Consider the following 72,089-nt stretch of genomic DNA (forward strand, 5'->3'; position numbering starts at 1 on the left):
ATCAGCTGATACAATATTCAGAAGCTTCAAATTTTCTAGAGCCAACACCATCATAGAGGTGAGAACTCGTGAATCCGCCTACATATTAGCTTTCCGTTCTTTCAAAATTCCCACCCTTAACCACCATCTTTAATTTCCCTCCCAGCATACCCTCCACATCTCCCCTCCCCGCCCATACCCCTTTCCCCTCTCCAGCATATTTTCAGTCTCACTTGAGGAAGGCCTCTGAGAGGGCCGAAAGCTTGAACAATTTACCGTGTGAGTGTTCCTTTAAATGTTGCTATTCTTTTCTATTTGTGTTATATTGTGTCGTCATCTCATTATATATATATATATATATATATATATATATATATATATATATATATATATATATATATTTATTTATTTATTTATATATATATTTATTTATATATATTTATATAGAATATATATATTTATTTATTTATTTGTGTGTGTGTATATATATTTTTCTGGAGTGAATTAAGAAATTGTTCGCATTCCTCTCCCATTCATCACTCTTTATTCACAGCATAACAACATTGAAATCAAAAACTACTTAAAAAATGGGTTCGATCATTTTTTTTCAAATCATATATAAAATGTAATACAAGGAATTGTAGATTTATATCCATTTCTGTCCATCATCGAAGGGTGTGGGCCATTTGGATCAATTGAAAATCACTCAAGTTGTAATATTTTCCAAACAGAGGAGTAAAGTTTTTTTTGAGGGTGCCAAACTATAAATTAAGGTAATAAGTACATATCTGATTGAAAGTCATATACATTTTCAGGGCTTTCACAGCTCTTCGCCTGATTGGTGCATGTTTGGCCATGAGTTATTCAAATTTATCCTTCTAAAAAAATGTAAATGTATTTTTTTTATTATTCTTCTCCCTTGACTTCCATTGCTTTTGAACTAAGAAACACTTTATTGGTATCCAAAACAAATGCACTTAAAAATTTATCAAAAAAGTTCAAACACCAACTATTTGTCTTGTACTTTTGGAGGAGTCACTGTTTTTAAAGGAATCATCTTCTGGATCAGCTGAAATGGAAACATAATTTACATTATTTGATGCCAGCCAGTCGCTTTTGATCTTACATGCTACCTACATACTCTTTTACTCAGTGTGAGTTAATAAGAAGGGAAAATTGATATATGATAATATCTCTCATTTAAAATGAAATGTCTTGAAAGAAGTTACACATAATTGGGCAAACTTTGCAATTAAATTCATACATTCACAGCAGAAATTTATATTGTATGAATATTACATAATTTATCTTATTCGACATGATATGCAACATATTTCAAAATGTGTTTTCTATGCTCTGTGGTCTACAAAACTTGCACACAAAACCTGTTGCAAAATATTTGAAAATAATGTCAGTCGAACTGAAATACTAAAATAAATGGCAGATGTGCCCTCATGTCTGGTATTGTCTTTCTGTTCCCTGTACAACCCTGTCCTGTATGAGCTTTGCCCATTGGGCAATTATAAATAAATACTATTCAAATGAGTGTCAGAAGGCCACCCTGGACTGCATCCTAACAGAGATGACTGCCACAAGCTCACCTCAATACATATTTGCTTATAATCTGCATCGGACATTCCCTGAGGTCTATCTGGAGGGGCCACATGCCTCCGCCTCAGTTCTGCAATTGCTTCGTGCTGGTCAAACGCAGGTGCTGGGTCCAGGCCAGCCCTCCTCATCACACCAACAAGATACTCCATGTAGTGCAGCCTAAAATACAAAGACAACCTCATGAACTATTACAATTTTCAAAATTGAATTTTTCCCTCTTTATAGCTTCATTGGAGTCCTGTATATCATGCACAATCGATTAGGTTTCGATCAAGCTTAATTTAGCCAGTCAGCCGAGACATTTTCACGTTAGAATATCAGAGTGATAGGTATGGGACATGAATCAAAATAAGAAAAATGATGATTATGACATGTTCAAGAAGGTGGAAGGTTAAGCATTAAACTATGTGGTCAAAAACTGGACCAGATGGTTTATCTTAGAGAAGTGTCTTGGACCAAAATGGTCAAAGGTTGTAGGGATATTAGAAGAAGAATTGCATGAGGCAAAGAAGCTGTCACAAGAAGGAGGGAAATTGATGACAGAGACATTGGAAAGGATAAATTCCTTTCCACTGACCTTTTATACTGACTCTATTGAATAATATATCCTTAGGCTGTAAAACGTTTTTTACACCACTGTAAAAGTAAAAAAATGAGAGGAATATTGAGATTGGTATGGTTATTTATGAGGAAAGTTAATCCCTCACCAGTGATTGGACACGTTCAAAATTTTAAGGCGTTCACATTTACACAAGGGGTGTTTCCCGAATGGGTTTAAAAGGAAATTAATTCTATTGCCAGGGACCCTCTTTGGGAACATACAAATAAACACACAGTCACTATGGTTAGCCCAAAGTGATTTACAGGGAAGGTTTTCCCTGACCAAAGACCAGCCTTAACCACTTGCATATTCAATGCAACAATTTCAGAGTGTAAAAATCATTCGCCTTGACCAGGATTCAAACCCTGATCCCTCAATGTCCAGTCGAGTGCTTTCGCCAGTTATGTTATCACTTGGGTATTAACTATGAAGAGACCGAATAGGTTTGCAAAGAAATTAATCCAGATGCCAGGGACCTACTCCAGGGGGATAATACACACAGACACATACACTCTCTCAGGTATTACAGAAAAGTAATACCAACACTCAGGAATATGAAGTGGACAAAACACTGGATGGGATTGTCAAAACTGAAAATGGTGGGAAATAAAGCCCTTCAGTTCAAAGAAAGAAACAAATGGAAAATAAAGGAGGAAGGCAAAAATATCACGTAAAAACTGAGGAAATACAATGGTGTGAAAAGTGGGTACATGTATTTCGACCACAAGGAGGTCCTCTTCAGCATTCTGAAGGAGAAAAACCACTGCTTTTCTATTTTAAAGTAAAAAATTGAAAAGTACTCTTTTAGTGAATCCTTCTCCCTTAAGGTATACAAGACCTACTTTTCAGTGCCATATAGTTTTTGTATTAGGACTCAACTCACTGTCAGCAAATGAATCGTTAATTAAAATAATTAAAATTTACATTAATATAATTATAATTTACGTTAAAATAAATCAGTAATGTCTGTAAAAGTATTTAATAGTTTGAAAAACCAATAAAGTGCATGGCAGAACACTTCCAAGGCTTTTCAACCTATCTGAGAATATTGTGTGGTTAAGGATATGAAGATTAGGTTCCATTTTGGTATGCCAAAGGGTAAAAGGAATTATCAGTCATCAATCCTCAATTCAAGCAAACCTGCAAAGTCCGGCGTGGTCCTTTGGCACATCCTCTTCACAGATGCCGTCTAAGAGCCCGGTTGGCCCCTCCCGCTGCACTTGCACCTGGCACTTCATGTTCTGAGCTCCGTTGTCCTTCCCTTTCCCCTCATCCTCATTCGCTGGCTCTGGATTTTTCTTATTAAAATCAATTCCATTATCCTGAAATATTATAAAAGTGTTCACAATAAAATTTTAGTGAAAACGTTTAATTTTACATTTACTTAGTTCTCGAAAGTCATGATTTTGCTGTGCATGATGAATAAAATTAAAATAATATTTTCTTTAGGTGAGTTTCTTGTAATACAATGTTTTAATGTAATGCCATGTGATTCATGTCCTTAATTTTGTTGCAATAGAAACTCATTAAATATTAAATTTTTGCTTGGATAAAAAAATGGTTCAATGCAATGTCAATTTTCATGAATAATTATTTTGAGGGTAAAAAAGAAACCTAGCATTTCCACCATAAAGATTTGATATTTCACGACCATGGTTTCGATACTGCACATCATCATCAGGTACCATACATCAACGTTTTTTCGACTTATATAGTCTGGCTCCAAGAGGGGAGTAAGGGAGGGGAGAGGGGGTAAGGTAGGGGGAATAAGGGAGAGGGGGTAAGTTGAGTTAAGGTGCAGCAACCTATTAATGGTCTTGGGGAGGCTATGTATTGGAAGGTTACTGGCTCAAATCTGTGAAAGTTTATGTTAATTAACTGAATAAGGCAATGTAACATTCCACCATTTTTAGAAATAGCGGCAGAAAAAAAACAAACACATTGTGTCCTACATTTAATTATTTTGTTAATTATCATGAAAAACATTTTTGATGTTTATTCTAACCTTTTCTTTGTGGAAATGTGCAAGAGTTGATTTTATTTTCCTGATGCTTCAGAGAGATAGATCTTCCAAAAAAAAATTTTTCTTACATTAAAGATCAACTATGTAGATCTTTGATGACCCAATGGTGTTATATCTTAATTAAATACTGTGTCATCAGATGAGTTACAAATGAATGGTGTCATCCTATTCACTTTGGTTTACAATCAAATGTCGCATTTTTTTGTGTAGTGATATCTCTTACTTACCCATGTGAATCATATTCCTTAAGGTAATGATTGGTATCCAAGACATTTAAATGGAGTTACTACCACAGTAACAAATAATGAAGTTTTCCTTTCCTTTGAAACATTTATATTTCAATACCTGACAAAATTTCACGATGCGTAGCGCTCAATATTAGAGAAAAGGAATTTTGAGGGTGTTGAAGTGTTATGGCATTCTTAGGGATGGCCTGGGATATATTTCATTCATCATTGTTATTTTTGTGAAATATATTGATAATTATATACATGAATTAGTGATAGTGAATACTAGGCAAATATTTTGTGTTCTTTGAAAATGCAGTTCAGTTTGTCGACTGACAATTTTATTTTGGAACTGTATTCATCATTCTTGTGAATTAAATTTAATAATGGAAAAAATTCTTTGTTTTTACCATATTGCTGCAAGGATTTGTTTTTATAACATCTTGAAATAATTTATAAAAAAACTTAATTGCGGTGTGTACTTTGGAAGTATATTTTAGTAAATTATAAACTTAACTTCTAGAACCTAAAAATAGATGGTTTAATTATTCACCACATCCATTGGCTATAACCAGAGAATTCATCATTGCCAATTGAACACTTTGTTTTTCATATTCATAGCTTTTGTTATCCCCAATTGATTTTGATGTCACAGTGTCAAAGATGCGGTGTAATTGAAATTGATTGGAGATAATGAAAACTCTGTTGAAATCATCAAGTGTTTAAAGACCAACAATGAATATGCTGCAAAATAAAGCCCAAGGGAATTATTTGCAGCAGACAATTCCTCAACCCTGCATGCTAAACTCTGGAGTGACTAACCGTGAGCAACTTCTCCAGCTGGATTGGTTCCATGTCTCTCAGGTAGAAGAGGCAGTCCCTGGGGTGATGGGCATGCAGTCCAAGGCGGGCACACGGGTGACCCGCCTGACCCCTGGCGAGGACCGCAGCCACTGAAGAGCTCTCCTCTTCATCCTCCTCCTTGTTCAGGGCACCGTCCATGCACTGAGTGCCCATGGCAAACGTCTGGTCGCAGCCGGAGCAGAACTCATGCCGACACTGGGGGCAGGTCAGGTGCATGCAGCCACCCCTGGCGAGGGAGAAGTTGCACTTGCAGCGTGGACACGAGAGCATGGCTTCGGTAGACTCGGCAAGGTGGCGGGCCAGTCCTGCGGCTTGGGTGGCCGGGTCGTTTTCCTCCAGCCACTGCGCAAATAGGTTGCACGAGACTCCTTCGTGCTGCTTGGCCCACTGTGGAGGGATTGGTTCATCAATCAGAGGTCAGTCACCTAATTTCAAGAGCATACTTATTTCACCTAATGCTATGGCACCAATTGAAAAGTTTTTGAAAAGCATTATCATTGAGTTATTTTAATCACTATCTAATGGTGATGAGTGCCTCAAAAATGAAGGGAAATTGAATTTGTTGACAGAGCAAATAGTTGGACAATGTTCACGGAGAAATTCCTATGTTATGACCAATATTCATCATACACTCTAAAATTCAAAGAACAGTGGGAATTTATATATTTTGATGCATAATAAAAGCTGAAAAATCTATAGATTATTGAAACAAATATATATTGAAAATGAAAATAATTAACATTTTAAAAATGTCAGCAGATGCTACTCTTCTGAATTCTGTTAGTTTTGGAGAATAATTATCTTGGGGAAATTTAGGATTTGAAAGTAAAAACCAGGCAGAAAGTGAATATAATGTTGACCCTGAATTGCTTAACCCCTCATGCGCATTGAACAGCTGAGTGGTGGACTAACAGGTGTAAGACTCAACTTTTGTCTAGAGGTTGAAATGCTTGGTGTCTTAACACCCTAAGATAAGCCTAAATTGAGATTTGTAAATACATATGTGCCTGCTTCACAAGAAGTTCATAATGTACTGAATTTACTGTCAAATATGCTCTTTGAAGAGGCTGAAAATGCCTAACTATAAGATTGAAGACTCATTTTGATTTAATGCATCATTTGACATTTCACATCCTGAAAGAATTCAGTACCCTTGTTTTATCTACTGGTCGTGCAAATATGTGGGTAGGTATGCATCACTATGATTCCTATGCTTTTAGCTGACATGTAATAAACAAAGTCATGACGGCATGCTTTGAATTTGGCCTTACAGTGTTCATAATACATGCTAGAAAAATGGCACACTATATGAACGCATGTTAGCTATTATTCCAGCCATAACTATTGACCTAACATTGGAGTTTTCAAACAGATAGACTCCATTTTCCAATAAGAGATGCCTTTCTCTGTCACACTAACAATCACTTATTATTGACAGTACTGTGATACTCTCAGAATATCTAAAAATAGTACAAACAGTGCATTTATTTGATGAATCCAATCATTAAAAGTAAGCATGTAATCCCCTCAATCCTTCCGCAAAAACTCCTGTAATTTATGAAAGAAAGACTTCTGCTTGGTAATCCCATTAAGATGCAACAATTTGAGAGTAAATATCATTTGCCTTGACCAGGATTTGAACCTAGATCCCTTGATGTCTGACCAAGTGCTTTAGCTTGTTAAGCTACTGAGTCATCATCTTACACTAAGGGCTTTTAAGGAGCAAGGAATGAGATGTCAAAAGTTTGACCTTAACCTCATGGGCTGTGGCACAATGCAACCAACAAAGAATAATTGTGACATTTGTATGCATGGTATTTCATCATAATATCTTGTTCCCTTAAAAAACCTGACAAAATTTCAGAGTGTAAAAGGATGCCTCATTGCCTTCAATGGCTAAAGCATTTGGCCAGACATCGAGGGATCTGGGTATGAATCTTCAGTTAAGACAAATGATTTTTACTCTATGAAATTGTTGCACAGTAATGTGCATTCAGGGATTACTCCATTGAAAGTTACTGCTGTGGCATCTCCTCCAGATCCTTTGAATTAATTCCCATAGTATTATTACTCCTCAATCATTACTGTTCACTACATCTCTTTCTATCTCTCCCTCTCTTTATCTATGATGTTCATTTCCATGTGCGAGCAGAGCTCCTGTCATGGGACTGCTATTTCGATGTCAAGATAACATATACTCTTGAGGAGGTTAGGTAATAAAAGGGCTCAGAAATAGAATTTTGGTCCTAGATGAAAGTACTACATCTATTTTTGCTATCATGCATTTACACTTAAAACTTAAACCAATACATAACATATCATATTGAAATAAGTTCAATCTTCAACAATTTACTTGCATTTCCTATCCATGCAATTGAGAAAGAATGTCGTAGGAAGAGAGCCAAAGGAGGCAAGAAAGATGGATGCAGAGCATATTGATAGGTGATGAATTAAGAAGACTGAATTTAGAGGGCAGGACATTAGCCAGGTAGGGTAGGGGGAGGAAAGGGTAGGTCAAATGGAAGGAATGAAGGGCAGAAGAAATAATGTGGAATTAAAGAAGGGTTTGTTGAAATGTGGAGTGTCTGGTTGTGTCTTGTTAGGTGGGGCTGAGAAATTTAGTTGTTTGTGTCGATCCAAAACCTATCTATCTTATGTAGTATGCCAACAAATTATGATGATGTATACATGTATACAAAATGTAAAAAACTTGATAAATAAAATAGCCAGGGCTTATATTTACTGGCCATTAGACCTTTTTGGCCCAAAATACTTCCAAGATGGTCAAAGTAGTGGGGAAATGAGAGGAAGAATTGTGCAAAGGAAAGGAGCTTTCACAGGGAGTAGAGAGTTGATGACAGGGAAATTAAGTTAAGATGTCAAGTAAAGATTAATGAAAACTTTGATAAGGATCATAGTTTGTATGGCATGGGAATTTGGTTGTCAAAGCAAGATTCCAGGTGATGATTGGAGGCTTTTGAGATGTGGGCGTGGAGAAGGATGGAAAAGGTGAATTAAACAGAAAGTAAATAAATGAAGAAGTGCTAGGTATGGTGAGGTAGGAGAGGGGATAGTTGGGAGAAATCCGAAGGAGCAGGAGAGATGGATGCAGATCGTTTTGATTTGCGTTGAAGCGTTAAACACTGTGTTATAGAGGGGAATATATTAGGCTGCTGAGGTTGGGGAAGGCAAAGGAAAGGGATGAGGTGAAGAGAGGTAGAGAAATATGTGGAACTGAAGAAGGTTTTAATTTAGAGTAGGCTGTCAGATAGTGTCTTATTAGGCAAGGCTAAGAAATATATAGACCTCTCCAGTTCACATTCATCCAAAACCTACCTTAAATGGTAGACCACCAAAATGATAATAATACTTACTGGCCTGTGACAGGAAGCGCATGTTATTGATTTGCAGTCTGGACAAACTAATCTCTTCTGACGTGGGTCCGAAATGAATCCAGATGAACACTAGTAATAAAGACCACAATCCATTAATTCCTCTATTATCATTATTAAACTGCCACATTTAATGTAAAATATTATATATCCCACCAAGAATAAGGTGGTTTCATTCAGTGCAAATATCAATAAAAAATTCTTGACTCGAGTATGAGTTAAATTTATGAAAACAAGTTAAAATTAGTTCAAATTGCAGCAAAAAGGAATAACTAAAGGTTCATGTATAAATAAATAGGTCATTGAATAATCTCTAAAAATGAATTGAATGAAATGAAAGCTTTGTGATAATAGTCCTTGGTACCCAGTTGTGAAGCAAAATCATTCAGATTTTACTTGCACTTAATTATATGACAATCCAAAGAAAAATCAAAATATTTCATGATGTCACTGAAAGTTAACTTTATTGTTTTGTTTGTCCAAAGAAGGAAGGAATTTCCTAACTCATACTCAAAAGATATGCAGTAAATTAATTGCAAAAGTATTCATTTAACTTCTCCAAAAATATCTCTAGTAAAAATCATTCCTTCAGACTTTTTGATACCATAAATAGTCTTACTGTTTCAAGGAAAATAAGTTCAATGGTTCAAATGGTTCTTGAAGTAATTGACAAGAACATTAGAGCATATTAAAACAACTTTGAACTGGATATGTTATTAAATACTATAGCTATAAAAATTTACAGGTAGTGCTAAAGGAGCCATGTCACAGATCATAATGCTTTGAATAATTTAGAAGATGATTTAAAAATGGAAGGTTTGATTTTTTGTTTGAAGGTGAGATTCATGTCAAGTATCTATTCAAGGCAATTGACTGCCTTACACCGTTCTTGCATTCTTAAATTCTCAATTTTTCATTACCTTAGTGCACCACTTGAAGTTTGCTTCATTGGCTAATGTTCTATCACGTAACTTTCGATGAAACAACTCATGATCTTTGGGGTCCAATATGGCTTTGAGCAAAATGTCTAAGTTACTGTAGTAGTGCACTGCCGCCTCTTCAATGTCGGAGTCATCCTTTGATCTCTTTGGAAATTTGGGCTCTTTACAAAATGGACACACTGCATCTTCAATGCTGCGATCACGAATCTGCACCGTGAAGTACAATCGAGCACAGTCTTGGCAGCACCGGTGGACACACGTCAGCATGGACACCATCTATAAATAAAAGAAAAGTATATGGTTTGTTAACTACAGCAAGTTTTTTTCTGGAAAATATAAATCATAAATTTCAGTTTTTGATTTTCTGGGTGCTAGATTTATCTGATCACCAATTGGTATCATATTCCAGACCATGTTGATATCATCAGTATTTAAATCCTAAGATTGGTTTACTGAAACCCTCCATTCTTCTCTGTTGAGTGTTAATTTCCCCATCCTGTGATAGCTTTTCCATTTTTTTTCCATCTTAATTTGTTTCCTCTGTACTTGTCCCTTGGTCTTCCTTAACAGAATCCTCCCTTCTATTATGTTTCTAACTCATACATTGTGTCTCAAGGTGTGTCCAATCCATCTATAGTTCATCTTCTTTCCCATAAAGTTCTCTCGCCATGTGGTCCTTTCCTCTCCTGCTCTTCTCTATGTACATAATTACTCATTCCTTATTTTCTTCTGTTCAGTTCGACATTCTCCACTCCTGGACAATGTTTCAAAGGCATTCATTCTTTGCTCGTCCTATTTTTCCAATGTTCCATGTGTTTCATCTGAAGAGTGCCATGCTCCATATGAATGTTTTGAAGAACTGCTTCCTTGTTGGCAAACTCAGGTTCTTCAGAGTATAGCAGTCACCTCATCTTCATGAATGCCCTCTCAGCTTGAGCTATTCTTCTCTTGATGTCACCGTCAAACTTCTTCCATTTCAAGTTATGCTGCTGCCTAGGTAGGTGAAGGGTTCCACCTGCTCTAGTTTCACTTCTCAAATTGTGATATCTGCCTCCGGCTTCACTTTCTAATCAAACCATCCAGTCCACAAGGATTATAGTTTTCTCCTCTTTGATTCTTGTATTATATTCCTTAAGAACTTATTCCATAGCATTCAGATTTACTTGTAGTCTTTACTTGCCCTCTTACACTTCTGCTACTACTGAGATGATATCTGCGAATTGGACCATATTAATTTCTTTGTCATTCACCTTGACTGCTTTAATGTCCAATTCTTGTCATTCTTAAATTGTTTCTTCCAGACATACATTGAATAGTTCTGGCAAGAGGGTGCATTCTAATGTAATTATTTTGTTTATTTTGACTTATATTTTCTTTTCACTTTTAATTGACAAGGGACCTAAATGATGGGTCCTTCCACAGCATGGATAATCACATAGAAAAGAGAAATTTCTAATTTACCCGTTATTCTTGTTATTATCCTATAGGTATAGTTTTTATTATTAACAATACGAAGGTCAGTTTGATAGGTTAGGACAGAACTCATCTATGACTAAGCCCGACGGGGTGTGAAATTCACACATCAGGGTAGGGGGAGCAGTTCCTTTCCCTGTACCACCTATGGTTTTCCAGGAAGATCTGACCCTACCCAAAAAATCACACAGTTTGAATGGAGCTGAGGGTGACCACAGGAATCCCCAGGAATCAAATCCAGGCCCTCCTGTCAGTAGTTCAATTCTCTACCCATTGGACTATCATGTCCCCTTGTATGCGTTACATCATATAATTTAAAATGACAATGTGTTGAGACCAAGGTTACGAGAATAAAAAAATATGCATTGTTCTTACAAATATGTATATTCTTTCTTCTGCCCTATCAAACAGATGGGAAAATGATTTTTTTTTAAATTTTACATTTACCTGATTCATTGGGTACTCTCCAGTGCAAAGCAGGCATTCCTGGCGGAGATAGCTCAGGGCGGCATCAACCGAGTTGCATTCTTGAACAGCTAGCAGTGCTTCAGCTTTGCCAATGTTCTCTTTCAGCACCAGAATTGCAGCAACTTCAGCCCTTTCGTAAGAATTCACATGCCCCTCAGCAAGCAACTGTCGAGCCATACGCTGGAAATTCATGTTACTGATTAGGTCTCTGGCAGAAAATTAGGCACACCTTAATGTCATACCGCATTAATGGTTAATTGAGTAGCCCAGATACAATGGATCTGGATTTTGGGGATTACTCAAACAAACAGGTTAATGGATGATAAACTACTAACATGTCTTACAGTTACAATTTCATTATTGTGGCATGCCAATGCAGCCAATTTCTGCTGACCAAAAAAATGTGCCAAAGAATCCTGTATACTTAAACATTATATTTAAAGAAAGTCACCGTTTAATCGATCAAAAATATGCTGAAATAAGTGGTCTAATGCACATACAACAGTTCTCATGTATGCCTAATCAATGTAAGGAAAAATTGGTTTCATTGAGGTGATCAAGTTGCTAATTAGCACTCCTAACCGTGCTTTATTCTGTCAAACCTGCTGAAGTTTATATGATTTTAAAATTTACTTCAATTACCTCTTCTAACCTAATAGCTTCATAATCTCCTCCTAATATGCAGAAGGGTGTCTAATAGAAGTTTATAAATGTTTATACGTATATTAAAAATTCTATTGATCATCTGCATTGAAACTTTCAGTGTACTTTCTGTATAAAGTGATTTTGAACATTGGTTACTCGAAAGCAGCCTGATGACTCTCCAACACCCCTTGGTCACCCATTAACTTATTGTCATTTCTTGGCACCCTGCTCTATTCTTCCGTTGACACTTTTATTTATGTCATTGCATCAACAATAGTGAATGATTTCTACCCTTCCATAATTTCCAGTTTAGAACCTCCTTTGCTGACATTCCCTCGCATATGAGGTGGGTGGAAGTGACCTTTGCACTCTGCTCTGATACTCCAAGGAATGAAGGAGAGATGTTGCATTCAGTGGAAAACATGTATAACCTTAAATTTTCATTCATTGGGCAAATACAGCGTGTTGCTGTTAGATCCGGACAAACAAGCGTTTCCTAGAATGAGTTTTCCTTGCCTGGCTAGTAAAATCTTCCCCAGACTTCACCAAAGCATTATACTAAGCCACAGTATCGTAAACAGTTGATCTGGGGTACTCGAAGAATCGAAATATATTATTATAATTTCGACAGCGCAAACAATTTCGATAATAGCGGCTCTTCGATTGTATTCCGCACTTGTTTGTAACATCTCGACCATTTTGCGGATATGACTGTTTACTAGATGCCTATAGCTTTCAAGAACGCCAATCGCAACCTCCAGTGGAACTACGATATGGCAGGAAATCCAAATTGAAATTTGCCCGGATTTAAGTGTTGCATTCTGTAAATGATAGATCACGAGATGTATTAACAAGACTGTGAATGGTAACTGTTCCTTTTCCGAATGATTTTTTACAACAGGGATTAAGCACCGTTGTAGCCATTTGGTGTAAAGAATGGCCAGTCCATCTGTATTTGATCATTAAACTAATTAACTTGTACATGAAAAGTAAGATTTCATTTGACTATTGACAGATATTTTCTTCATGAATTTCTTGGTTTCGTTTGAGGGATTATCTCTAATGACAACTTTTGTTCATGAATTACCTCAAAGCCTTCAGATTCATCCTTCTTGGCATCCTTTGGACCACTTTCAAGTTCTGCAGCTCCCTTCTCTTCTTGATCGCCTGGTTCAGGCTTTGGGCCCACTTCTGGAGGTGCAGCAACAATGCTCCCTGCAACAGCCATGGTCTCTACTTCATCCTTGTGCTCACCCTCACCGGCAACAGTGCTCTTCTCCTCTTGAGCCCCCTCCTTTGGGGTTTTGACTCCGCTAATGGTCACCGTCACCTCTTCCACTGTTGCCCTTTCATTCTCAACACTCCCCATCCCTCCTGGAGGTTTTGATTCACTCTCTTCTGACTTTTCTTCCTCTTTTACTGGTTTGCTTGATGCCGATGCTGACCCTGAAATTCAAAGCAGGTGATTTGACTTTGTCAGTTCACAAATTCTTGCCCTCCTATGAGGATAACATTCTAATTTTTTTTGTATGAAGTCTGTTCATTTTTTTAAATGTCAGTGTCTCAAACAAGGTCCTTCAAATTTTGAAATTACTTTTTAACAAAATGATGAGATTTATCCATTACTCTTTGCTCTCAGTTACTCAAATAATTACAGTGTTTTCCCATCAATAACGTGTACCGTATGTATAACGCCCACCCAGAACTTTGTAGTCATCATGAATTTGCATAGATGCCATGTGCCCAGGGCTTCATAGTTATCTTGAATGTGCATCATCGATGCCACACATCTGTATACATATACATATATATATATATATATATATATATATATATATATATATATATATATATATATATATATATATATATATAAACACACCATGGTTTTATGTATATATATATATATAAACACACCATGGTTTTATGTATATATATATATATATATATATATATATATATATAAACACACCATGGTTTTATGTATATATATATATATATATATATATATATATATATATATATATATATATATATATATATATATATATATATATATATGCACGTAAAAATGTCTATTTTTGGATTTTTTCAAATTTCATTGCATAATGCGTATAGTCATTTTTTTTATTATCAGAGCATTTTCCCATTGATAACGCATGCGTTATCAATGGAAAAATATGTTACCTGTCATTTATTTTCAATATATTGAAGACTGTGATGGAGGGTAGAACGATGGGCAAGCCAGTAGGGGGTAGGAAATGGATATGCACAAGTAGAACAGAATGAAGGGCGGAAGGAAGTACTAATGCAGAATTAAATAAGGGTTTATTGTAGTGTCGGATGTCAGATTACATTTTGTTAGGAGAGGCAAAGAAATTTATTATTTTTCTCTCTTTTTCCATCCAAAATGTACCTTATACGGTAAAATAATAGCAATAACCCATTCGCACTCCTGATTTCATGGAGTTTGATAATGAGGAATATGTAAAAGCAAGTTATAAAGTAATTTCAAATTTATCATTCATCCATAATGCTCAGTTTTTTTTACGAAGGATGTTTCCAGTGATAAGTGACACTTATTGTGACTAAAAGTTTTCCAAAACTTGGCATTAAACTTGGAGAAATGGTCTTCAGAATTTGACCATATTCAGTGTTCATATGCAGTATTTAAATATTAAATGTACTAGAATTTTTATAAATACAGGTTGCTGTTAAATATGTATTTAAAATGTTACAAGTAGATGAAGAAAAATAATACATTAAGTATTTCAGAAAATATACCTTGCAAACATCTGGAAAACTGGCCAAAGTCTGAGGGAAATATTTTATAAATGCATATTTAATAAAGTCTTAGTAAAAAAAACCCTTCATAAACGATCTTCTCAAGCATAATTGTTGATTTTAATTATTAGTTTTGCTCTTGTAAATCGTCGTCAAATATACAGCCTAACTTTGAATATAGCTCTGTTAAATTTATTAATTTGTTACTAACCTTCATCATTCTCATTGGTTGAACTATCGATGTCAACTTTTATGATTTTTCATTGTTCCAATGCGTTTACATTTTATATATCCAAGAAATATGACATTGAGGATGCTTTAAATGATATTGCTCAAAAAGATGCACAGTAAAACAACAGCCAATGGACTGGCCATGGCAATCTTTCCTGCATCAATTCTAGCATTATTGAAGTTATTTATTTTGAGTGAATAATTTGTTAATAATGCCATAATAATTTTGCAGCATTCATGATAGAACCATTAACAGTGGAAATATTCATTGTTTCATTAATTAATTTCCTCCCTCAGTCACTTCGACATCAAATGACAGAGAAAATTCAGTCTACAAAATTTTATTCTTTGTAGCTAAAAAGAGAGGTTTCCATGTGGAAATTCTTCCCTTTCATCTTTTCTTGAATATTTTATAGCCAAGAAAAAAGTCTATCCTTTCTTTTACTCAAGAAAGGGGATTAATGATTGTCTGCAATTGAATGGAAACACCTTGCGAGTCAAATGATAGTGCAAAAAAATTTGTTCCTACATACCATCTAAATACACAGAATTTCATCAATTAATGAATCAAAAAGACCATCTTGATGTCATGAAAAAAGAAATTGACCAAATCCCCAGAGTTTTGTTTTCAAAATTCGGGACATAGATGCTGGGAGGGGTGAGGGTTTGAAGGGGTTTGAATATCCTCCTGACCAAAGAATACATGTATATTGAAGGTAAACATGTAGAAAAGCCATGAGTAAAACTCTAGTTGTCTGATATTACTCTATCACACCATATTTTTGATTTCTCAACAAGATCTTTGATCTTTTTTGTCAAAAAGGTCCATTCGCCCTATGCCCAAACTTGTATGAAGACATCTGCGTCAATACTGAACAGTTATAAATGAAGGGCAAAGAGCTCAAGATTATTGCAGTAGCCAGTCGCAAATATGTTACAGTCACACTTATTCCATTTCTATCAAGGTGGAGGTTAATTCTCAGTTGCCACCACTCATTCGCATTTACATTTCAAAATAAGATTGGACCTCAAAAATCCACCATTTTCAGGACTAATTATTGGTTCTTCAGAATCCTTTTTTTTATAGAGTTTCATAAAGCATACATACAGCATAGAAATGTCTGTCCACACATATAGAGTCAAAGTATGTTGGGTATTTAAAAATTTAAACATTATTACTCTGCCAAGCTAAAGATAACATCTACAATGGCTATGGTTACTGTACATTTAACATTCCTTCTAGATACACACATGCAATATGATGATCTTAAGCTTAAGGATAGTTTGACCATGAAAAAGAAAATAACCCATGCCCCTTTTAAAACCAATGACCAGAAGGTGGGGTAGAGCATATCCATAAGAAAGCTTTACTGAACATAAAAGTCATAAGTCCAAGTGTATATAAGGGAATCAGTTGCTGTCCAAAGACATCATCTGGATTTGAACCCAAGACCACTCAAGTCAATAGCTAAATGCTCCTTCCTCTGCTCTACCATCCCCTTATATACCTACTTATTTAAAAGCTGAAAGCTGCCCTGATTTTGCATAATTTGTATTCCTTTCAACTAGTAAATATTGATAAATCATTCCGATATGAAACACAAAATGTGGGACAAATGATTTTTGAGTTATGTGTTGGAATTTACATTAAAGTGAAGGGATGAATGTACCTGAATAACAGATTAAATATTGGGGACATTGGATGAGAGGGTGCCAAATCAAACTATTTGTTCGTGAGAGCATTTACAAATTTTTGAGGATAAATACCATGGCTCATCAAAACTGACAGAATAAACGTATGCATCAAACAGTAATACTTAAGGCAATAGTCAAAAATGTTATTGTAGTATGAGATTTCATGTAATCGTTGTTACAGCTGACCTATTTGCAATTTTTTAACTGAAGAGTGATTACTATACTTACAATTGACTATATAACAAGAGTGAAATCTCTGAAGCATTGACCACTACACCTGTCAGTGCCAGTCATGAGTCATGAGCCAGTGATTTTAAATAATAACTGTACCCTCATTTATCTTTAGCATAAGACATGCAACTGTTTTGGTTTTGTGGAAGATCTATTCTTGCCACAGCAAATAACACTGAAATTATTGGAAAAGTGTAAAAATATTTTTATGCCCAAAAATTTGGTTATACATGAGTCCATAGTATGGAAACAAGCTGCTTATAAATCAGTGGAATTTTTAATTACTCTCTTCCCTGCTAGAGTGTTCTCATGCCAACCGAAATAAAAAAAACTAGGATAATGTTTGGGATTTTTAAAAAATTTAAATGCACAAAGATTATGAAATGGCACACACACTTCTGGTGAAATATGTGGAAGCATTTATCTATTTAGTGTTTCTGAACGTGATGACATTTTCATTTCAAAAATAGATTTAGTATTCTGTGAACACAATATTGTATTTTATGGTCTTAATAGTTTCCCATTAAACTATATTTTCAAGTGGAAATACATATCTCAGGAACATTCCGTGAAATTTTAGGAGGTACCAGTTCATGCATGGATATGATACTTCAAACATGGGTAATAACATCGTGCTACACGTATCTGCTCCATAATCCATTACCTCCTCCATCTATCCACTCAGCTATCATATGGGATTAAAAAAATATTATTTTCCAAGTTATGCCGCAAAAAGAGTACTTGGACTGAATTAAAAAAAAGGCATCTGAAGTGAGGGTCTAAGTAGAGATTTTTGCTTGGAAGTCAAACTAAGAAGTCATAAAACTTCATTAGACTTCACCGCAAAGTCATGCTGATTGATCTCAACCATGCCAAAATGTGGCTGACTATGAAATGTTTCATTCCAATTCATCTGCATATATGTTGTTTTTTATGTTTAAAAATTTGCTTAGAGAAAATAACCGAAAAGAATATTGCTTTATTTATTCTCCATTTTATCATTGGCATGAATTATTCAGTCTTAATTTTGAAAATATTAGCTTTTTAAGATTTATACCATATTTTATGCTTTAAGCACAAAACACTCCCCACCAAAATCAAAGAGAAGGTATAACTTCTAGAGATGCGATAAGAGGGTCTTTTTTTAATTTATTTTTTGTCATTTTAGCCTTTGAAAACTTTTCATGTCATAATGATAACTGTACCTGTGTTTTAACGATCTTGAGCTGAGTATTCTAATGTTTAAAATTCTCTCAGAAAACAACTTCCATTTTTACATTCATAAAACGTGTGCCCAGGAGAAGTATCAAGTGCTTTACACACACTCTGGACATGTGTCAGCCGATGGGTTTCACATTGCAAGAGTGAAAAAGATTTGCATTGGATTAAAAAAAAGGGGGGAAGTGTCATAAGCCCTGTCCCAGTATTCCCATATCTGTTGTAATCAGTTCTGTTTCTCCAATTTGTTCATGAAGATTTGTCACTCTTGACCGTTATTTCAAATAACAATCCAGTGAGAAAATTTCAACTTAAATTTTCCAATGAAATTCACTTAAACTTTGTAAGAAATGATAACATTAATATTTTTATTGATTTATTTGATTAATGAACTCCAATGCCACATCAGTATCAGATTAAGCTCTTTGGATATATATATTTTTTCTCATGTCCAAATCTCCAAGATCTTTTCCAACTTATGTAATGAGTGGTAAATATGGTAATTCTCACAAGAATTCCAAGACCACATGCTCCACAGTCTCACATTTTGTCGTTGATCTCTTGCCTTCTTCAAGAATTCAGCCAAAATTCTAGCATCATGACCGATTAAGTTCACACTCCGAGAAAATGCACTTGAGGACATTGTGGCAGCATATAGATCATATTGACAGAGAGAGAGAGAGAGAACAAATTACCTAAGGAAAATTAGATAAGAAAGAGTTTCTACCTTCTTCAAGGATGTGGCTAATTTCCTCAACACTGCTGCTTTTAGATTCGGCCCTCAAAGCACTATTCCCAGACTCATTATCACCTGTCCCCGAAACTGGAGGACCCCAAATTCTCATTAAAAATGGCTTTAGTTGGGACTTGCTGAGTTCATTAAATGCAATCTCCACATTTCCTTGGCTATTGGATAGGGCAGATACAATATCTTCTCGTGTGAAATTTCCTCTTGACACTAGTTCAGCATACTGAAAGAGACGAGTTACATGTAAAAATATCCTTAGACATACATATTAAAGTATTTTGCATATGCTAATATTATTATAAGTTACACATAATAATTTAATTTTTAGTGGAGTTGAAAATATGTTATGGTTCTATTAAGGTGAAAATGCATCAATAAAATTGTGATACTTCTGTTGTGAAACAAATTCGATTTGATTAATTCCATTTTTCTACTATGAAATACATTTAAAGATGAATAATATTCAGTATCAGTGAATTCATTTATGAGTTAAGCCATTTCAATCCTGGATAAAGGTTTGGCAACCAGGTGTTCATATAAATACCAATTAAATGTACCTCTAGAGTGAAATGACCTTGCTAACAAATTGCTCTGATCTTCAACTATACAAGGTACTGCTCCTAATTTTCCAACAGAAGTAATAAATTATATTAAAAGTTTAAAACTTTTGTACAAAACCGAGGACAGTAGATTTTAGTGGCATAGCCTAACATCACTCAAACCACTTACAAAAATCATGCCGGGTGATTAATCGAGACATGAATAAGAATTCAGGCTTCATTTAAAGAAAATCTCCCAATTTAATTTGCTCTGATTTATGACGTTTTCATCTGATCTGATTTGATATACATGCACACAAGGAACTGTTAATTATACAATTAACCTTTCTATCAAATAGTGCAATGGTCTGACTCATAACTCGTGCAGAAGTATAACTCTTGTTATCCTTCTGATACTTTTTTTTAGTTAGAAAATTCTTTGTAGTGGATTAATTTCTTACCCAACTTATATTCTGAGGTATATTAGTTGTAGCAATTAATTGATTGTAATTGTATAATTGCATACTTTTTTTAAGAAATTGTATTTGTTATACAACAGAGTTTAACTTTGTGCATAAATTAGCTACATCAGTTGACCAACTGACTATTTATTGAATGTGAACTTCTAAAAATGTGGCATATGTTGCAAATCCACGATGGATGTGCCTACACAAAGTGTGACAATTGACCACGTAGCCCACTCAGTCATCTGTGTAGATGGTTGCCCAACCTGTGTGGCCAATTCAGGGACCTTGTGTAGGAGCTACACAGCTTGTGTAGACTCTATCATAGGCTGATTTAGATGCATAGATAGCCTGGGTGTAGCTATCTGTGCTGCCAATTCCTCATGGGATTGTTTGCATTCAATGGTACTATTTTTTATCGCGGTAATTTTGAGTGTTTTCTGTGCTGGCTTGATTAAACATAAGAGCCTAGGTTTTTTGCAGATGAATGAATAGATTTACTTGAAATTATGATACTAATCTCCTAAATATTTTTGGAAAAATCCAAAACTTGCCATAAGGAGGTGAGCAACTTACTTTGCGTTGTCGAGCCTCTACGCAGTGGGTTACTGCAGCCCACACATCTCCTCCCTCCTTGCGTAGGGCTTCCCTCCCCTCTGCCGTGGACACATTCCCAACCGTGTTCTCCCTGCGTTCGAGGCCAAAGTTGGTGGCGAGTGTGGCCACGGTGTCGACCATCTGGAGCCAGTTGGCCTTGAGCCAAGCAAGGGGACCCTTGCCCCCATCCCCCATTTTGTTGCCACACTGCTTTAGGGCCACCTCCACCTCCTCTGCTGTGAATTGATGCTGCTCCGCTTCCTTGAAAAAGCGCGAGGGAAAAGAAGATGCAAGATGAGATGAACCATTCCACCTGCCCTTTTCACTGACGTATACATTTTCTGCACAGAAGAAAGAAAGAAGAATTGATGCATGTCAGCGTCATCTCATATGATAGACAAGTCTCCCGGCCAAAGCCACAATGGTCAATCACCTGCACAAAGAGCAATTCTGCCATCATCAAAATTCTGTTCTACATAACAGAAGGACTTCTCACCCTTCCAGAGTCTCTCTTTGACATTTTTCACTGAGTGAAATTATGAAAATATCGTAGTTGGAGATGAAAATAAATAGGAGACTACCGTTAAACCATCTAATGAAAGAATCAGTGAGGTTGGCACTGCTGATAAAATAATTTAAATGGGATGGTGGTTAATTGTCATTTAAATTGTGCCTCTAGGTTAATGAGCAAGTTCCAAGAAAATTTTGGAAAATACCACATAATTAACTTTAGAGCAATCAAGCACCAATATGGACACATATGATGGAGATAGGTACTTGGTGAAAATATTATTCTTCCCGACTAGTGACCTGGATCCCTCGAATTTCAGCTTAGTACATCGTTCAGTTGAGGTAACGAGATCTGGCAGCCCTCACTCCTTTTTTATCATCCCATTCCAAAGTTGAGCGAAATACTGTGCTTAATGGAATAGACCCAATAGTCCCTCATCTTGAATGATTAGCTCCCTGAAACATTTCATCATTCTGCTTGATTTTTCATACTTTAAAACATGGTGAGCAAATGGCTAAAATATTGCTTCATTCATTCATTCTCTGATGCTGCAAACTAGATATCCTCTAATTACTTTACCAGATAAGTGGTTGAGATGTCATTTCATATTCAGGGTTTAAGAGCTATTCAGCTCATGCCTGAATTTGTTGTGAGGAGAGTGTGGAGGTTTTTTTCGGTCCTTGTCTTTCTTAGCTTTTGGCTCATCCTTAAAGGATGACAATGGCAGATGAAGATGGTGACTATTGGTACAGAAGTTATTTTAATTTGAAATATTAATCGAATATTTTAGCAAGTTTTTTTATTTTCTCCCAAAAAATGTATCATTTGACTTTCAAAGCACTTTCTTTATAACAATGATATTTTTAAATAATTTTCTTTTCACCTCAGATCAGTTTCAACTCCATAGTGTTCTGATGTGTAAAAAAAACAAATATGTATTTAAAAAGGTGGTGATTTTTGTGACAGTGAATATTATGGAAATCAAACACTATGGTAGTGGGACTATGCATGATCATGGACTGAGGATGGTAAGCCGAATAATGGAATTTAATTCATAGTGCTGACTCATTGCCTCGATACCTTTTATGTGAAATGCAGGTTGGGTCCTCAATCCCTCTCGACGTTTTGATGCATGACTCCCTGTTCTCATAAGAAACCATGTTCCGGTTTTTCCTAGTTCTGGTTTTTTTGTTTCAAAATAAGAACTGCAGTCGAGGGTTCCTTATGGAAACAGCTCTTCTTATTCTCAAGTTCAGAATTTTAATAAGTGCTCCGTGGGAGGGGGGAGGGAGTATGCAGGCATTGCCCAGAAGACGATGAGGGAGTTATTCATCAAAACGTTGATACAGATGGAGGATCTAACACAGTGGAAAACCTGAGAATATTTCACTAATAGTTCCACCATATGCTGTGAAACCACTGGGAAATAAATGTTTAAGTTTTTATTTAACACTCATATCTACATAACCCAATTTTTTTTGAAAATTTAATGTTTTAGCATGCTCCAAGGTCAATATAATGATTTCAGAACATTGCCTCTAATTGAAAGCTGACTAAATCACCAAGTCAACAATCAGGGACTCCAGGTCTAAATCTCTTTTAAGTTGAATGAGTTATTGCTCTGAATATCTCACATACTTATGTATATATACATTTTGCCAAACACTGCACCAGAGTTATCAGCTGTAGGGTCAGTTTGGTAGGTGAGGGTATAGCTCAACTAGAACTAATTCCAATGTCATATGGAATTCACACCTCATGGTAATTTGGGTTACCAGTTCCTTTCCCTGTACCACCTGCATAGTTTACCAAGAATATCTGACAATTGAAAAATCACACAGCTTGGGTGAAGCTGAGGTTGTCATCAGAGGCATCCCTAGCAATCAAATTCAGGCCCTCTGGTTAGTACAACAGCACTCCATCCACTGGACTACTCCATCCCTGCTGGCATTTCATATTAGGGCAAATATTTTGCATGGCCTTACCCTTAGCAATCTCACCAACTCCAGACCATGCACTTTGTCCCCTTCTTTGCGATCGTCGTCGCCTCCGCTCCACTCCCCATCAGCCTCACCGCTCGGGTTGTAATATTCGGATGACGTTGTGGAAGAGGAAGGAATTCGACGCCTCAGGGGCACTGCTGGGGGCTCAGGAGTGCTCTGTTCCTGTTGATGAAGAACCAACCAGCCAGAATAATTGTAATGTTAATAAAATGTATTTGCGTGATGTAACATTTCAAGCCATTTGGCAACATTTCGCTTGTTCCTCCAATGTAATCTCCTTTTTCAGAGGTGGCAGATACAGGATTTATACAAGAGGTAGGGGAGCACGATTTCGAAGCAAAAACACTCAATTTATATGGCAAATAAAAATTTTGCATAATATATTCTAGTTAAATATTTTCTAATTTGTTTCTTTCTGAAGAAAAACAGTTGGATTTCACTGGTTGGCTGCTGTGATTCAAATATAGTCTTTTGAAAGTCCACAGTTTTTTGTTGAATTTGCATAGTTTTTTCATCAGACAATTTAGTAGATTTTTACATTATAGTCAATAATGTTTTGCAACAAATTCAGCTGCCCCGATATGTCGTTAAAACTTAAGTAATTTTTTCAGAAAGGTGTGTTCTACTATTTGTTTCAGTAGTTCCGATAAAATACTTCAAAATTCAAAATAAAATATTTATGCTAGAAAATAAATGATGCCAAATGAACAGTTAAGTACTATAGTAGGTACATGAGTCAGAAAAGTTTTTATTTTATGAGCATCTGTATAAAAGGACATAATTAATCTGGTGATTCGAATCAAAATATGCCAACAAAATTTTACTTCATAAAAATTTGTCCAGGGATATTTAGAAGAATTTTTCCCTTTTACATGATTTTTTATTTCTTTACATTAATTTTTACATGAAAACTCTAGCCCATCTTTTTTTCAGGGGTGGCACGTGCCCTGTGCTTCATTTTTATCTGCCCCTGTTTTTTTAAGGAGATATTGATAAAAATGTGAACGTGATTGGATTTTTAAATGAATCATTTAGTTTTGCTCACAGTCATTGACAAATAAGTATTAGCAATGTTAACGATCAATAGTTTTAAAGTGATAAAAAAAGGTTAAAATGAATTTATGGAGTAATGAGAGGTGAGATTAATGCGCATTGAAGTAAGATAAGCGCTATTACAATTGCACACAAAAGACGGAGGCAGCGTGTGGAGCAGTGAATAGAACAGTGCAGCCTTGAGCAGGTATTATTACAGCCATGAAAGAGTAAAGAGGAATGATGTGCATAATTCATTCATCGTTTAGATTCATAAAATTAATTAAGTTATTTCAAGTGGTTTAAACACCACAAAACATTAGGGTATTACATTACTCTCATCATTGAGAATAATGAAATAGCAATCATTTATTGCAGTTAAAGTATGTCACATTTGAGAATAAAATGAAAGATAAAATATTTATTTTAAACCATAAGTCTCAAGTTTGAGGGAGAGAGATTTTTCCCGCACATCTTTCAATGAAATTTCCTTTTTTTTTTTTAGCAATTTTTGAGGTGGTTGTTCTTATGACTCCAAAACTTTATTTCTAGGTTGCTGCCTTACCCCAGAATTTCCACATATTGAGTGTCGGCTCTGGCTGCGGAGAAAAGCATTAGGGGTGGTTTCCCTTTGCTTAGAATTGAATGTGAGAGAAAGAGTCCTTCTAAGACGTGGCATTCGTCTTGAAGTTCCAGCGTATTGTCCGAGGGAGCCGTTCCCTAGCGATGAATTCTCTTGGCCAATTGAAACCTGTGATCCAAAGTCAGCAGATGTCTTTCTTTTGGAGGAAGAGGTCAGTGCAGTCGGATTGTCATAGGTCTGAAGGGAATGAACCAAAAAAATGAATATATTTTGAATGAAATATGCATGAGATACAGAAGTTTCATAAAATTAAAAAAAAAAGAATAATGAAATGAGTTTGAAGGCATAGATGTTAGTGAGAAGGCAAGCATGCTCGCAATATTGGCTTAGAATTTGATAGATCAGCAGTTGAATATTTAACCTGGCCACAATGTGAAGAACTTGGATATGTGGTATTCAACCAATGGAATTCATAGCTATTTAGCTTTCAAATAATACTTGTGTGTGTGAATGTGGATTATAAGTAGTGAAGGGAAACAAGAAAATGCCATTTAATTCTAATCACCATCTTCTTAATCTAGTGAAACTACTTTTCTGCTACCATTATTGAGTTTTGATTAAAATATAAGGGTATTGGCTCATTAGAAATTGTGGAATTACAGCGTACATTGTGAAGCATGGGAGGTTTTAATTAATTACCCAGTAGGTTACTGTTAGGTATAAGCAACTCTGTTGTAAGTGTGCAATATAATTGAGCACAATATAGATGCAACTGGTGAACATCTTACTTTTTGAAAATGGATACTTTTGCTTATATTCCCGATGGTTTATTTTTGCCTTTCAATTGACTTGCTTGACTTGGAACAAACAACCAAACTTTTAAATTCAAAGTTTGTTCTGATGGTAAAGATACATGCCCAGAAGTCAAACATTCAGTACATAATAATCGTAGGGGTTGAGCTATTTTGTCAAAAAAACATAGTGGGGTATGAAATGAAAATAACAACTTTTTTTACTTATCAATAGCAATAGCCTATATTGGTTAGGGTATTTTTTTGATGGGTCTAGGCATTATATTCTACTTATGTACTTCTAAGCCCCACCATGCTTTACACTAAATACCCTTTAGATCCCATATTAAAATAAATTATATTTAGCTCTTCATACTTTCTAACTACTTCCATTCCATCCAAAATGTTTATGCTTCTCCTCCATCTGCCATGCTTTCGCAGCTTGTAACCTTAACTGGTAAATTTGAAAAATAACTTTGGTCATTTCAACATTTCCACGAATTGAGTTGCAATGTCCTGTATAAGGTCACAATTTTTCTCCCGGCAGATTGGAAGTATGGAAGTTCAAAATGTATGAGGAGCTTCAGAAGGGGAGAGGAAAGGTTGTTGCATCAGCTTCTAGTGAAGTTCAACTGCTGAAAAGTCAAAAGGGTGATAATGAGAAGTGAAAAAACTTTTTTATACATGCGAAACTCACATTTATGTGGACTTTGTGGTTAATGTCAATCAATTCTCTTTCATATTGGAGTAACTTCACCTCTATTAATAATAATTAATCAAAATAACCAAACCACCATAATGAACTCAAAGGTTTATCTGATAGTCGAGGATGTATCTCATCTTGTGTGTACTTGGCCCTATGGTTTTGGCATGAACTGCATGCAAAACCAGAGTAATGAGAGATTGCAGTCCCACTCCCTGTGCTGCCTGTGGCTTCCCATTAAGATAGGGTGCTGCAAAAATCACACAGTTCTGGTTAAGCTGCAGGTATCCAAAGGTATCATCCAGTATTTTAACCTGGACCCTTCAGTCAGTAACCAAGCAAACTATCAGCTCAACTATCACACCACCACTTGGAATCACATACTCATTTATAGAAACATCTATGACATAAACCTTTGATAAATCAGTTACGATCAAATTTAGAGTTGAGATGAATTTTTGTGTATTTAAAACATTTGAGTCATGGAAAGACTTTCTTGAATTATCTTTAAAGTTTGCTTTTATACCATGCACATCACAGTTTCAACCTGAAAGTTGGTTTGATGCGTGAAGGATAATCTCTCATAGTACTAACCCCAAACAACAGGTGAAATGCACACATCAAGGGTAGGGGAGCCAGTTCCTTTCTCTGTGGTGGCTATGGTTTCCCAGGAAGATCTGGTATTACCCAAAAAATCACACAGCTTGGATGAAGTTGAGGGTACACAGAGGCAGCAATTGGAATCGAACCCAGGCCCTCTATTAAGTAAGTCAGTGCTGTATCCACCACTTCCCCTACTTTTACACAGAACCGACAAATCGTTATAGAATAATGGAAGTGGATGATATTTGTTTGGTTAGTGATGAATTCAAACAGATCTCCAGTTATATGAAAACCAAAGGATTTTTACCTGTGTTGAGATACTCTGGGGTGGTGGAGACGTCCCCACGGATGCCATAGAAGATGCTTTGCCCAGGATCTGCTTCTCCACTTTCATAGCTCTGGGGGGTGACGTCCCGACAGCCATTGAAACTTTCATGACCACTTCCTCCGTCCCCGTGGCTGTTGACTTCGTACTGACTGGGTAACTATTCATCCTCTTGGGGTTCATGGCCCTGTCATCTCCGACTGCATTGGACGGCATGACGGTGGGTGAGTTTGCCACCTTCCTGTAGCTGAAAGGTCTGTCATCACCAACTCCAGTTGACATTGTGGGCACAGGAGACCTGGTGACCCTCCTGAATGGCGATGGCCTGTCATCACCCACTGCAGTGGAAACTGTAGTGATGGGCGATCTGGAAGTTCTCCTGAAGTTAGTCGACCTTTCATCACCAACTCCAGTTGACATCATAATCACTGGAGATTTGGTCATTCTCCTCATCTGGGAGGGCCTGTCGGCATTCGACATCATGGGCACCGGAGACTTGGCAATCCTCCTGAATTGGGATGGCCTGTCATCGCCCACACCTGTCGATGTCACGGACACAGGAGACTTGTTGATTCTCCTGTGTTGGGCATACCTGTCGTCCCCTATACCGGATGAGGCTGTGGATGGAGGTGGTGATTTGGCAATGCTCCTGAAGTGGTTGGCTTTGGCACTGGCTTTTTGTGGTCGAGGGGAGTATGATTTCCATCGGTGACCCTCCATTTCCTGCACGGCAGTCACTATGCTTTCCTCCTCTGAGCTCTCATCGCCGTCCTCGTGAACGCTGACAACTTCTCTCCTCTTGTCCTTTTGTGCCTCTGATGAGCCTTTAGGAAATGCCTCTGCAGAAGCGCATTAAAGTGAAAATTTATGATCATGTATGAGTTACACAGTAGGTGGAGGTTCTGGTGTCATTTTTCTTATCATTTGATTTTTTGAATTATCAAGCATTAATGTATTAATAAAATTACAATGCAACAATCATCAAGCCCTTGATTGAGTCAAAGAGGTTTACAACCACGTTTATTTGTTGTCCATCAACATTACCTGTAATGCAGTTTTCTTCTGTAGCATAGTTTGTGATCGTGGATGTTATGATATTGCTTAAAAGATTTTTTCAAATTTCAGGAATGGCAATACGAGGGTAGTTGGAAAGGCTCTCGGAATCACCACCAGATGTCAACGCTACCGTAACGAGTTTCCCTCATAGTAATAATCAATTTTTATGAGTAAGCACGTGACGCCTCAGTATTTTGGGAAGAGATCTGTGGTGTGGATGCCTCTCTCTTGTTGTTCCAATGCAATGATTTGTGAAGATGGAAAAAATTGAGATTCGAGCAGTGATTAAATACGTAGATGTAGACATATATTTTGCAAGCCTGAAGGAATCTAATTTTTGAGACGGGATCAAGACATTGGAACATCTCTGGACCAAGTGCAGTGTAGTGTACAGGGAGACTACATTGAAAAATAAAACAATTTCACCGAGGTGAGTCATTTAATCCTATTCCATTCCGAGAACTTTTCTATTTAACCTCATATGTTGGGTTTTGTAGTAGTATGAAATAAGAAGACCAGAGGGGATTTATTTACTGTTAATCACCCATCTGGTGGTGCCATTTTTGCCATTTTATGTAGAAAATATAATGCCTGCTTATTAATTAATTTTAAAATTTTCTTGTCTATAAAAAAGGCATTGAAATGCTATTATAGGTAATATATAGCAAACCCTATTTTTTCTATAGCTTTTATTTTGTTTACGGTTGGAGACCTCAATTTTCACAATTTTAATCTCATCTAGTGAACAACAGTAGATTAAAAATCAATATATTTTGAATTTTTATTCTTGATATTCTACAAGTTAAGGTTTTGCGTACATAAATGTTCAATCAATTAAAAACAAACAATCCTTTGAAATCTATAAATTTAGGGAAATAGATATTAAAATAAAATGTATACATATTCATAAAAGATATATAATTCCTTCATTATTTATTTTTAGATCACTGGCATTCTGAGTTACCCATTTCATGAGTTTCAATCAATTTTGGGCCGCCCTTTCTATATTTTCGAATGGCAGTACTAGTTTAAAATTTACTTTAACGCAATCATTACTTGGGTTAGCATCTATCAAGGTAACTTAATTGCTTTACTTAAAACTAGTAACTTAATTGCTTTAATTGATCGAACTGTGCTGAGATGGAACATCACTGACCTTCAACTTCTTCTCTCTGATTTGGGTGACCCACGGGATTCGAGGCCCACTCAGCATTCCGCTGTGCCACATTCGCCGCCCCCCCTCCCACCTTCATGCCCCTCTGCCCCTCCGCCGTCGTTGTCTTGCAACACACGGAGCACACCCTTGTCCCAGGCTGGTTGACAAAGGTGCAGTGCTCGCATGGCCAGGCATAGTTAGGCACAAACAGCACGGCCTTGTCTTCATCCTCTGGCCCGCCCTCATCCCCCTTCCCTTCTCCGCCCCCTCCCCCACTCGACGGCGCCCCCTGTTCAGGGCCACCCCCTCCGCCCCCATCCTCCCATGGTGAAGGGTTCATCCAGCCACCCTCAGCCATTGGGTGGCGTACCTCGGGAGGAGGTTGTTGCGGCACACCTGCGTGGTGGGGGGATGGGGGGACCATGACTGTCGGAGGGTGGTGCGGCCAAAGCTGGAGCATGGAGCCACCCCACCCCTGATTTCCTCCATGCCAATGGTCGTGGTGCATGGGCATACCACCCCAGGGGTGGCCAGCTGGATTTATCATGCACCCAGGGCAGTGATGTAGGTGTGCCATGGACTGAGCCTGCGGGGGAAGTTGTTCGATTAAACCTTTTAAACCGTATAATGAGCCATGGTTGTGTTTATCACAAATGTTATCTCATTGTTCGAGCCTGGGGTTTAAATCGGCGGAGAAAATTTTTTTCAGAAGTATGAATAACGCTATTAAATGCAAATTCCATTTCCAGTTAAAATGATATTCTGTGGGGCTTGATACACTAATTTGGGATCATACCCAAAAATTCAATAGAAATCCCCTGGGAGTATTTTTGCCACACCATGCATACAATTGGGGAAAGTAATGAATCCCACACCTCACTCTGGAATCTCTTGTTAAAGGGAGGTCAAGGGCTAAGGTATTCTTTCCATGCATTGGGAAATTCACTAATTCACTCCTGAAACTCTAGTATTGACGTAGGGCAAGACCATGAAACTTCACAACATGCACTCACTATCCTCATTCAAATAAAAAACATCCTGTTACTGTTCCTCAAACTTAACAATATTTAATACAATAAATTGAGTAGTTTCAGGCATGATGTGGTGGAAATCGAACATAATGAATAGCTGATAGTAGCACTTTTCCACTGGATAACATTTATTTTACAACCAGGTTTCGATGTATTACATCATCATCAGGTCTACAATGATGTGATGCGCCAAAACGTGGTTGTAAAATAAACTATTTATTTTACAAGTTATTTATCATTTAATACAATTATTTTCGATTCCTGGGGTAGCCATTTTTTACTGGAACTGGGTGGACAGATCCATTTTCAAGGAGAATGTCTCAGGATATACACTGACTGCAGACTAAATTGAAAAAATAAGATCCATGATAGTACCCTAAGTCATATTACCTTCCTCGTGCATAATTCAACAAAGATTTGACTACATGTTAAAGCCTGTATCTTTGCTCTTACCCATGAAAACTCTTTCTCCTTTTCAGAAATCACACCGCTTGGCAAATTAAGTCCAACTCTCTGATGATTAAATATATTTTCTGTGTACACATGTAAAATATATCCAGTTGCAATCTCTGAGTTTAGCTCTTAGTTTAGTTTTTATATTTATATATGTGGAGATAAACTTGGAGAGAAGAAGTTCTAATTTTATTAATTACCATTTGAATTAATTGTGTAGTGAATAAGGAAAACCACCATTTGAGTTTGGCAGCAATGATATCCTTCACCTTCCTAGGCCTCTTCTCCTGTATTCTCTTCCTTAAAGAAACACCAGCATCAGGTTATGTCCTTTTTCATTACACATTATGTGCCCCGGTTATTTTAGCTTACTGCTTTTCAAATTTGTCAGGATTCCTAGCCCCTCATTCATTCTAATTGATACGTCTTGATTCATAAACATTTTTGACCTATGAGAGTTTTAATTTTCGTACTTAGCATTACATCCGAAATGCTTCAAGTTTCTTCATGGGTGCTTTCGTTAGTCTCCCAACATTTTACTCCATGCAGAAGAACCATGACCATACAGCATCTTAATAAGTGAATCTTTGTTCATTGCATGAAATATTGACACCCAAACTTGATAAATGAAACAGTTTCTGGCGTCACTTGGTGGAAATTCTTCATATTGAAATTAAATTTAAAATACTTCGCCTTTCCACATAAAAAATTTTTATGTGGAAAGGCGACTTATTTTAAATTTAATTTCAACACCCAAACTTGTTCATATTTACATAGGTATTTTATATCCTTTGTTTAATTTCCTCAAGTGATTCCACTACTCATCTATTTTTCCACACCTGAATGTGTGTAATTGACTACTCTTTCTACTGACTGTTCATTAACTGGTACTTGTCCAGGGGTCATTTGGTTTCTACTGATGGCCATATATATTTGGTTCTCTTGGCATTAAAATCTAAACCATACCTTTGGCTGGCCTCTGATATGCATGTTATTATGATTAAGATAAGTGTGTCATCTGCATATCCGGCATTGTGAAGACAGTTGCCAATTATTAGGATATGCCCTTGTCCATATCTTCTTGGGCAAGCTCAATGATGTGCTCTGAGTAAACATTTAAGAAGAGCAGAGGGTAGAAATATATATTGAACGCCAATGTTCTTCCTCTGTTTATTATAATTTCTTCAATGGTTTCATTGTCAATTCTTATGGTTGCTGCCTGGTTTTAATAGAAGTTTTGAATGATGTGGAGGTCCTTATCATTCCTGAGGACTGATGTCAATTCATCATGCTCAACTTTGTCAAAAGCCTTCCGACAGTCAAAAAAAAAACATATGCATGCATCACATTGTGAATCTCAGCAAGCATTGTTACAGTACCTCAACTGAGAATGATGCCTCTCTCATACCAAATGCATCTCAGGAACCAAATTGCGTTTGACTTTTTTGTTCTTTGCGATTTTAATGTTTTATTTTATGGATTATTTTCAGGACAATTTGAAGATGGCGACTCCGGAAGGTTATTATTCTATGATCTTAATACATTCTCACAATGTTGTTTTCAAGCAAAGCTTAAAACGTATTTTGAGTCACCTAAATGGAATTTGATCCATATTGTGTACATTGTTTAATAGAGTTGTTAGATAATTATATGCTCATTATCCATGAACTTAAAGGTTTGCTAACTTTCATGCCCAGTATCTCTCCCAGGTACAATATATAATGACATCATATGTGATAATGCCTGAATCTTATTTGATGCATTGATAGACCAGGGTTCTGATGAATAGAGATAGAGAGACTACTCTCATCAGTTGGATGGAGATGGCTGAGCCACTGTTTGCTGCATTCTGCGAGTCACTGGCTTTCTGAAGAAAATCCATCTTCACTTTTGCTCATTGATGACCAATTATAGTAAGTTGTAAGGGTTGCTGAGAGGCATCTGAGCCCTCAAAGTTCTCCGATTTAGCCAAAAATCTTCCTCCAAGTGAGCAGGGTGACCAATCAATTTGCCAATGCCAGGAATTACATAAATTTGGAAATAATAATGTCAGGAATTACAGGTATATAATTTTGGAAATAATGGGGAATCTGTGGCTGAAATTGTTTAAAAAGTCTGAGATATGATATCCAAATCAACGATATGATGTGCAAATCAGGAATATCTAATGATAATTTAGTTTGAAATTTAGTTTTGAGTCAGTTCATGCTTGCCAGTTGACCATTGTGCTTGTAGATCCTGGGAAAAACTATAACTATAGTTTTCAGACCAAAATTCTGCGGCAGATTTTGCAATGAAGGATGATCCACATTACCAATCTACCTACTCCCTACCTACTCAGATTCCAAACACACTGGATAAAAATTGACGGGACAAAAAAATCAGGAAAGATCGGGGCATGATATTCCATAAAATGAATGCCCACCCTGTTGAGAATATCCTCACACATCTCTGTTTATGTGGCAGATAATGGAAAGCAGGGTGAGTTTTCCCCATTGGCTGCGACCAAGGTCATACCAACAAACCAAATATGTACTCCCAGCTACTTGAAGTGGGGGCAATGTAGTGGGCAGGACCTTAGGATTGTGAAAGTTTCTTGAAAACTGAGGCTGAGACAATTCCCTCAATAATGAACAGCGGTTCTGCACTGACAAGCCCTCCGTGGTCTCTTCATTTCTTAATAATCGTCACCTAGTCTACCAAAACACCAAACTTAGACAAGTTCCATGATACATATCTTCACGGGTCACAGGAACACGCACCACTTATAACTTGCAGGTCAACAGGCCATGCATCAGGGGCCAACTGTGTCTACACATTAACTAAAGGGTATGATGCACATTTGGTTTATCATTAGAGATATGGATAAATATTTGAGGGCACTACTGACAAGAACGGATGAGAATTACCTGCTGCAAGGGGGGACCTGATCCCCCCCAGGGCCCTAATCCGGCATTGAGATCTGTCACTGAGGCACTGGAGACCATTCCTCCCCTTTGCCAGCCATTATTCCATGGTGGTGTCAACTCAGAACGTCTTCTGCGACTAAGGGATGCAGTCGCAGCGTCACCAAATGCACTCTGTGGCCATGGTGATGATCTGCCATCACTGCCAGGTGACTAAAGGATTTATCTATAATGGATGCCTTTGGGTTCACAAGCTACACATTATACCATTGTAATGAACATGATTCTTTGGCCCTCGCACACTCACCTGCGGCCAGTTAATGCCCATCTGCTCCATGCTGGGCGGTGAACCTCTGTGAAAGGCTGCATCGCGCATGCCTCCCATGCTCCCCTGATCCCAAAGGTCGCCCATGGATGCTCCCCGGAAGCCATTGAGCCCTGGAGATTTCATCGGAGATTGCGGGGATCCGGTGAGAGAGGGATGTCGCCACCGTCCATCGGAATTTTGGCGGAAGGATGAATGAAGGCTGCCCTCCCTCATTGCTGAAAGAGTTAAAGGAATAGATAATTACAATTCTGAAGGCTGTAGAACATTAGTAAAGAGAGGAGATTCACTTTCAGTATGTCTTTTCGCTTTGACCAACTGTGATCACAGAATATTTTGGTTTTGAAGAAATCCGGACCAGCTGGAAATCATCTTTCGGAAACACTTTTTGAACTGCTTCCATACATAGTTGTGCTTGTTTGCCAATGGGCATATCAAATTTGGAGCCCAGATAATTTAAGTTTAATAAATAATATATTAGGCATTGAACAGGAAGTTCCACTTTCAAAAGAATTAGTTTACATAGGTATTATGAATATATAAAGTAGTTAATGTTGTCATCTGAGCAGTTATTATTTGGGATATTGTTATTTGAAAATAAAACTAGAAGATCTATCAAAGTACAATAGATTCCAAAATTGTGTAGTCATCAAATTTTAGGTGGGTCACGGTAGTCCAGGGGTAGAGCGTTGGACTACTGACCGGAGGGCTGGGGTTTGATTCCCAGGCAAGCACTTCTGGGCACCTGTAGCTCCACCCAAACTATGTGATGTTTTTGGGTGCCAGATATTCCTGGGAAACCATAACCAGCACAGGGAAAGGGACTGGCCCCCCTACCCTGATGATGTGTGGATTTCATGTGCCCTCAGGCTTAGTACTGAGTGAACTTTACCAAACCATCCTTCAGGTTGATTACTGTGTTTTATATATGTGTGTGTGTGTTTGTGTGTGTGTGTGTGTATATATGTGTGTGTATATATATATTTATTTATTTATTTATTTTTATATAATATTTTTGTAAACTAATGAATAATATAAATATTTTCAAAACAGAATGCTCTTTGGAGAAGTACAAATATATAAAAACATTGATAAAGATTTTTAAACCCAGGAACACAAATAAAGAACACACATATGTAGTTTCGATGGCATGGCAGTCATCATCCGATGATGACTGCCATGCCTGCATGCTATATATATCATGCTAATTTCATCATGCTAATATATATATATACAGGTATATAACCTGAAGGAAAGTCCCACTGGTGTGAATAACAATGCAAACCAAGATAGCACTATTAAACAAAAATACAGAGAAACTCACACATATTCCAAATTTTCGGTGGCCAAATCAATTTTCCCAAGGGAGAGAAGAAACTGAATATTCAGTTTTTGCATTTACATTATATTATATATATATATATATATATATATATATATATATATATATATATATATATATATATATATATATATATATGTATATACACCCATAAAACTTGGACAGCAACAAACAATATAAGAAAACATAAGAAGAACACTCACTAAATATATATTTAGTTTTTTAATACTAGTATCTAATAGTCGAGATTGTTTACTGAGAACAAGTGATTACATCTTTCGATATGGGCAGATGCATTATACATATAGTTGCTTAATCATGCTTAATTAAAACATATATCATCAGACCTAGTGTGATTTGGAATAGACAAAAGTTAAAGTTACACAATTTATTAATTAATTTCGTTTTTATACAGCATTTAGTAAGATTATGTCATTGTTCAAAGACTGTAAGTGTAGTTCATCTGGCAATAAGTCCTGTAGAATTATTTGTTTAGCATCCCATCTTGAAATTAATTTAACTTTAGAATTTGTGCACTTTCATTCAAGTCTCTTAGCCATAAATTGTACATAATTTTATTGTTGGTAGCCAACAGGTTACGGTAGGTTTTGAATGAACACAAACTGGCTATATTTCTCAGCCCCACCTTACAAGAGAAAACCTGACACCCCACCCAACAATGAACTGTTCTTTAATTCCTTATTAATTCCATCACCCTTCATTGTGTCCAATATACCCATCCTTTTTTTTTAATTCTACCTCACTTGCATAACACTCTCCCCTCTTTCCTTCAAAATTCCATCATCAATCAAAATACTTTGCATCTATACTTCCTGCTTCCTTTGAATTTCTCCCAACAACCCTCCCTCCTCCCCTTTCAACATGCCCAGTACTTCTTCATTTGTTTCCCATTCTGTTCACTTCACCTTTTCCATCCTTTGCCACACCTGCATTTAAAAAGCTTATCATCTATGCCAACCATCTTGCTTCAGTTACGTAAACTATGTTTGACAAAGTTTTCTCAGGTCTTCTTGGGTTACTTGGGTTTTGACTCAAGTTTGAAATGTCAGCTCAAATGCAACCCCAAACTTGGTGAAAGACACAAAAAAACTGCATCAAGCTGATATGCCAGGAAAGCACTAGATACCCTATGTGTACCATGTTTCCAAACCATCCAAAATCACATTTCATATCAAAGTTTTCAAATTGCAGATAAGAGACCCATAATATACCGATATTTTTTATGAATGAGACATGAGGGATCACTGTGTTGTTTATTTTGTGGTCAAAGAAGATGTGATTAATATACCTGCAGCTGAGCAGACTTAATGACAGGCATACGATATAATATTTAAAGGTTTTGGATGTGAAGGTGCTCTGCATGTGCAATAGCACTGCATTCAGGACAATGTTTGTTCCTTCCGGCCCAAAGGGGATCGAGCTGTGTGAAAATAGCAATTCCTTTGATGCCTCACTGTGAAATTTCGAGGGCGATCCCACTGCAGAAGAGAGGGGTTGACCCGGCAGCGGAGTGCGAGGGGGGCCGCCAAGGGAGGAGCCCTGAGGGGGTGGTGTGGGGGGGAGGGGCCGACTTCCCATCATCCTTCTCAGACTACCCATCTTCTCCGAGAGGGAGAACTCCTTCTTCATCTGCCCTCCATCCTGTCAAGTACAGTGGAAAACATTAGTCAAATGACCCGCAAAAAAAATAAACTTTCCAAGAATTTCCAAAAATTAACTTGAATGTGATAAAATTTATTGATCATCACGATATCCAAGTATTAATTCATTCATATCTAAATTTGATGTGTATTAAATGATTAGAAAAACGTCCAGCTGGATCTTCAAAAATATAGATGCCTAATGAAGGCATTTTACATTACAAAAAACTCTATTAATTATTTAGCCTGTCCACCCATTCACATAATTGCCTGACATAAATTGATTTTTTGTAGTTTACTTTCAAATGCATTTAATAATGTGGTCATTTATTCAAAGAAACTGTAGGAGATGCCGCCACAGTAACTTTTAACGGAGTCATCCGCTATTATGCATTTCAATGCAACAGTTTTAGAGTGTAAAGATCATTCGCCTTGACCGGGATTCAAACCCAGATCCCTCAATGTCCAGTCAAGTGCTTTAGCCGGTTAAGGTATCGAGGCGTCCTTTTAAACTCTGAAATTTTGAGTTTTAGAGGACGCCTTGATAGCTTAACTGGCTAAAGCACTCAACCGGACACTTAGGGATCCGGGTTCGAATCCTGGTCAAGGCAAATGATCTTTACACTCTAAAACTGTTGCATTGTGGTCATTTATGTTTTTAATAAGCCAATGGTCGGTCATAAAAGTTTGTTCACACTCAGTCAACTTTGATGAAGGAAAAATTTGTTAAATTCTATGATTGCTTCTAATCATTATGTACACTTGTAAAGATTTGAATAGAGCAAAGTCACAAGAGTTATTGTTAGCAGACGGACTCTTCTACGGATGGTTTCCATGAATTATCCAGTCATCACCTGTCTCTCTTTCCCAAGAGAAGAGAGCAGACCTCCTGTTGACGGCAGCCTGAAGAGTGTGGTCACCCTCTTCTGCCGGCTCCTGGGAGGGGGGACGGGTGCCATGCCGATCTCTCCCCTCGGAGGCAAAGGTGGTCGTGTCAGCGTGTGAGCCTCCAGCACCTTTTGCATAATGATGAGGGGGAAAATTCAAGTCAGTGCAGAATATAGCATAGACAGAAGTAAATTATATGGTCGCCATGCTCATTACAAGTGCCACCAATAAAATGCCTTCCTTTACTTAGGATCTGCCACTGCTTTTCCACATGTGATTTCTAATTATATTGCATTACCTTCGGCATATTATTTCTAGATCATATTTGATTGCTCTTCTGTCACATAATGGCTCATACAAGCAATCAGCAACGTCTGCTCTGGACTCCCACATTGTTTTAGCATCTTGCCTGAGACTTCCGTGACCAGAAATCTTCTTTTTGCACATCTGAAAAATTTTTATGTTTCGCTCCCTCATATTTTTCCAATTAAATATTTTCACTTTCTGTAAACCTGATATTCTAGGTTTTTAGTAATCCATTTCTTAAATTTGTACCGCAATATATGTATATTTCACTAGTATTTGAAAATTTCAGATAGCTTACAGTAAAAAAATTTACGACATATCCATTAGTTTGATTTGATATATTGATTGATATTTGATATATATATCGATTGATTTTCTTTTTGCAGTCATGTGGTCATCTAGCAAAGTGTTTACTCCAATGGATGATCTATGTTTTTTGTTGTCAAGCTATTCATTATGTACCGAATTTCATGAGCATTTCAATATGGAAAAGAGTCTGAGGCAAGTATTTTGTACATATTCATATAAGGGGCAGATTCATTGTGCTTACAAAACTGCCCTATTTTACTCAACATATTTGCATTCTCTGCTCTGCTTTATCCCCTCCTCCAGAGTAATTCAGGTTACAGATCATTTTGAAATTATTATTTTATTTGTTTTAAATATATGGGTGATGACTTAAAAAAAAGTTCTCATATGTGTTAATATGCTGCTAAAACATTTTTGCTGGTGATGTGTCTTCTTTTATTTCTGCATTCAAATCTCTCCTCATGCTAAAAAGAAGGAATAGATGGGCAAGAAAGCAGGGGTTGTTGTAATTACAACCAACTATTTCCAATGCACAAGCACAATGAGGAAAAATGAATTAGTTGGAATCATAATAGAAGTGAATATTGATTCTGTGATTAAAACTGAAATACAAGTAGGGAACAAATTAAGAAGGGCATAAAACAGAGATGTGATGAAGAGGGTAATGAGGGAATCAAAACTGAATAGAGAAGAATGGGAGGCTGTGATAAGCCATTATAGGATATGAAATACTAATGATAATCCCTAATTCAATAGATTTTATAAAAGAAGTAGTAGTAGTTTTTAGGGGAGGCGACTGACTGCTGAGGACATTTGCGCCATAGGGGATGGACAGAAAAGGATGAAGGGTAGAGAGAAACCCGGCATCGGCATTAGCCTACTCTTTATGAAAGGTACCAAGGGGTCCGCAGCTTAACATCCAATCCGATGGACAGCATACTCACTCAAAGTGCCCTCCACAAAGCACCTCAAGTAGGGATCGAGATACCTCTGAAAAATATTCAACTCCGCCAGGATTTCAACCCAGGCCCTCTGGGTGGGAAGCTAGTACGATAGCCACCATACCAATCCAAGTCCCCTTATAAAAGAATACAAAAGAATACTTTTTTGTTGCCTTATTTCACTGAATATAGAAATTATGAAATCATATGTGATGTGCATAAATTTTGTTGAAAAGTAGATAATTAAAAGCTTAATTCACACGAAAATGAATGTCAAACATATTTTTAGTGCATATTAGGGTGTGGAATATGAAATTTGGTTGCATAAAGTATGAGGCAGTCATCAGCAACAGAGTCAGGGAATGGTTTTCCTTGACCATATTACACATTGATTTTGCATAAATGGTTGAGTTTTCACACTGTCTAAAAGAAACATAGATGAGAAGGAAATGAGAAAATGGCAATGGCAAAAAAATAATATCTGCTATACAAACTGAAGTATCTGTAATAGGGTTACTCTATTTAAGCTAACTGTGCATGATGGTGTTAGGTACTAGTTAATATAAATTGTATCCATGTCTATTGTGAAAAAACTTATTCACATCGTATTTAGGCATTGGCTATTGGTATGGCCATAAGAAAATTTTACTATACAGTTTCAGGCTTTGCTTTATGGAAGTATCCATATTAAAATATTTTGTACTTTTCCTCAGGAGTTTCTGTGTAAAAATACAAAATTTTTAATAAAAATAGGAAAATTATTCAATGTCATATATTTACAAAATATAATGTTGGCTAGATATTTTTTTTATTATTATTGGTAATCCACCATTTTCGTGTAGCTTTTTGGATGGACACAGTTTGTTTCTTAGCCTGGCCAAACAACTCAAAACCCTGTACCACACACTGCAATAAACCCTTCTTTAATTCTGCATACTTCTTTCCTCCCTTTATTCCACTAAACCTGCCTATCCTTTTCCTCCCTCTTCCTCGTTTGTCTACTATTCTCCCCTCAATCTCAATTTTCACCATTCCTTAAGCATTCAATATGCATTGCATCCATCTTACCTGCCTCCCTTGGATTTATCCCCACTATCCCCTTTTCTCTCCCACCATACCGAGCACTTCCTCATTTGTTTTCCTTTCTGTCCACTTCACCTTCTCCGTCCTTCTCCACACCCGCATTTCAAAAGCCTCAAATCTATGCCTATCATCCTGCTTCAATGACCATGTTTCCATGCTGTGCAAAACCATGCTCTGAATCAAAATTTTCAAATTTATTTTCTTATTTTACATACTCAAAATCACTGTAATCGATTCCCTCCTCCTTGTGACAGCTTCTTTGCCTAATCCAATTCTTCTCCTAATGTCCCTACTACTTTGACTATTTTGGTCAAGAAAACTTCCGAGATACATAAACTGTTCCACCTGCCCTAGTTTGTGAACTCCTATTTTAATATTTAGCTTAGCTCTTCACTTTCTTGCAAACCACCTAACCTTTGTTTTGTTTACATTTATTCTCATCCCATACCTATTGCACTGACTTTCTGATGCACTCAACAATGCTCACAACCCCTTGGCGGACTGACAAACTAAAGCTTGATCATCCAGAAACCTTACTGATTATACGTACGAATGCCACACCAACTTTAAATACTATCCCTAGTTTTTCCCATACTTCTTTAACCAATTCCTCCGCTTACACATTGAACAGCAGCGTTTATATGTTCATATAGTCATTGAAAATATGGCACCCCTTGGCTGAAGTAAATAAATGCCTTGCGTCCATACCTTTCTCACATGTGACTGCCGCTTTGGGTGCCGATGGTACATGTCATCACAGGAAGAGCAGAATATCTGTCCAGAGCATAGATCACAGCGCACTGCTGGTGTTGATCCACCGCAGAGGTCACAATGGCGCCCAGTTCCCTTCCTGAAGGCTCCTTTTCAAGTAAATAATAACTCAATAAAGTTTAAGTCATCACTTACTTCAGAAAGATTGCCTGAGCTGGATTAGAATGAAATTAGAATGTGCCTCTGTCTAGTACATCAGAAATGCACTCTTGAGTGGCATTTTCAATGTTAGATCAATGCACCAACCTTATTTATATGCCTGAACAATTTTTTGCACTTGATATTCCAAATACAACCAGCTTTCTTCATTTTTGTTTGAAAAATATTTACTATATTATTTTTTGGCATGACATTAAACTAACACTACACATATTGGTTCATCATGTACACCTATTTCCATAACGCACTTGAATACTGCCTTGAAGTTTATAGTACTGATATAAGATTAAATGTAACTGTAAGGCAACTTCCATGCATTTCTGTTATGGATAAGGCAATTTTTATCTAAATTAAGATGAAAAGACATTGTGGAAATAATGATTGTTTAGATACAATGACAAATAATGCCAGGATATTTTATCAAAATGAAGGCTCGCAGTTGAACTCATTTACTTCAATCCTTCTTTGGAGAGACTGTCCGAAAAAGAAAAAATAAAATAAAATATATATATATATATATATATATATATATATATATATATATATATATATATATATATATATATATATATATATTTTTTTTTTTTCCACACATTAATTACATTACATCTACGCATAAAATTTTACATTAATGTCATTATCGTATAAACTTTTTACCTGGCAACATTTCTCTGTACCCTCTTTAATTTTGCTTCACATTTTAAATCACAGCATGACCGTCATGCATTTAGGCGATTTATCGATGATCAAGAATATAATTGGCATTTAAAAAACACACATCTCAATACATATTAATACGTGACAATTTTTAGTTTTTCATACAATATAAAAATGAAAGTCATCAGAATGATTTGAGAAAATCTCTAAGTGATTATCTATCAAAACAACTCCTGCATATCCCTGAGGGCCATTATGTGAATGAAAATTTGAAGCAGAAATACAATAAGTGATATTTAATGTAGGAGATATGCCGTAAAGAAGACTTGGGCAACTTACCAAAAGGGGGAGGTCGAGGGGGTCCATTCATGTAGGATGCGGAGTTGACATCAATCACTTCATACTCTGGGTCATCGGGTGGAGGAGGGGGGGGAGGCATTCTTGGAGGGCTGTCGCCACCCACCTTGACCTGCAGAAAATGGAAGATGATATGCATGTCAGCAGATCATAGCCATTTTGTAACGCAACTATCGTTGGCATCTTACTTTAAAATATTATGTGCTAATATACTACTTTATGACATACTGAATTTGAATGGGTTTCCATTCATTAGTAAATAAATTATTTTTATTATAGGTAATCTACCGGTTAAGGTAGGTTTCGGATGGACACAAACTACCAAATAATTCTCTCGTCTCACCTTACAAAATACAACCCAACATCCAGGACCAAAATCCGCCCCTCTTCATCTCCATATACTGCCTTCCTCCCTTCATCCCATCCAACATCCCTATCCTAGTCCTTCCCTTTCCTCGTTTGCCTAACATTCTCCCCTCTACAACAGCCTTCAACACCCCACTGCCGATCAATACGCCCTTAATCCATTATTCCTATCTTCTTATAATTTCTTCCAACAATCCCTCTCCTAGCCCACCATACCTCGCCCACTTCCTCATTTGTTTTCCTCTCGGTCCACTTCACCTTCTCCACACCCACATTTCAAAAGCCTCCAATCTACGTCTATCATTCTGCTTCAATGACCACGTTTCCGTGCCATACAAAACCATGATCCATATAAAAATTTTAACGAGCTGTTTCTTAGCATCATTATCCAATGCCCTCCTTCTGGTGAAAGCCTCTTTGTCTAGTGCAATTCTTCTCCTTACATGCCTACTACTTTGACCATTCTGGTCCAAAACAATTCTGCGATTTGTAAACTGTTCTACCTACTCCAGTTTTTGCTCTCCTATTTTAATGTTTAACTCAGCCTTTCTCTTTCTGGAAGACTGCACAACCTTTGTTTTATTTATATTTATTCTTATTGCATATCTATCGTATTTTATTTCTAATTCACTCAGTAATGCTTGCAACCCCTTGACAGACTGACAAGCTACAGTTTGGTTATCAGTAAAACTAACTGATTTTACGAATTCCCCGCCCACTTTCATTCCTACCTCCAGTTCTTCTCCTGCCTCTTTAATCATTTCCTCGACATAAATGTACATTGAACAACACAGGTGATAATGGGCAACCCTGCCTTACCCCCCTTCCTTAGACTGCCCATCTGAACTCTACATCCCTCACTCGCACCTGAGCAGTCTGAGACATGTACAGGTTGCGGATTAGCCTCCTTTCCCTCCAATCTATTCCTATTTTCTGCAATATACTCATTAGTTTTCCCCAATTCACTCTATCAAACGCTTTTTCGAAATATACAAAACAGGCAAACACGTCCTGGTTGTGTTCTATATTCCTCTCGATTAATAATCTCATTACTGCAATGGCATCACACGTGCCTCTCCCCTTCCTGAACCCAAAGTGAATTCTTTAGGTAATTATTTGCCGTACTCTCTATCCTCTTGTTAATGATCCTAAGAACCAATCTAGTTGTGTGCTAAAACAAGTGTATTAATCTGTAGTCTGCACATGATGTAACCTTCACCTTTTTTTGGAGTAGGAACTAATAGATCTGACAAATAATAACCAGTTAATTGCTTGCAGAATCCTTTAATTGGGCATGCTTTTTATTTTGATCTTCCTATAATTTCAACCATGGGGTCTACCACTCTGTAATTAGCAACGCATAATTAAATCCCAGTTTCTCCATTGCATTCTAAAATCTGCACCAATTGTATCTGACGTTAAAACTACTTGGGTTTTGTCTAAACTAGATATTAACATGAAATAGTCATATTTTAACTGTTTGGAAAAAAATGCCACTTATATCAATCGGGAAATTAGAATTATTCGTAAGGAATATCTTATCACCAAACACTATTTAGTCATAGCTATTGAAAACCAAATATTTGCAGATGTTGATTGATGGATTCTCATTTTATCTGCCTTCAATTACTCGGTAGAGAATATGATATTTAATGTTGAAGATGTTGATAACGGATGATCCAAGCTAGCTCTGAGCAATCGATGAAACGATGGAAGGCATACTTAAATATGATAACAAATCTTCTAGGTTAATTCAATAATATTTATTCCCTTAACGATTAAATTAAACCTTGTAAATGATTCTGACTCTTGAAATCACATTTGTCTTTTATTCAATACTCTTGAAAAGAATTAATGACAGAACAATCACAGATGGCATTGCATCTGGGCATAATGTGCATATCCATTATTAAAATAAGTCGAGGAAGTTGATGGTGCCGTTGACGTCTTTTTCCATGGAGAAGGAGATATTCCGATGAAGAGTGTTTAGGAAATTAAGGAAGGAGTCTAACTGTCGGTTGGCTCCGGTCCATAGGCATAGTATATCGTCCACGTAACGAAACCAATAGCCCACGTTTTTGTTATGCTGATTGTCAGCATTAAAAAGATGTTCTTCTACAGAATTGAATTGACGTCAACGGCACCATCAACTTCCTCGACTTGACAATCACAATTAGGGATAATAGACACGAATTTGCAATTTATAGGAAACCCACATATACAGATCATATAATTTCTAATGATTCCGCACACCACTTTTCTCACAAACACGCAGCCCTCCACTCCATGATCCACCGCCTCCTACACATCCCCCTTTCCCCCAAAAACTTCAAAATTGAACTTGTGAATATCACTAATATAGCTACCAACAATGGTTTCAACCCCAAACTAGTTGACACATTACTACGGAAAAAACAAAAAGCAATGGCCATAAAAAGCATTTTCGTATCTCAGCCCGCAGTATCTAAAGATTTTAAGTGGTGCTCGATCCCGTTTCTGGGAGATCTTTCATATAGGATTTCCAACTGCCTACCCACCTCACTCAAAGCAGCCTTCTACTCACCCATAACCCTCTCCAAACTTCTAGCCAATGGAAAAGACACCCAGGATAGCCTTCTCAAATCAGGCATTTATAAACTGAAATGCGAGGATTGCAACAGCGTTTATGTCGGTCAGACCGGCAGGAATATCAAGTTACGAGTCAAGGAACACGCTAGGTGTCACAAAAATCAGAATAACAACTCTCTCTTCGCCAAGCATTTACTAGAATTCAACCACAGCAGTGACTTTGTCCCAGAGATATTACACACACTCCCAAAAGGATTAAAAATGGACGCTCTCGAGCAATTAGAGATTAGAAGGCACTTGGTGAACCCCAACACGACACTTTGTAATGAGCAATTATTCCCATACCCCTCCCCACTCCTCTCCGAGAAATTAGCCTGGAAATGGTCAAAACAATCCATCAACGCACCTGCGAGCCCCCACCCCCCTCAAATCCTTCCAACCCTCCCCGCCCCCACTCTGTCTATGCTTGCTCTGTCTGTTTTGCAAATTTGTACCTGATGATGTCGCAAGTCGGTGAAACGCGTTGTACCGTATAATAAAATCTGTGGAAAAGTACGAGTCTTTCTTTCTATTTTAATAATGGATATTAATTACTTCCACGAAGTGAAGCCTGAAACAATAGAATATAATGTGCATATATTTCTGGATGCACTGTATCGAAAAAAAATCTTGGCAAGATCTGTACAGAGTATCTATGAAGGGAAAGATGTGTGTTTTGTTTAAATTAAATGTGGATTTTGTTTAAATAAATGAAAGACATGAGAGAGTCACCAGTGTGTGTAAATAGAATTCAGTCACCACTAAACAAAAAGTTGAAACAATAAATAATCCTTAGAAGAAAGAATGCCCATTATCACATCAGGGATGCATTACCCAAAGTACAGCAAAAAATGTTGAATAAAGAGAAACCCTGATTTGAGTACTTTAAATCGCTTCCTATCAATATTGGAAAAAAAGTGAAGAGTGATATCATTTCACAAATAAAAACATGTCAATTTAAAAGTGTGAAAATCATTCGACTTGACCATGATTCTAACCCAGATCCCTAAAAATCTATCCAAGTGGTTTAAACAATTAAGAGACCTAGACATCCTCCTAAAATATGAATTTCTTTGAGGCTTCAAAGGAACAAGATGTTATGACAAAATCCCATGCATACACTGTCACAAGTAATTATAGTTGTGTGCAAGTCACCACAGTTCAGTTGAGGTTACAGCTGATGTTTAAAACACAAAAGTGTTTTACTGTTGATAAATTCATTTGCTCGGTACCTAATTGGGCTAAAGCACTTGGCTGGATATAAAGGGATTGAGGTTCTAATCTTGGTCAAGGCAAATGATTTTTACACTTTGAAATTGATGCATTTTAATGCACATTTGCGGATGAATCCATCAAAAAGTAGTGTTGCAACATCTCCAATAGTTCTTTGAATATGTCACACAAAGGCTAGATGGTCCAGGAAAAGATGTCTTTAAATCTTATTCTTTGAAAATGGGTTGATTGAAAGTTGTAATGAAAGCACTTCACCTCCTCATTTGAGTACAAATCCAGTCAGATGCCAGCGTTAATGAGTTACTATGGGCATGACGTTTTTCATCTGGTGACACCTGATATTCCTAGAGCACTCATTCTTTATAATGTTTTCCTCCTCTTCCACAAAGAATTAAATATGCTGAACCAATTTCCATCCTTTAAATTATTCTAATCACTTATGTAATCCTGAATGTTCTTTTCAGACTAACCTGGTGTCAGTCAAAAAGGGGAAATAATTCAGTCTCATACTGTTTGTACCATGATCAGTGCATACGCTATGACAGGGCAGTGTCGTGGGAGTGATAGGTTTGTTTGATTGGTCAAAAGGAGCATTTGGGTTGAGGAGAGGACATGAACACTGACCCCAGCTGCTGAGGCTGCAACCATCCAGTGTGGCATTGGTCTTGTCGGGCGAGGACGACCTGGCATAGGTTTCCGCCATCTCTCCTGCTGAAAGAGTGACCGAAATGTAAGTATATTTTATTTGATCCTTTTGACTGATATTCAACAGTTAATTTCACTGCGCAACTTTACATCACTGACTGGAAAGCCACTCATACAGTAAAGCTATATGCCATTAAAATTCATACAGCTCTATATTTAAACATTTTTACTATGCAACGTCATTAAATCCATGGATAATATTTTTTTCATGTTATTTAGATATTGAAAGGTCATCATTTTGAACCATTACATGCTGCTGTAAGGAAAAATAATATTCATTTAATTTAAGAAAGAAAATTTATTTAATCAAATCATTTAATTTCAATCATTTAATAATCAATCATTTAATCAAAGAAAGGACATTTCTTTGTGTTTCTATGGTTTAAAAATCTACATCTGTGTTTTTATATATTTGTGTGTCGTCGAAGAGCGTTCCATCTTGAAGATATATATATATATATATATATATATATATATATATATATATATATATATATATATATATATATATATATATATATATATATATATATATATATATATATATATATATATATATATATATATATATATTAATTATATGTGGGTGTGGAGAAGAATGGAGAAGGTGAAGTGGAAAAAAGGAAAACAAATGAGGAAGTGCTAGATATGGTGGGGTAGGAGAGGGGATTTTTGGGAGAAGTAATAAGGAAGCATGAAAAATGGATGAACGGCATATTGATTGGAAGTGGTATGTTGAAGACTGTGATAGTGGGGAGAATGTTAGGAAGACGTGGAAGAGGCAGGAATAGGATAGGATGTTGGACAGATTGAAGGGAGGAAGGAAGTATGCAGAATTAAAGGACAGTTTATCGTGGTGTGCCAAGGGTCAGATTTTGTCTTGTTAGGTGTGGCTAAGAACTGTAATATTGATCAGTCTGTACCTACCCAAAACCTACCTGAAACTGAAGACTACCAAGTTATATATGATGACTGTCCAGAAAGTAACCTCTGTTGTGCTATAAAAAATGCACTGGGATAGATGCAGAAAGGTTATTATTTTCATCAAAAAACTTCATTTACTGACTATTTTTATACATATACGCCGAACAGATTTCAACATTAATCATATCTCGGAAATAGTTTTCATATTCCTTAAGCATAAAATTCTGCCACCTGAGATTGCAAACAACCAATCATGGCATCTTGAAATTCCTCCACTTCCACAAAACATATAGTAGCCTGACTTTTACGTCGTGTTTTCATGTAACTGAGTAGTATAAATCTGTGGAAAACTTTCTAAATATTACAGATATCGTAAAACGCCGGTTTTCACAAACTTTTTCGTCAATTTTCAGGCGCGGTTCATTGGTCGCCACAGACGGGCGGCCAATTCCGTCATCATCATGGACATTCGTTTTCACTCTCAAACGAACGACAACACTGACGCATAACTCTTGTCACTCATCTTGTTTAGTCAATAAAGAGCACAAATTTCCCGATTAATTTCAGCTGCTTTGAAGTTTTTTTATCAGTAAAAACCTTATCACTGAACGGACCTCACATTTGGCGGGAAGTTCAGTTGAATTGTTCATTTTGACTTGCTATTGTAAACAAACGACGAGCGGCGAGACTTACCAACCACTGCAGATCAAGGCGTACTTACATCCGGCTTCCTCCACTACTTCTCACGTTTCACGAAAATGGAGATTACTTTCTGGACAGCCCTCGTATATTATGCATCATACATAATCGAACTTTCATTTGAACTTAAAGTTCGTATTTGAACCCATTATGAATATTTCAGGTTGGTGATGCTGACACATGGCTTCTTCATCTCTATTATTCTTAATGCTTAATCATCACAGTGCTATTGACAGCCGTGGGCTGTGAGCCTCTGAAGATGACGTGCATGACTGAACATACTGGATAAATATGAATCATTTGTGGCAGGGTTGAGGGAATAATATCCCCTCAATGCATTTATTGGTAAGACCATGATTAGAAGTTTAAGTAAATTGACAGCTGGACACACTGATGTAAGGAATTAAGGAAAATTGACTACTGGACGCGTTGGTATAATAAATCCTACTTTTTTCGACAAATTTGTGATGAGAACAATTACAGCAATGAAGAATTATATTCAATAATTACAATTGCGAGATAACTTTTCTTCTCTCATTCTCTAATCCTCCCTCATGATGAAATTGAAAATTCCCCTCATGACTGGTGATCCAACACTCCCTGCCACACGTACTTTTCGTCGCTTTCCAGACGAAAAAGTAGCGTGCTTTTGCCATAGTCCCATTTCGTGAAAAATTCCCCCGATAGAGTCTGCAGACGTGCAAGTCTTAGGCGGCGGGCGGGTTGCCTGGGACACGGGATATGTCCTCCCCGTTTCCGTACAACCCTTCCTCACTTTTTGAGGGTAAGACTGCTTTAATAACTAGTGATTTCATCAAAAACTGATTCCCGCAAAAGTGAGGGCAAATTCCATCATTCTGTTATCTATGACCGTGGACTTAAATGAGTTTCTCTTCTTAGTTAGCTTAGTTTTCTTTTTCTTCCTTCAATGCTTACTCTCTCTCTCTTCCATGAACTTTCTCGTCATGGTGAAATTTTCTCTGGCTTATTTTTTTCCCCATAGGGACTTTGTATCGCACCTTAATTGCCCTTTTAACCTCTTCGGATAAATCTCGAATACTTTGTATCTATTTCCTCTTCGATATGACTCGACGTCGGAACGTACACCTGCACGTGGGTTCTCTCCCGCCGACCTAATCACTAGAATCCTCCCGCTGGCATTTCCTACACAACTGAATTCCTATCCATTCCCTCTTCAGTGATATGCTCATTTCTTTTACTTTATGGTCGTCTCCTGAGTATATCTTAACTCCAGAAGTCATCTTAATCATTTTATATCGCTCACTCTCAATCGTATACCCAGCTCCATCATTGTCTCCATCTCTAACTTCGAATTTTCCAGCTTACCAACTTTCGAACTCCTAGGCACTCCCTCGATAGTTTGCTATCCTACTTTTTTTCCTATTCTTACCGGTGTTCCCCTACCAATAGTTTCAATCTAGGAGGTCCGATTGGGAGAATACTTTGCCTCCGGAATATTTTAACAAAGAGGTGCAATGCAAGATCCACCCCGGTACTTGTTTTACTTTTTTGGCACGCCCTTCAAGCGCAGTTTGGCACGCTCATCGAGCAGCAGTCGCGTAGAATTCACAACACGAGGTCATTAAAATGGCCAGGCTGCACCCAAGAGGTCATTCCAAAGGGCAAGGAAACGAATTCGCCATCAATTTCCATTTGAATACCACGGTATCCTTTCGCACGAGAAACTTTCGTTTCTCCCTTTTTTTCGTTCGTTTGTTTTTCGGATCAAAGCGCACCTGCACTATCATTTCTTCTGCGCACGAACACACTGTGCAACCCAATCTCTTCTGATTTTTTATTGCATTTAAAAGCGTGCACTTGGATTCGGATGAAGACGTCGAGTGGGTCCAGTTGGCAATGGTCATGTGGTCATCATCACCTCGACCGCTCCCGAGCCGTCAGGTGCACCATTGCGCAGCGCCGTCGGCTTTTGTCTCTTCAGACGCCTTCATTATGGACGAAATGCGTGCATGGGTGGAAAACGGTTGGAAGAGCGTTCACGTGGACCTGCACCCGCAAGGGAATCGCCAAGCGAATGTAACGATTTCTACAGGGCAGCAGTTTTCGAACGATGTCAACAATGACAATTCTTCCGGAAACATTTTTTTTTAATTTTCGATTCGTTTTCATTGTCACCTCCGAAGGTATTATAGCGTCAGGAGCGTAGATGGGATCTTGTTTATGTGGCCCGAGACGGCGATTATCAAGCGTTAGCCGGCGATTGGACTGTTGACATGAAATCAGTGAGAGAAGCTTAATACAACCACGATAACACATGTAAAGTGACAGAACTTTCAGCTTCCTAGTCTAAGATGTTTGTCAGAAAAACCAAGAGACTTAAGAATTTGAACGTGCCTATTAAACCACTGGCGTGTTTAGATAGTTTTGGAGACAGTCACAGAGACTTGGTTGTCAACATACGCTGAGTGTCAGTGTTGATACGATTCAATTGTTTAACTTAATAATGTTTCCATTTCCAGGTATAATTTCTCAAAGAATCTTCAATTAATATGATTTGAGGCTTAAAAAATAAAGATTGAATGGTTATTTTTCCACTGAATTGATGTAATGTATGAATTCCAGTTGTGATGAAATCATTTTTTTAAAAGTTTGCGTGTCTTTGTTGGGTCCTGACGCAGTGTCGTGGTCTCTCAGGGTTCAATCACAGATACACTTCATAAGTTCCTGTTTACACTGAATAACATAACGGCAGCCTACACACAAAAAATATCATTCTTGAGATCCACATGCTTTCTGCCTTCCTTTTATTGTCTGACCCCCTTATTCCTTTCCTCCCTCTGCTTCGGTTGCCCAACATTCTCTCCTCTTTAAGTATCGCTGCCTTTGGACATCCCACGGCCACTCAAGATGTTCTGCATCCACTTCTCTAGCCTAGTTACAATATCTACTAACGGCCATGTGTCTTCCCCTACCATGCCTAGCACTTCTTTCGTATTCGGTCCATTTTATTTTTCTCCATTCTTATCCACACTCACGCGCCCGTTTCGAAATAATAATGTATCACTTATTCTCATGAACTCTCCTTAATAGGTCAAGCTAGGACGGCATTCTTTAAGAAGAGGCAACTATTATGTTCAAAGACCCTGAGGTTGCAAACAAGGAAACAGTTCGGCAAAACGTTCAAACAGGGCACCGCACTCTACGACTCAAGAGACATGGAACATTGGAAAAGTGGACCAGCGAAGAATAAAGAGGGCCTGTGAAATATGGTGCTGAAGAAGAGATTGAGAAGAAGATTCAATGAACCGGCAAAGGGAGAGGAACGAGGAAGTATAAATAGAAGATAAGAAGAGGAAAGGACCAGATGGAGAATGGCACTCCGTGGGAATGGCAAGAACTATCGATGGTTTGGGCACACCTTTAGGCATAATGTATTAGTTAAAAACACGTAAATAGAAGCGGAAATTGACAGGAAGATCCCACGAGGAAGACCAAGAGACGCATAGGGCAACTTAAGAACGACGTAAAACAGAGAAGCTATCAGGGCGTGAGGGAATTAATTCTAAATACAGGAGGTTGGAGGACTGACGCGTATATCTACCACGAATTGGTACAGAATTTGCCAAATAGATCATTCAAGAAAAATTTGATTTCACAAAATACTGGACAATTCAATTGCTTGAAAGCGTCCCCAAAAGGTTCGTTTCACACTTTTGAATGATAAAACAGCTTCACTTGCGAGGTCTATGCACTCATCAAATTCTTGATGTCTCTTAGGTTGTTATAAATGCGAAAAACAGTGTTTTTTGGTCCCCTGGGAAATATAAGCATCACAGATTATAAATATGAGCATCACATATTTTTCGATACACCCTCGTCTTTCTTCAAGTGGCCAGGTTCCGAAGCCGGACAATAATGCGCTCAAAATGAAACAGTTCGCTAATAACAAAAGCATTATCGAGTGCGCAACTGCTGGCGTGTTTGGCCTAAAGTCTTCCCTGGGCAAGTAAGCGGTCGGGCCGGAGGGGGTAGGGTGGGGGGGCGGCGGCGGCGAGTAGGAGTCCCCTCGCCGGGCGGACCGAAAACTCCGATCGAGTCGCGGAGACACGACCCTTCGGAAATTCCTCGTACGAAGACAGACCCTCGGAATGGGTGCGCCAAGACCACAAGTAGCCATTCCATTATTAGCCCCACTCCACGGAATGCGCGGTTGGCTATGACATTCTCTTTTTTCCCCTTTCCCGGCGATTTAAAAAAGCTTTGCCAAATTAATTGCGATACCTAGCGAAATTTCCTTCGACGAAGAGACAATCGTTATAATTAGACGCTTCGTTGCAATAGATTCGAATATTCATAGAAGAAATGCAAGCCTATATGGCTACGACACAGCAAATGGCAGTCTCGGCGAAAAGGCATTGTACACGGAACGAGATAGTCACTCACCTCTCTTGACTAAATTCCTGCTCGCGTGTAAATTTGTCGAGGACGACAGAGGGCGACCGAGACTTCCTAAGGGACGTTGCCCAGTTGTAAGTGACAGACGGGTACCGGAAAGAAATGAGCAGCCAATGAAGAAATTGGACCGTGCTAAAAACCATCGTGTTTTAATAAAGGACTCCGAAACTTGATGACCATTACACTGATCAAGCCCAAAAGAAACCCCTTCGGGAAGTTACATTGACGTTTCCGTGGCTTATTTACGAATCACTCTTCTAGCGGTGACATTTCTTGTGCAGTTAGGGATCAATCAGGTTTACTTTAATCTGGAAGAACTCTGCCTCAGTATATTTACAAATGGCTGGCTCTTAGCGGATAGCATAAATTACGGTGCACTCCCGGGTCGCGGGCCTGTCAGCAAATGGCAGCCTTCCTTTGCGGTGTATGTCCGTATCTCTCTCTCTCCCTTTCAGGTTGGCGGATAAGGTATCTCTTTCGAAGGGCGAAGGTGGAGGGGGAATCTTCAAATGCCTTTCGCTTGCCAACTCCGAAGGAGTATAGCACCTGTTCATCCATCGAAAATAATAGCGAGTAAACTTTCCTTTTCGCTAGCAATAACGCCCAAAAGATGCTCCATGTTCATAAAATTTCTTTGAAAAACGACAAAAATGAACCTGTGCCAGTGATGCAACATGCATCGTACCGGCAGCATGAACGCGTACATAGATTGGGGTTTGAGGCCGAAGGACCCGGAACTACTCCACGAGTACCCACCTTGCCTCAGAAACCCGCAGGCTCCTCTTCGCATCCTCGAAACGATGAATGGAATAAACTTGTCACGCTCTAATTCAGTCATTGGGAATGACTTCATTTATTCTATTCGTCCAAGTGACGTTATGAGGAATAATCGCGAGGATTTCACGCCGACCTTTCGGAAAGCCGAGATTTTATGCCTTTTCCGCATTCATTAGTAATTGCCTTTAAAATAATAAAAGGATAGAAAGGGATAGGGGTTATTCAAGACAAGCGAGGAAGTTTTATCATGAGCATGAAGCAAATGGCAAACATATTAACATCAAAACATTTCAACATTGAACAATATATTCTATCACTCGGGCGGGATTGTTTGATAGCGTCAGCTGATTGGCTCTAAACTTAAGTAGTATACTATTATTGTCGATGTACTAAATCCTCACGCCCACGCGGCGTATGTAAATAAAAGCTTTTGTTTAGATTTCGAGACAAGCATTGATACGACACGCCGTTATGTCAGTATCAACATTATTCTCGCATGAAGGAGGACAATGGCCGATGTAGAACGTACGTTCCATGATTTCCTCTTAAGAATCTTGACAACGAGGGTAAGTCGTTTTCAATAATGATCATTAGATATCTTTACCTTACTCAGAAAAAAAACTTCCGTTTCACTTCCCTGGAGACAAGGGTGTTACAATGGCGACCATTAGAACTTAATCTTCACCAAAGTATCGGTTCAAAATCCACGCTATATCTCGAATTTTGGAATCTTCAACAATCTGCGCTAGAATAACATTAGGCAAACTGCGCACGCCAACAATGGACGAGAAATAAATATCTTGAGCTTCTTCCGGTTTGAATCACAGACTAAAGCCATGCATTCTGCGCGCCCGTTATGCAAACGTAGCCTAATGTACCGTGTGGTGCGTGCCATCCGCCAGCTATCGTCGGAGCATGCAGTAACCGATTCTTTGAATAGCGTGGTGCGAGGAGGGGATTAAATCCTTCGATGCGTCCAAACTTTTTCGGGGCCCGAGTATTCCGCACTTTGGCACTGTTTTCAGCTTCCTCTCCCTTGATCGTGGGACTCAGTAGATTTTTCATAAGGCGGACGACTACCAAGCGGCGACTTTTTGGTATCACGGATATTTTTACCTAGGCCTTCGTCGGTGGCGAGACACGGGCGCATGTGATTGCAGTCGGGGGCTATATCCTGGCGTGCGGCGGGCGTAAAAACGCTCGTGCACCTCCGAGCATCAGCCGGCCACGGCCATGCACCCGGAAGCGGGCCGCGTTCCCGACAAGGTGCTGGGCACTCGGGGGTATCCTTCGGGCAGGATCCGTCGGGGTCGAAGGGCCCTTCACTGGGCCGGAAATGGAAGACCGGGGGAGCGGAGGAGTTCGAGAGGGCAGTGCCACACGTCAGGTCGCGACCGTGATTTTCTTTCAGGGCCTTCTTTCGCAATGGGCAGACAAATCGTGATGGGTCAAAGGGAGGGGATGTGCGTGCGTGGGGGTCGTGGAGAATGGTCAGTAAAAAGACTCACCATAGACATCTGAAATGGCGAGGGACGAGAAGACTTAGCGCAGCCTCCCAGACAGCGGAGTGGCGACTGCCAAGAATAGATCCCTCGGGAGGGGAAGGAGGCGAGAGGCAGGAATAGGCGAAGGGGGGCGGGCGCGAGGGGGCGGTGAAGGAGGGTGCGCCGGTGACAGGAGGGAGCACTGCTTAGGGGGGGAGGGTTGATTGCGGAGGGGTGCGTGGTGGTGTGTGTCGCGAGCGGTCGTCGGGGGTGACGCGGTCCAAGTGCTCAAGTCGCTTCTTTATTTCGGCCGGCTTCCGACACTTCGTTTTTGTCGAATCGGCCCAACAAATACGAATGCGTGCGCGAGTGTGTTGCGTGCCTGTATTTTTTTTTAACAAAAAGATGTTTTTGAAGAGATAATCGCCATGTGCTTGGCCCGTAAACGCTGCACAATAGTAATAGCATATTTTGGAATTAATTTGTGAGTATAATTCATCTTCGTTCAACTTCTCAATGTATTCAAGTCAGCCTTTATTTTAACATTATTTACATCTTAGTGTAATCAGTGGTAAACAACTGTATTTCAGTTGTAATCAAAGTAATCTTTTTCAAAAGCATTGGTTCTAAAAGTCAATGGCCATAATATTATTCACGAGGACTTATAAACATTACTGCACCAGATAATAATATCATCTGTTGGAAGAACTTCGTGAGTACAATCTTTCTTCATTAAAATTATGAATGCATTTTAGTTCAGCTTCATCTTAACATTATTGTCAGATTACTTTAAATAGTTTGTAGGTGAATATTATCTTTGGAAGCGTAAAATTTCACTGAGAGATATTTGTTGTAGGTTCGTTTGTTATTTCTTCTGCCAAGAGCTTTCAAGTGAGTCGCACATTTGTCGTGCAACGCAATAAATTAAGCATCTAAACAAAACATTTAATACCGCCGTACAAGTTAAGTGGCACCTAGACTAGCAGACATCTTTCGTTCTTGTCTCGGGTTCATACCTCGAAAAGTTCGTCTCCCGGAAACCAATTTTCCATTTTCGCCTTCTGGTAAATCTATTAATTCGTTCCCATATTTAGTATAATTTTTTTAAAAAATTCAGATGGTTTACCAATATTTTTTAATTTGCTCTGAAAAATTCAGCCATTAGCGAATAAGACATATCTTGAGAGACCTTTTCTAAAACATCTCCCGAGAAAATCATCCAGTAGAAAGATAATGTGGTCGTTTTACACTTAAACCTTTTGAATAATAACCTTTAGAGTATTGTTTTTCAAGAAATTACAAAAAACAAAACTGCAGATACATTACGCGTCCTTTGCACCTTAGAGGTAAGGTAACAACTCTCATTATTCAAGGTAACAACTCTCATTATATCACAGAGGGTTTAACTCTTGAAATTGTAGCATGTGCATCTTGAGCAGCGACGCTTGAAGCGTGAAGTATTTAATGCATAAACGGCATCGTATAGATTTTCCGCCATTGGACAAATTGTTTCGCACATAGTTGCTCGTAATCATGCCCTGCCTGTGGTGCGCTATATTAGAAAATCTAAACAGAGGCCAAAACGGAATATGAAAAAAAGTTCGTATCATTAATATGTCATGTGCTGAGCGCTTCTTAAGCCGAGTTTTATTATTTCCCCTATTACGATTCATAATTCAATGTGCATCCGGTAAAAAAACAGTAGTATTTTCAAGTAGTAGTCCCCCTCCCCGTAATAAGTACTGTTACTTTGATATCTCATATTCAGCGTGGAGTATAAAAAATGAAAATACGTTAAAAAGACTCGTTTAAAAATTTCCCGCGGAGCTTGTTCGAAATTCGTCATTTGCCTTAATAGGACATTTAAAACTTGTAGAGTTTGGGGGAAAAAGGTTTCATGAACTCATTGCAAGCAATTAACCTAGTACATACGATTCTTAATGTTCCCACAGCAGTAAATGCCCAAAATTGAAATGCACAAAAGTAAAATCTTGTAAAATCCCGCTACCGTTATTGACCAGGATATTTTTATCATTATCGTATTCGTTATGTATTTCCTTTGAGAAATCCCCCATCCACTAGGGTGTATGAGCATTTCTTCAATGTGTAAAACGGCTTCTTTCGTTGATGGACTGAATTTGGCGATAGGAGTGTGGTGTCAAAAATCGACACGAACATTTTGACGGATTCTGTGACAGGCTGCGATTTATTATCAATTCCGAATTCTCTCTAACCAATCTATGCCCAAACTTAACACTTCCTGGACGAACCTTTTCAAATAAATGGATTATCGAGGGAGGGGGGTAGAATTTTCGGAGAAAAAAATAAGGAAACCCATCGTCGATGTTGGTTTTCAAAAGAAGCGGAAACGAGGTGAGATTATTAGTAGTTCTCATCCGTCAGGTAGTGGATTACGCCCATCTATAAGCCGGAATAACTGCCGGAAAAGTGTTGCTTCTCCCAGGATCAAAGCATAGCCCTAGAAGCCTGCGTACGCGAGTCTCTAAACCATGCCGATTCACCCAGGACGCTGAGTGAATTCTCAATGCGTGTCAAGTATAGGTCGACCTTTTTATTGCGTGTTGGAAATGCATTTTTAATTTTGCTGAATGGTTTTAGAGAGCATCAAACGTGTCATTTGATAACTTTTCAATTCGTCAAAGCATCTCTTTTTCTCCTGATACTTTTCCTGCTGGTGTTTATTAATGTCTTTGTTTAAAATTAAGAAATTTTAGGGCCACCATGTTTTGTTCTGAGATAGAATCCATACTCTGAACACCCAGAACACAGAACAGCATTAGGCCTGTAAACCCAAAATTTGATAGCTCAACTCTAGATTCAACAGAAGGAAGGAAGTTTTTCTCCTGGTTATACGCGAATAGAACTGAGCAAAACAAATATTGGTCAAAAAAATGACTGATCTTAATATTTCGTCAGTAAACTGGTTTCCCGATATCACGTCACAACAATCTTCAATCCCCTCCACCGTCCTCGTTTACCTTCCGCTGCCCGCCCTGGACATTGTTTATCCCTTCTCCATTCATTTGGGGCGGTCTCCAAGGTTACCATAGTGACAAAAATAAATAAGTAAACACAAGCACCACAAAATAATTATAATACTCACTACATGGCTAAAGCGTCACTCTGATTTGTTCATATTTGGTAGCGTGGTAGATGTTTACGTATACGTTATTCTGCCGTGATACATTACGAAGTTTTCCGATAGATAATATAATCCTTAGCACGTTGGATTCTGGTAACTCGAATGTGATATGTGAGTGGCTTATTTACCCTCTGATTATTCTTTCATCATGAAGACAGGAAAGGAATCTGGTGAAACATGAATTTCGAAAATTTCCAGCCCGCATCTGTTTGGACGGTTTCGGACTCCACTACAGTTAACCTTGTGTAATCTAATGAAGGATTCAATGTGCGTGTGTGGGTGTATATACGTACTCTTCCGCAGCTAGTACGCATTGCACGCCATCACTGCAAGGTACAAAATTTGGATTTGAAGTTCTCTTGGTGATGAGCATACTTTAAATAGCAAAGAGGAACAGAAAGCGGCGGAGAATAGCCTCATGTCTTCCCTACAGCAGAAGCGTAACTTTAGTTCTAGGTCCAGGGAACCATTCCCGGATTTCATTTGTGTGTTGAATCATGTCCGAATCTAGCGCATTTATATTGGTGTATCAGTGAAATTTCAAGCCACAGCATGCGTTACGAATCACATGCCTGGCATAATATTAAAAAATGGACAAAGCCAAAGAATTAATCCTAAAATTCGCAAGTTAATTTAAGGTCATAATGACAGCTCATGCTGTTTTTGATGACACTCTTTCCTAAATTCGAATTGGGTTATTGCTTTGCCTTCCATTCTTATGTGCGGTAAACTACTTCCCTCGAATGTCTTCCGTGTGTGCTAGAAAAGTAACGTAGCCGAAAAATCATGGCACATTCGAAGATCAAACCTGGAGCGTCCCCGGCAGAGGAACCCAGCATGCCAATAAAAACCAATGCGCCAGCTCTCGTGCCTGAAAGACTTCTTATCTTCAAACGGTCAATGGAATATACAATCTTGATTAGTCTCATGTTTTTCCCGATCCAGTTTTCCCTTATCATCGTCCATCTCTGAGCCCTGCCTACAAAACGCTTGCAGTCGGAATAGTCCCAACCCGTGCGAGAGAGGCTCAAGAATGTTTTTGCGAGGTCGGGGAGAATTTTGAATGATGCCAGATGGACGCACGATTTTGCTAAATTCGCTTGGGAACTACACTGCACGATGATCTAATGAAATTGATGTTGATATAATGTTTGATGTTCAAATTACAGTAATCTACCGCAAAAACAGCCGTGAAAATTTTAATTTGCTCGCTAAGGGCTATAGAAATTACTAAATGACGTAAATTTATAGTTTCCATTCATTTCTGATGATAAGTTACCTCATGATATTTTCGCATCTCACGAACCCAGTGATGAATAGTCGCCATGGCTGGCTACAAAAGCCTTAGTTCTCAAGAAATAACTTCTCACAATCGTGTCGCTCATGCACTGTCTGTGTTGTGACACTTCAATTACTGCGTACGAGGCATGCCGTCATTTAAAATACTCAATAAGCATATCTTTCACGAACGGTGTAAGAGGGGATGTCGTCGATGCCATCAGTTAACTACCAATGGACATGGACAAACCCCTTATTTTATCTTATTACCCTTTAGCCATGCGCTGAGATCCCATTTAGACGAATTTGTGTTTATCTGGAATAATATGAAAGTTGCTATTGTTGTCTTGGAAACAATGAGGAAAAACTGTCAACAAAAAAACAAACCAGCAGGGACATTTGATTGTTATTATTAAATTAAGGATTATTATTATGACTCTTGGCCGCCTAAGATTGCTCAAACTCTCAGCTGCCCTGGTTCCACCATTTACTACGCATTGCCAAGGAAGAAAAAAAAATACCACACGAAACAGTACCATATTGGAAGATAAATAAGAAGAAATGTCATGGTTAATTTCTGCGTGGGTAAATAAATCAATCCTCATTGATTTCTCCAATAATTCCTCTTGGGCATTTCCCCCCACACATTCTGCACAATGGCGAGGACTGCCGAAGGGACGCTTTCCTTATGGCGCTGAATTTGAGTAAATCATGGAATTTTTTGTAAAATTTCTCGTAATTTCGAAACAATACGATAAAAGTTATACATTTATATCAATGTCATTATAAAAATTCTTTCAAGTTCATACGGCCATTATTTCAATTTAATTTTGCTAAATAACTTAAGGCCTCATGCGATTAAAATGAGCATATAGTATTTGTTACGGAATACTACTCTTTTATCATGGAAGTTGATTTAAATGATCTGTAATCGAACCTGAGACTTCGGGTGTCCAAAAAATTAGCCCATTACCAACTGAGGGGCGTAATTCAATAATGGGCACAGTTTGAACCTGTTTCAACTTCTCTGGTTCTTGACAAAAACTTGACTATTTGCTGACAAAGACGCAGTTGCAGTTTTTATCTTTTCTGTCTTTGTTCGATGGCATTACTTAAATGAACTCCCTGTATACGTATGCTTTTCACCACCCTGCTTTTCAATAGAGATTAATTTGTTCACTTGGAGTGTCCGTTAATTTGTTTAGGAGTTTTGAGAATGAAGCAGCCACTGGGTGATAAACTTCATTGATCAGTGACTATTATACCAATGCACTTATTTAAATATTGTTTGTGTGTGATGTGGACGGCGTGAGAAGTTGTATTGCAAAAGTGAATGGTGTGTTAACGGTGCGTGATTTTGAACGGTAAATGAAATTTAAGAGTGCGTGATTATGGACGGAGTGCGGCGATGAACGTTGTATGTATGGTGTGAACCATTGTGTAATGGTAAAGGTGCGGTTGGTAATATTTAAATGTTATTGTATACAAGAGCATTTTGACTCTTATCTGTTCTTCTTGTGCATGTATGTATGTGCATTGAGGGAGTGGCCGTTGACCAGACTTGACCGTTGCCACCAGGACAATTTCATAACTGCAACGAGATTTATATGAGAATAATAAGCAGGCCACGTTCATCTGATAACCTGTCTAACATTCATTTCCGCGGTAGTGCAAAGGGTGCGAGCGGTTGCAGTGTTCACGGGACGACGACATCACTTGGCCCTCGTTGGAGAGCGCCACCGGTCCAATGGGGGCGGGGGGGGGGGCTGCTTTACGTGCCCCGGCGAAGGGGAATCAAAAAGGCTTTGTGGCAGACGCGGAGCCGCAGTTGTTCCGTTGCGGGAAGGGGTAAGCCGTCCATTATTTTGCGTCATCGCGTCTCACGAAGCCAGGTGAGGATAGGGGAGGGAGACCTACACACATCCCCGGCCAATTTCCCGGTGGGCGTGCGAAGTCATGTGACCCGATTCCTTGGGCGGCCGAGACAAGATTATTTTCATAAAGTGAAGGGAAGTGAATCTCTGGTGGACATTTTTGTAGCTGGGAATGAGCATGTGCAGCAATGACCTACGCCAATGTTACTCATGCTAATGGTTGATAAAAAGGGCTGTCATATTAATTACCTTATATCTGTCCTTCGACAACGTCGAATGGAACAAGATGTTCAAGATACTAGAAGCTCTTAGATTGGACTATAGAAGAATTATCCACAAACTCTAAAAGAATCAGGTTACAATAATGCAAATGAAAAATGGAAGGCATATGTGTGAGAAAATTGTGTATAGTATATATATATATATATACTTGGTTGTCAATACAGATTTTACAGTTGGTAACGGATTGCACATTATACTTGGTGTGGACTGTTTTATTTTACACATTTTTTCTTACATATGCAAAGCTTTCACAAATTTTATTGTCCAATTATACCGTGCCTTAATAATGTGATCAGATTTCCATGGATTGTTCAGGGTAATTGATGTTCAGTTATCGTTGTTTCCAAATCAGAATGGACCATTTATTCAGGTTGGTTGATGAATCATGTTATTGCTCTTTTTTGTCCAAGTAGGATTATTTTGGAAATTTGCATTAGGGATTCTATTTATCTTACATAAAAGCCTTGAATGGCACACACAACCTTTTTACAAAATGGCAATGCACCAAAAATATATCACAAAATGATTTGTAAACACAACTAAAACCCTTTGATGATTCCAGTGAAGTTGAAGAGAAGATCAGATCAGGGAAAGCGGATGTAATTTAAAGAATGATTGAAAGCCACAAGTTGCCTCAAATATGTTTAATTGTATATACCTTATCATCTCACCCTGCAAGCTCTTGCTTTGGCTTATGGTGAATGAGAGAGTCACACCACTTTTTAACCAAGCACCTTATTTACTGCAACATAAGACAAACTTTTTTACTCCAAATTATCCTCTATAACTGGCCCGGGTCTTATGGGCCAAGAATATATGGGTATGGCTTCGTCTGATAAGCCCCAAGCTGATTCATCAGGAAAAACATTTCCTTTTAAGTATATTTCCCCTCATCAGGCATAAAAAACGATTGTCTTTATTACAAGTTTCAATAATAAGACTGTTTCCAGCCAATGGCAAGCAATAGAGCTTTCGTATTTCTTTGACGGTGTTTCCCTAATAAATCTTAAATGCCTTTTTAAAATGTAATTTTGTCTCACATGCGTTACTGATGCAAAACTTATACATATGTATTGGGCTAACAGGGATGTGTGCTCAAACATTGTATCTTTTGCAGTAAACTTAAAAGAGTCTATATGCAATCAATCACAGTAGTATGGGTATGATAGTAACGTTCAATGAGTTCAATGTTTCTTTTTATTTAGTGTGGATATATTTACCTTTATAAATACATAACTAAGGGTTGCATGAAAAGTTAGAAATGTTATAACCTCAGGAATCGCAATGTTGCAGTGGCTAACGTACTGACTTCCCACTGAGAGGGCCCGGGTTTGAATCCTGGAGGCGACATACTTTTCAGTGGTATCTCGGATCCCTCGGCACCTCTTGTTAAGAATGGGCTAATGCCGACGCCGGGTTTCTCTCCACCCTTCATCCTTTCCTGTCCTTCCCTTATGGCGAAAATAACCTCAGCTGTTGGTCGCCTCCCTTAAAACTACTTCTAAGAACAGGATTACTGTTTCAACAAAAATGAGATCAATCAAAGCAACTAAACTAGCTATAGGTATGTCTATTGCCAATGTTCCTGGACAATACTATGATGCAAAGGATTCATGAGGAGAAATGATCTCGGCATGCAAAACAGAACTACAAAAGCACAAAAACTGCTACTTGAATACAAAATAAGAGGTGGAAATTCCACAGTGAAAATGACCATGTATATGAATGCTGACTTGATGAATGCCTTGATGACAAATTGCTGGGATTCTACTCTACATAAATGTTTATTTAGTTTCTAACTTGTTACATGTAACCATTCTAATTCTTTCTTATAAGAAAGTGTTAACATTAAAATACTTTTCGGTCTGATCCAAGGATATTTCGTGAAGTCTAACCTAAAAATCATTGTGCGTCTTATGGGCCAGGAAATAACAGTACTTCATAGAGAGTTCAGAAGTACAGAAATCCACTTGTATTATTTTTTCCACTATCTAATATACCAATATATATTGCATACATCTTGATAGTTCCCTCTATGTCAGAAGTGAACTTCACTATCATCTACCTTCCAAAAATCTGCTTACTCTCGTCATGACTGGAGAAGCCCTTGTCCTAGTTGTTCCATGAGCCTTGTAACACTTGCTTGGCAATCATCACATTATCCTCGCAATTTAATGTATTTTTTGAGTGTCTTAAAATTCCACAGTTTATAATTTCTTCAATAAAATAGCACATCATCTCTCTTCTATCCCTTTGTTGCAAAAAGCACTGCTTAGAGTAAGATTAAATTTTATACTATCATAAAATTTTGAATTGCTTACAGTAAAAATATGGATTGGTCACAATTGGTTCATGGAAATGCACTTCCTTTTACTATTCCATGCCTTTTCTTGGTTACAACTAAATTTTTGAAGCAACCAAATGTAACAATTTTAAATAAAATGCATTCCTACATATTACATGTTTCATTGCATTACGTTTCTGACCTTGAACTGATTAAGAAAGAAAATTGTTTCTCTTTCTTTCAAAGATATCTCTCTGAGATGCACATTATGAGAGAGCAACTTCTTAGCTGCCTAAAAGTAAAATAAATCACAGTAGTAACAATGTGCTGTTTCAAAATTGACCCTACTTACAACACTAACTTCAAACAAGATTCATAAGCAGAGCATAGAAAGAAAGGCATTTCAACATGAACTTTCAATTTTTAGTTTTATCAAATCAAGAATTGAAGACATACCCAATCTGTGTGATTTTTTTTGGCACCAGATCTTCCTGGAAAACCATAATCGGCACAGGGAAAGGATTTGTCCCCCATATTACTCTGCTAATGGGTGAATTTCACACACCATCGGGCTTCATACTGGGTCAACTCTACCATCACCTACCAAACCGACCTCCAGGTTGATTACTGTGTTTATGGTTTTTTGTATTATTAATTGTACCAACTAAAAACTCTTCTCTCGGTGATGTTTCTTGACTCCGACTCAGTTGTAAGCCTCTCCAGATAAGGACATTAGGTTTTGTTCTCAGGTTTGGGCAATAACTAATGTAAAACAAACTATGCAAAAACATTTCCATAATTAATTTACTCTCTCATCAACGTTTTGGGAAATTGTACAATAGGAAATACCTCGCACAAGCATATTATATGAATACTACATGAAATTTACAATTGTGCACAGTCAAAAGTGAGCAATAATTATATATAAACGCACGTGATTATAAAACTATACAGACTGTTATACCACATTAGAACCTTTATTTTGTTGTGCAATTTAAAGCATGACACAATGAGAAAGGAAATAGATTCAAGATTACTTATGGATTAATGGCTAAAAAGTGTTCACAAATAAAACCATAATGAAACCTAAAAATCTTTTCTTCCATAATGAAGTCAGGGGAACTCTTTCAATCGTCGTAAAACTAATACTATGCATTAAGTTTCATAGTGAAGTGATAACTAAGAATTATAAATATTAATGACACTTCAGCCATGCGATAAGGGTGACAAAAGATTCTCTTCCTAGTGACACACTTCTCTTTACAGAGAGCTAAAATGAGAAACACTCAAAAAACATTACGCTATGATTCATTAAAACTCTACACGACAGCTCGTGCTTTTAACCTATATGAATGACTGCATATTTACATCAGTATGCACACAAATAACAGCACATTTTTAATACAAAGGTAACAGTAGATAAACTTCACTTTGTACAGCTATACATGTTATAATAAAATATAATTATAGTTTTAGTTACACAAAGTGGAAGTTAATTAGAGTAGATGACTTTTCTGTTTTAATATCTTAAATGAAATGCCAACCATGCAAGAAGTAAAATACAAGAATTATTATAATTAAAAACTTCCAACCGGTTGACAAACTATTCATAAAACAGATTACGACAACACAATGACTATTAAAATCTAGCACAAATTGAAAAGCACACAACTTTTAATTCACAATAGTTATTTTTAAAGCTACTTTGAAAAATAAAATAATTTACTCTTGTATGATAAAATGTCAATGTATTACATTATGAAAAATGATGTAAATATAGAAAGAAATATCACTTGTTCACTTAATAATAAATTACTCAGTAGATTTTGGGGATGGACAGGTGTTGTATCATCAATGCTTTTTTTTCACTTCTACCAAAGCAATCATAAAAGCTACAAAGTAATGAGGTTATCTAATTCTCACAGCATTTCAAATTTGTAGACACTAAAGCAGACTTCTGCTATTCCACTTCTTTCATTACAGGTAGATGAAGTATATCACCTGCAACTGGATGGAAAGAGTTAATCAGACAAAACATGGAAAGCACACACACTATTCATTCACAGAAACAATATCACCAACAAATGCTTTTTATTACATTATGCGAACGGTAAGCAAATGATAATTAAAACCACCAAACACTCCGGATTTCTAAAACCTTGCCTAAATTAAAGAAACTAAAATGCTAAAGCTGGTTTCAAACTAAGCATCAGCACTTCACTAATGACAGCAAAAGTAAATCTGACACAAATGAGTCCAACTGAAAAATAATCACCTTTTGTCTTGGGGATTCAGATGACTGTGAAGTGATGACCTTCTGCACTCATCACTTAGAAATCTTCATCCATCGTCAATTCACTGCCAATGCCAGAATCCAAAGTGTGTATTGAGTAGTTTGGACTGAAAATGGAATATAGTACAACATTTCAAAAATATTCACCATTTAAAGTCTCAACATGCATATTATTAGCACATAGTTAAGTTTCATCAAAGAAATGTACATCCATAAACTCACAGATCAAATTAAAAGAACTCAAAACAACAGCGCAATTCCACATTAAATATAATTAATTGCACAACCCAGGTTTCATTGCTGTGCAGAATCGTCAGGTGAGCTTATGGGAATATTCAAAGGTGCAAAGTGGCATGGGATGCGAGGGGAATAGGTTATTAGGAATGGGGCTATTGCAAGGTGGACACTGAGGAAAGGGAGGAGAGGCATACGAAAATGGAATAATGACAATTGTGCAGATCCTCCATCTTATATTTGAACAGGTACGATATTATTGCACACTAAGCAACTGGGGGGAATTGAGAGTAGGCAGAAGAAAAATTGGGTGAAGGAGATATAGAAAGGCAGTTGGAATATTTATCACCAAGATAAAGAGGGAGAATGAACAAGGAAGACAGGACAAATGTGGGAGAGACTAGGCTTTTGCGCCAGCATGAAGATATAAAATGTATAATCAATTGAAAAACACAAACCAAAGGAAGTCTACATGACATGTAATAGAGTTGCAAGGGATTACTCAAAACCACTATTTAATAGACCCAATATGTGATGATTATTAGTGCTGGCATCCATTATGTAAATTGTAATATCAACCCCGGATCATTTATTAATTGCCACACTACTATAATTACTATAATAAGAGTTAAAAATAAATGAGGTATAATTCATTATTTAGTAAAAACAATGCAGTATATATTTAAATAAAATATCAATTGATACCAGAGTTCAATTTAAGCATATTAATAATGGGAAATAGCTCCTCTCCAAAAAGACAATTCAGGTAAAAAAATCATTAGTAATCAAATATTTTCATGGCTGCCTGTGATGATACCCGATGTCACATTGATTTGGTGATTACACTAGTCACACGATTTACTTTTGAATACACTTAGAAGCATTCCAATAGTGGACTCAATCCTTCGAGAAATGGGTGGGAACTTGACAAAACAAACAATTTTCATTTGCTTGGCTTCAGCAGGGGATTTAAACCCACAACCTACCGCAACCTCCACATAATTATCACTCCTGCCTCCACTATCTGCCTTCCATCAGAGAGCACTGAGTAGAGTGTGAAAATAAGGGAAAGAGGGAATCAAAATGTATGATACCAAGCATTATCGAACGTGCAGTTGGATGACTAAGGACATGATGACCCAAAAAGCAAACAGAATTTTTTAAAAGGTTGAGCAATTGAAAATTGAAATGTTGCTTTCCTAATGCATGATACCTGATTTAATTTCACAATAGGAATTGAATGGCTCAAATAAAGAAGTTGTATGTTTTTGGGATAATGGGGTTTTTTTGTAATAAATGGAGAACAGAAACATGATGAACTTCTGAGCTTTGTAATATGTCATGTCAATGCTTAATGAAGGTATGTTTTGGGATGGCGATTTCAACAGAACCATTATTTTAGCATGTCACAGGGACTCAGCACGGCCTCGAACGTCATTGGAAACATATTTGTATTTATGCATACTGAAGAGCAGAGTCAGTCCCATGTTTTTCACAAGTGACTGCTCTTAAATTTAATAATGAGGTTCTGTTGTAAGCAGCAAAATCACTAGTGATGAAGGAAGTGATAGAGTTTAAATTTGAATGATTTCTGTAAAAAGGAACAACCATTAGAGGCAAACAATTCTAATGTAGACGTAAGAAAACAATGAATTATAGCTTGAGCATTGAGTCTACTTTTCTACAAATGATGATACTAGCAGCAGATGTGGAGGTGATGGAAATGTGATGCTAGCAAATAAAGTTTATAATAAAATGAACATCAGGAGTAGTATAGAATGAAGTGCCGTGAAGCATTAGAATAGAGAAATCTATGGAGGACATTGGCAAAAATAAGAGGGACACTATTTGGATACGTATGAGGCATAAAGGATTACAGAACACCATTACAGAAGAGTCGAAGGGATGAATTTTAGTGGAAGGCCAAAGATGACCTATGAAAATCCGGTGGCAAAAAATGCCAATGCCCAGCATAAAGAAGATATTGGCAGAGAAGGGGATTGTTTGTCTTGATAGCTGCTGCAAAACAATCATGACTGAACACCCTAATGGTGGCAATTACTGCAATTGGGATGAACATGACATAAGACCACTAAATATTTTACCAAAAATTAATGTCACCATTTATGACATTTTTTTCAGCAGTAATATTTGGCTAATGATTTCCAAGATTCTATTGGCCACAGTCAATCGATAATATCTATTAAAAAAATTAGATACAATGAACTAAAAAAATTGGAAAACTTACTTGATGGCTCTGCATGTAAAGAAAACTATTCTTTTCAGTTTCCTGTTGTAGAAGAAGTAATTGAATGACCACAGGCAGCCATCTTCCCCAAATGGATCTGATGCAAGATCTGGGTTGTAACTGAAAAGAAAAAGATATGATTAAGTCATTGAATGATTGCGCTCTCATTCCTTATGACTAAAATTATGCTTTGATAACAGACACTATGAAGGTTTACAGTAAAAGTATCCACAGGCTTAGACATAAGTTTAATAGAAAATAAATTAATGTAATCCTGGGATATTGTAATGTAACATTTGGAAGACTGTTACATATGAAACAATGCCACATTACTGAATGCTGTCATTAACAAAATGAATGAGCACGAGCAAAAATAATTAAAGTTCAAGTCAGGCTAATTCAACAGGCCAAAAAAAATCAGTGTTAGTTTTAAATGCATATGAGAAAATGCAACTGAATTCAGGCCATCTTCCAAATAATATAAACCTTCCATTTATAGTTGAGAAACACAGTTTGCTTTCTGTAGTCAAAGAAAACCTAATTACACCTTATGGTCGAGTCACATATTAAGGTGATCTTTTTGAGGTGATTCTAATCACCTGATAAACATATGCAGCTCGCAAACATTGAATTGAGTTTACCTGAATAATATTCTTCATCAGATTAGTTGCAATGTTTAATGATTCATTGCAAATTGCTAGTGAAATGAATTTATTTAGTCAAATATCCACATATTTTTTTAAATATTCCTGTGTTGGTCCATTTTCATTGAAAATTGTGAAACCAACAAACTCATATTCAAACAAATGAAGAGGGTAATATAACCAAAGCTCACTCAAGACTTCTCAAATAAGTAATTAGTCTTTAAGATGGACATAAAACAGAGAAGCTACCAGGGGGACGAGTGGGAATTAACAATGAATAGAGAAGATTGGTGGGCTTCAGCAAACCCACCAGTTAGGATAAAAATACTGTTAATAATACAAGGTGTTAGAAAAAATATGGTAAGCACTGTGATAGGAGGTAGAATTTACGATTCTAAACGATTTGTCTGTCATTGTAATATGTCCAAAACTCCCAAGTTATGGAGTTGCACAACTGCAAAAATTGAAACAAAAACATTTGGTAGCAACTAAGGAAATGCTTCATGAACCAAAATATTATTATTTCCAGTAAACATCATGATTCAGACATGCATCTTGTCATTTCCATCAGGTAAATTTTGCCCTTTACTTGGTATGACCTAATGGTTTTGAGATGGCATCCAAAAATCTTAGTAATTCCTTCCATCAAAAGTAATTCTTCCATCACTATTATTACTACTTGGAATTTTACCAGTTAAAGTAGATTTTGGATGGAACACCCCACTGCCAATCAATATGCTTTGCATCTATCTTTCCTGTCTCCTCACGATTTCTCACAACAATTCCCTCTACTCCCACAACACTTCCTCATTTGTTTTCCTTCCTGTCCACTTAACCTTCTCCAAACCAGCATTTTAAAAGCCTCAAATCATCACCAATCATCCTGCTTCAATGCCTCTGCTCCATACATAACTACAAACCATATCAAATTTTGACAAGCCTTTTCTTAACATCCTTCCTCAATGTCCCTGTCATCAATTTTCCCCTCCTTGTGACAGCTTCTTTGTCTGATGTACTTCTTCTCCATATATCCCTAATACTTGGCCCATTTTAGTTCAGAACACTTCTGAGATGTACTATGATGAGGTTAAATGTTTTGCCTGCTCTAGTTTATGAACTCATATTTTAACATTTAGCTTAGCCTTTCCCTTTCTGGAAAACCACATAACCTTAGTTTTATTTACATTTATTCTCATTCCATACCAATCGCACTGGCTTTTCAATGCACTCAGCAATGCTAGCAATTCCATGGCTGACTGGCAACCTAAAGCTTGAGCACCTGCAAACCTGACTGATTTTATGAATACATCTAGAACCTTCCCCATCTTCAGTTCTCCCCATGCTTCTTTAATCATTTCAACCACATTGTTTCAATTTTCAAAGACATACAAAAATTTTTCCTCAGTCGGTAGAAAATTTAAATTTATATCAATTTTGTTTCTATAAAATGAATAGTACCTGGGAAAAGATCTCTGTCTTATGTGAATTTTCACTTCAACTGGTTTGGAATAGCACTCTAGGCGACGAAATAATTTGCCAACAAAGAAAATCAACTAGGAAGTACTATGAACTATGTAATAACAACTATGAACACGGAATGTGACAGATAATTGTACCTAATACAAGGAAATCCTGAAAGTAATGTCAGTGATTTTATTGTTGCCTGACTGTACATTGGACCGCAATCAGACCAGTTGAAACTGAGAGTGGAACCCAGGTAAGCAGCGTTCTGTTGCTCTGTGTACTCCAAAGACCTGGAGACAGGGGACGGGCCTGTCTGAGAGAGTTGTTTTTTGATCTTTCACAAGTGAAAATGCGGCGCTCATTAGAACAAAGAAGATGCCCTGTCAAATCCACAATCCACACACGGCCTT

General features: G+C 37.6%; 2 protein-coding genes across 2 annotated transcripts in view; both read right to left on the minus strand.

Moving 5' to 3' along the window:
* Window positions 1-509: 509 nt before the first annotated feature.
* On the minus strand, window positions 510-56,002 carry LUBEL (Linear Ubiquitin E3 ligase). Its single transcript, XM_071592571.1, has 22 exons — window positions 55,940-56,002; window positions 47,514-47,600; window positions 42,666-42,795; window positions 41,448-41,599; window positions 38,067-38,228; window positions 37,027-37,213; window positions 34,192-34,427; window positions 33,888-34,097; window positions 29,495-30,080; window positions 27,265-28,121; window positions 24,843-25,097; window positions 23,228-23,407; window positions 20,711-20,992; window positions 19,111-19,354; window positions 13,312-13,670; window positions 11,559-11,759; window positions 9,618-9,914; window positions 8,680-8,769; window positions 5,264-5,692; window positions 3,332-3,513; window positions 1,581-1,749; window positions 510-1,048 (listed from the first exon to the last, which is right to left on the minus strand). Exons 1-22 carry the CDS (start codon window positions 55,946-55,948, stop codon window positions 989-991), a joined length of 5,364 nt encoding a protein of 1,787 aa, XP_071448672.1. The 5' UTR covers window positions 55,949-56,002; the 3' UTR covers window positions 510-988.
* Window positions 56,003-65,582: 9,580 nt separating this feature from the next.
* Maf1 (repressor of RNA polymerase III transcription Maf1) overlaps window positions 65,583-72,089 on the minus strand; it is a 17,662-nt gene continuing 11,155 nt past the window's right edge. Inside the window, exons 5-7 of the mRNA XM_071592655.1 lie at window positions 69,572-69,691; window positions 67,072-67,196; window positions 65,583-66,803 (exon numbers count right to left, since the gene is read on the minus strand). Coding sequence (XP_071448756.1) covers window positions 67,127-67,196; window positions 69,572-69,691 — 190 coding nt within the window. The 3' untranslated portion in view covers window positions 65,583-66,803; window positions 67,072-67,126. The remainder of the gene's footprint in view (window positions 66,804-67,071; window positions 67,197-69,571; window positions 69,692-72,089) is intronic.

The sequence above is a fragment of the Hetaerina americana genome, unplaced genomic scaffold (genome assembly GCF_022747635.1).
Source record: "Hetaerina americana unplaced genomic scaffold, ioHetAmer1.1.p SCAF_5, whole genome shotgun sequence".
In the NCBI taxonomy this organism is placed as follows: Eukaryota; Metazoa; Arthropoda; class Insecta; order Odonata; family Calopterygidae; genus Hetaerina; species Hetaerina americana.

Coding starts and splice junctions, on each gene's coding strand:
- LUBEL (XM_071592571.1), bottom strand. Junction 19,355..20,710: donor TAGAGGCTCGACAACGCAAA/GTAAGTTGCTCA, acceptor CGTCTCTTTCAG/TATGCTGAACTAGTGTCAAG. Junction 5,693..8,679: donor GCGCTTCCTGTCACAGGCCA/GTAAGTATTATT, acceptor ATCCCTCCACAG/TGGGCCAAGCAGCACGAAGG.